The following is a 72,089-nucleotide window of genomic DNA, read 5'->3' as shown; positions in this document are numbered from 1 at the left end:
AGTAAAATTTCAAATTACAGCTACCTATGAATATGATTTCTTATGTTTTTAGTCCTTGTAGCATGTAACACTTAATTAAAAGTATGATTGTGGTGTTGACTACTTTTTTTTTTGTGCATAAATAAATTATGTAGGTATATGTACAATACTTGGAATAACAAGTATGTCTGACATATGGAATTAGCCCCCTAAGAATAAGGTTAAGTTATCTTTTGACCGTTATTTCCAACCTACTGAACATAAAAGCCGTAGGTTTGATCAATTTATAGATATTGTTGCAAGGAAGCTTCACTTATGTCCTATTAATGTTGTTAGTTGGCGTACAATGACAAATGACTACAAAAAAAAATGTTGTAATATCGTTGAGGTATTAAAATTTTAGTAACATATATTATACTTCTTTCCATAATTTCAATGCTTCTACATAGGATTTTTTTTTGAGAAAGAATGCTTCTACATTGTGGTTATGGGTTTTTTTTATATGTATTTTGTTTCAATCAAAGTTTGACATCCCCCAAGATGAGATTGCAAGAGGGATAATCAAGCGTCATACTTTAAAGAGATTGGGTGATCAGTGGAGGAATTGGAAGCATGCTTTGAAAGCAAAGCACTTTGATAAGTCAAAAACTGCAACACAAATAGTGGCTGAGGCTCCAAATATAGTAAATCGCCAAGATTATGCTGAGCTTGTTGGCTCTTGGTTTAGAGGTTATACAATAAAAATAATGCACATGAGAATATATGTATTTGTCATCATTTTTTTTTCCCAATAGTCATTTGGTATATTCTCTAAGATTTGCCTACATAGTTTTCACTAATGCAAATATATGGTTTATTGTATTCCAAGAAACTAAGACAATACATTGGAATATAAGGGAGACCAAGTTTCATTGCTGGAGTGACTTTTGGCGTACTTCAAAGGGAATATTTATAATCTTAGTTTTTATTGTAGGTTGTCAACAATTATTTTATCCCTGCCTTTTCTTAAGTACCAAAAAATATTGTTTATACTTTTATTTGGCTATTTGTGATTTCAAAATTTGAATTGTAAAGTTTTATTTCTTCATTTGGATCAATATTATTAACTATTTGCAATTATTTTATTACTTTGAGTTTTGAAATTGTGGATCTTAATAACATTCCAAACATGTTATATTACTATTTTTTAGGGAATTTTTAATTAGAAAAATATTTTTGAAATTGTGGATCTCAATAATGTTTATACCTTTGGCAACAGTTTTTATAACTGGTCCTATATGGAACTTATAGTAGCGGTTGTTTTTTGTTGCAATAACTAATTTATAACAAAGTATACGAATGAAAGAACTAACGGTTTTTTATTTTATTTTATAGTAGCGTTCTATAAAACTATTGTTTAAGAATATCTAATTGCAATTCACAAAACCGCGGTTAAAAATAATTCATGCCAGAAATAAGGGAAGGGTATACTAACATTTTTAATTATAGAATTGCTGCTAAAAAATCTATAATAGCAATTTTATAACCACTGGTATAAATAATTAATTCCAAAAGAAATGGGCCTATGTACTAGTAGTTTTTTAATTCTCTAGCAGCAATTCGATGAATTGCTACTAATTATTCTATAACAGCAATTACATAACCGTTGTTACAAATAATTAATTCCAAAAGGAAGGGCCGTGTCTACTAGTGGTTTTTAGTTCTCTAGCAACAGTTCTATGAACTACTACTAAAAAATTTATAGTAGCAGTTACATAACCATTAGTATAAATAATTAATTCCAAAAGGTAAGGCTATGTATAATAGTGGTTTTTAATTCTCTAGGCTGCTATAGATTTTTCTATACTAGCAATTCCTAAAATCATTTCTATGACCTATAGTCATAGCAACTTAGCAACAGTTATTCAAGTTGTAGCAGTGGTTTAGAAAATCACTGGTATAGACCTATCTGACTTTTAGCAGCAGGTTTTTAATATTTTTAGTAGTGGTTATACTTTCCACTAAAAATCAAGTTTTTTTTTTGTAGTGGTTTTACCTTTACTATATTAGCAGCAATTCTTCTTTTCATCTGACTTGGTGGACAATCTTAAAATATGTAATCAATTATAACCATAAGGTCAAGAAATTAATAAGTTTTTTAAATATTTTTTAATTGGATCTCATATCCTTTATATGTGTAAAAAAAATTATCAATTAAATTAATTGAAACTCACAAATAAATTTCAATTTCAATTCAAAAGAAATATAGCTCCTAAACTGATTTAGACATTTTACAATATCACTCAAAACAAAAGGCAACTAAATTATCCAAATGAGGGTCGGAGGGTGTTTAGTTCCTTAGATGGCTCCCACTCCTCTAAAACCAATTATTTATAGAGCCCTTTAATTTACCACCCACAGTTGCCAAGAAAAAAAAAAACAGAATAATCATAAAAGCCTTATAATTCTTCTATTATTTGTGTTAGGACTTAGGAAGGAAGGACCGACAAGTAGACAAATGTTTTAAATATTCAAAGATAAGATAAGACCCTAGCTAGCTGCCGGTAAAAGGAATGTGTCAGAACTCATCACTCATGTCCTTTCCAGCTTGGAGCATAGACCCCAGTTGTCTCTTAATTAAATTATTAGAAGTTTCCATCTTCACTTTTAATTAACGTTACATCATTTGATCTTATTTTCAAACGGCCTAATAATCCATTTAATTATCTTCATTTTTACATATAGAAAAGATGAAAGCCCTTAACACGTTTAATAAACGATTTCATGGACTTGAATCACAAAACAATGACTAAAAAAAAAAAATCGGTTTAAAACATTAATATAATATACCTATAAAACAATTTCCCCCTGACAAAATTTTCCAGGGGCAAGTTGCTATGTGCTATGTGCTATGTGCTATATAAGTACATAGCACATTTTCGTCTCTTTCCGATAAAAACAAAGCTTTATGCCCCCACATAAGTCCAAAACTATTGTCCATTTGACAAGTTTCCAAACTACTAGTAGTAAATAATGAATTTGCACAATTTTTTTCACAACAAATTTTATAACTATCAAAGCAATACTGCAATACTATATAGTATATATAGTATTTCTCACAATAAATTTCATAATTATTGAACATTCAATTTTCATTTAGCTCACTACATACACTACTTTATTGTCTACCAATTATATAATTCACAGTGTCAACGTGTGAAAATACCAACTCTCCTCTTGGTGGGCCCTACATAATCATTATTTTTTATTTAAAAAAATGGCCTACTTAGGTTCATATATACCACTAAAACCATAGCCTCCACTCTTTTTCATATTTTTTTAGTTTTTAATTTTTTTTTCAATCTTATTTTTGCTATAAAGTATTGTCTATTTGACAAGTTTCCAAACTACTAATAGTAAATAATGAATTTACATAATTTTTTTCACAACAAATTTCACAATTTTCAGAGTAATACTGCAAATTTGTATAACAAATTTGCTAGTACATTGTTATACTCTTAACACTTTTACAATAATTTATTTTAAGAAATAAAATTGATTGTTTAAACTCTATTTATTTAGATTAATCTCCAAATTACATTAATATATATATATATATATTTGTGTATTTAGTTTGCTATTTATATCAATTTTTTTTTGATTAATTTTGCTTTCAACATTGCCCCCTAAACGGAATTCTTGGCTCAACCACTGGTTGTACTTTAGTTATGTAATGTATTATAAACTCGGTTTTTAACACTAATATTATTATTTTCGTATGTATTTTAATAAGTATTACTGTTTACTTAAAAAATAAAAAATAAAAAAGCAAAAAGCATGCATTGAATAGAGTCCTATGTTATTCCTAACAAATTCTTCTAGTAAACCATAGACATTATTATTACATTAATTAGCGTTGGTAGATAACACATTAATATACCAGAAGACTAGAGTCCAATGCAATACTCAATTCATGAAATTAACCTCATCAGCCTAGCTAATTAGAAAAGGACAACCGAGAGTAAATTAAAGCAATTGAGGTTCTTTCTTGCTTACCTCAATTACCTAGGTCACATAATTTTTTTTTAAAAAAAAAAAGAAGAAGAAGAAGAAGAAGAAGTGAAGATATGACGTTGACGTGTTCAAAATGTGAGACAATAGATTCATTCACAGTGAAAAGAGAGGGGCCAAAATAGCAATTACTGTAATTTAAATTTATGGTCCGTTTGGATTGAAGGGGAGGGACGGGGAGTAGAGTTGAGTAGAGTAGATTTAGTACAAAATTAGCTTATTTTTAGTGAACTCTATTCTACTTCCCTTCACTCCCCCTCCTTCCCCCCTCCATCCAAACAAGCAATGATAATAGTTATTATATAGTAGTTCTGGAGGCTTTGTATATTTGGTGAGGGAATAGGTAGCAGCATGGTGGCAATAATATTCCTATGATAATGACACCGATGAATATGTATATATATATATAAAACAAAATTTAGCTACAAAATTAATTATTTAAGACTACACTCAATAAAATAAATATTACAACATATTTTGAAAATATAACCATTGAATTTCATGTTCTTTACGTTCTTAATACACATGTTAAATTTTATACCAATCGGAAATTATTTACTATATGATTTATAAACTTATATTTTGTGCATAATTTTAAATTACAAAAACTTACAATTTAAAAAATTTATTAATGACATAGTTATTGATCTTTAATTTTCTTGAAATTTTGCAAGCATGGTGGATTTGTCAAAATTCACTTCCAATAAGAAGATATTAAGTAAGTTTATACCTTAAGGTTATAACTAATTTTGTAGCTACACTTTGTCCACACACACGCATATATATATATATATATATATATATATATATATATATATATATATATATATATATATATAATAAACATTAATATTAATTTAATTTAATTAGATTAATACCCATTTAATCCAATTAATAATTAAATGAATTTGGGTCTCATTTAAGTTGGTGGGTTTGGGTTGGAAAATGAGTTTGGTTGATTTTGCAATTATGAGCAGTGTTGATACCGTATTTTGTCCACCATCGATTTGCGTGTCAGGCCCTGAAAAGTCCAAAAATATCATTTTCTCTCCATGGGGCCGCGAGAACATCTAGAACAACGTGACGCAACCCGTTTAGGCATCGGAGCACTCAAAGTGTCTTTTTCATTCAAAATTATCAAAATGCCTCTAGTCAACCCGGGGTTTGACCGAAAGTCAAACAAGGCCAAAATCTTCACAAAACAACACTTTTCATGATCTTACATCAAACCCAAGTTTCTCGAAGAATTTTGACAATTGGACCAAGTTTGACCCAAAATCGATCCTTGGTGGGCCCAAAAACCCTAATTTTGATTCGGCTATTAGAATGGGTTGAAACCAATGCAATTGCGAATATTATCAAATTCTAATTCCAACGACTATTCAAGGGTCGAAATCGGAATTAGAACGGCTGAGATATCATAAAAACCGGGATGACACACCGATCGATGCACCACAAACTTCCGAGAGTCATAACTTTTGATCCGACCGTTGTATTTTTGAGTTCCATACCTTTTTAGAAACTGAAAATGAAGATCTATCCAAGGGTGTCAAGATCAACCCAATCAGAGCAGGTTTGAGGCCGGCGGTCCTTTGAGGACCGCCACCTCAAAACACGTGTCGAGGCTATAAATAGCCCCGGGCACTCTCCAAACCGGAGGAGACCACATTTTTCTGATTTTTTCCTTCTGCTTATGCGTTTTCTCTCTTCCAAACACACAAAAAATACACATAAAAGAACACTTCAAAGCTTCTTGATTCTTGCATCTTCACCAATAAGACAAGGTAGTGTTCTTGTGCTCAATCTCCTTCTCATTGGTTCAACATCTTGGATTAAGGGTTTAGGGGTGTGGATGTAGCTTTTTTTAGCTATCACCTACACCCCTAACCTTCTAAATCTTTTTTCCTAACATATTCTTGCTATTTTTGCTTGAATAGCAAGATTTATTGTTTTCTTTGACATGTTTCTCACTTTATCTTGTTTCCAGCATGTTTCTAACTTAGATACATGTTCTTTTATGTTTTCTCACATGTTATTTATTTTCAATCTATGTGCTTTATGCTTTGTGCCATGTGTTGTGCCTAGATCCATCTTTTCTATGTGTTGTTTGGCTAGATCTACATGTTTCTATGCTTGTTTACATGCTTATATGTTTAGATCTACATGTTTTGCTTTGTGCCATGTTTTCCCATGATTTGTTCATCTTTTTGCTCCATGTTGATGTTAGGGTTTCATGCTCACATGCTTGTATGATGTTTTGGCTTTGCCTTGCTTGGATTTATATGCGTTTATGCCTATCTTGCCATGTTATATGTTTAGATCCGTGTCTTCACATGCTTCTATCCTTGGATTCACACTCTTCCACGTTTATGTACTAGGATCTACATGTTTGCATGCAGGTCTCTATGCTAATATTTCTAGATCTACATGTTTCTATGCTTGTTTACATGCTTATATGTCTAGATCTACATTTTCACATGCTTGTGTGTTTGGATCTATGCTCTTTACATGCTTTATGCTATCTTCCATGTGCTTATTCGCTCTATGCTATGTTTGTGTGCCTAGACCTAGGCTATGTTCGTCATGCCATGTGCTATTGTTGCCCTTTTGTCGCTTTGTCTTTCTTTCTTGTGTTTTGGCCTCTTGGTTTGGACTCGATCTAGACCATATGGTCTTTGTCTTCGTCCGTACACCTTGGCCCATATCAAAGGGTTTGGATTATTCCTTTTTGCATGTCTATGCCTGCTTACTTCTATGCTTTATGCTTGTGTTAGTCTCTCTAGTTCTAGGCTTTGCCATGTTTGATGCCTTCCACGAGTTTGATCTTGTTTGGTTACGTCTGACGCCTATGAGGCCTTGTTTGGATGTAATCACTTGGGATGCATCTTCGGATGCCGGGTCGCTCTGTGCATACCCTGCCCTTTTCCGCTCCGTACGATGATATGCTTGCCATGCTTGTTTGTGCCACCCATTGGCCTTCATTGCATCTTTACACACTTGCTTACATGTCCATGCATAAGTCTTGCTTGCTAGTGTGTCATCCATGCTTTAACACAATGAAGTTATGGACCTTCAATCTAAACCTACATTTGTCCCCCGTGGACACCACCTTTTGTTTGTTCGCTTGCTTGTTTGCTTGCTTTCTTGCCTGTTTGTCTTCTTGCCTTCTTTTTTGCTTATCTTGTGGCTTGTCATATCTCCTTCCACATGCTTTCTGCTTCGCTTGTATGCTTGTTTGCTTCACACCCATTGCACTTTATCCACGCATTTCTTTTTTTCCATTGCTCATCTGCTGGTTTCTTATCTTTGCCTTTGCATGTACGCACATGGAGCGAGGACACTTGGAGCTAGGATACTTGGAGTTAGGGTACAGCCTCCCGGGCACAAGCAAAAAGGACGCAGAGTCAAGCATGTAGATTTGAGCCAAGCGGCTGTATTCAGTAGGTTTAGGAGTTTAGTCTTTCCCTTTGGTTATGAACCCTTTCCTTCCTCCTCCCCATTCTTTCTTAGACGGTTTGTATTAGGTATATCATGACATGTACCATTCGTCCTCATCTCTAGAGTATGACGACCCTTGTTTATTTTCTTGAACTTATATTTTGGGTCATGCTCTAGGGACGTAGGCATTTACTTTTCTACTCTGTGTGCTTGCATTGTGCATGATGTATGTATATATATACCTGCTCGTCCCTTCTAGTGTGATTGTCATAGTCCATGTCACCTAAGGCAAGCGATGCCTAGTTTCCGCCGCGAAAGTAAGGTGACGTGTCGCCGGATTTTTGCCTTGGAAATCTGGTATTTCGCCCGAATGCCTTTGGAAAGCATATATTGGTACCACACCCATTCAAAAGCTAAACCTCAAAACCCCATGCACACAAAGCCCCGAAAGCCAATGTCAAAATCATGTTTTTACTGCCAATTTTTGAAAATTAAGGTTTTATCAAAACAAAGGACTCTCCTCGAACAGGCGTTGTGGGGTGCCTAATACCTTCCCCACACGTAACCAAACTTCCGGACTCAAGAATCAAGATTTTTTGCCATTCACATTAAATTAGGAAAAATGACCTTTTTTTTTACCTAGGATTGGTAATAAAATCAACTAGAAACAGGTGACCAATCTCACCTTAAAAAAACCCAATGATTGGTGGCGACTTCATTCACCTTTGGTAATCCCTTAAAATTTGGCCTAGATTCCTGCCATAACGCCAAAGGTAGACCTACCTTCCTCCACTAAGAGAGAGAGAGCACCTGAAGCTCCGTGTGAACACACGCAACCACCATCGAGAGGGGCCCTCCAACGGGGCCTTGCGTGTGTAGGAGATGTCGCCACGGCGGGTGGTCGAACGAAGGCACGGCGGCGACAGTTTTTCTGCTGCTAATTGAGGCCGGGCGTCGACAAGCAATATGGCTTAATATATGTAGTTGTTCTACTACACCTTGGCTTGCAAAGTTTTACGAGGTGACAAATTGAAATATATATGCTATACCTTTGTAACTAATTTATATATAAACTATAAAGTTCCCCTTAATGGACGGACTAAAATGGATATGTCCTTTGTTGAGAAAATCAACCAATTTTGATCACTACCTGACTGAAGTGAGCTTGAAGCAAACCTGCGAAGTTCATTACAAGGAAACACATACTAGTCAATCTTTATTTGAATGTGTTTTGGTGAAAGCGTGATAATGATTGGTTGATTAATGAACATGGATAATGGATTAGGACTTTCACATGGCTTATACGGATTCAAGTTAAGTAGTAATCAATAAAGAAGGGGCAACCAACAGAATCATTCAACAAATTTAACTTCTGACTATTTTATTATTTTGTTATCATTGCCACCTCAATGCTATTTAATAATAGTGAGCCATTATCTATACATGTAGTTAAGGTCAAAGTTTAGAGAAAGTTCAATTAGATTCTAAATTAGAGTCCAATTTTGAGCCATGTGTTTCATTTAATTTAAAATTTTTGTGTTAAGTAAATTATTAAGTGCAAAAATTGAAGAGTCTAAATCCAATTAGATTCTAATTTGGATTTCAATTTTGCGTCATGTATCCTTTTTAATTATAGTAGCAAGTTTATTATTGGGTGCAAAAACCGAAAAATCCAATTCCAATTAGATTCCAAATTTTATATATATATATATATATAGGGTTAGGTTCAAGTTACACCTGGTGTAACTCTAAGCAATGTTACACCACTCAATAACTTATTATTGAATTCATATTTTGAAAATCTAACCGTTGAATTATATATTTTATATGTTCTTAACATGCATGCTAAATTTCATGTCAATCAAATGTAATTTACCACTTGATCCACAAACTAATCTTTTATGCATCATTTCAACCTACAAAAACTTGAATTTAAATAATTGATTGATAACATGACTATTGGTCTTTGACCACCTTGAAATTTTGCAAACATGAAGAATATACAAAGATAATATAATCTAATGGTAGATTTGTCAAAATTTGCATCCAATTAAAAACTATCGGTTGGTGTAACATTGCTTAAAGTTACACCAAGTGTAACTTGAACTTAACCCATATATATAATGTGAAATTCATTACATATTTTAGAAATTTATGACTTGAAAAATATGTAAGTTGTAACTCTAACACCAAGTATAATTTGAACTTATATGTGTGTGTATGTGGGCGCAACCCCCCCCCCCCCCCCCCCCACCACGAAGCGGCAGTTAGTGGTTTCCTCATGGAAAGTACACCTCAGCCTATAATGGATTGAGCGGATGTCAGAGCACATGTCCGGAGTTTAGGTATAGAGATTGGAGGGTATTAGCCACCCAACTCCACTCGACCCATAGGTCGGCCTTCACTCATTGTATTCCAAATCCTAATCCCATCAAATGGTTCTCTAATATGTTATTCTAAACTCACACGCATATTAACATGCATCTAACTTCCACACATGACATATTGTCCCACATTCATTCGTGGCATTACCCTAACATTCATTTAACAAATTATGCTTTATATATCTAAGGGCAGCAAACACATCATAAGCAAGCAACATATCACAAAAATATCCATAAGAGAATAGCATACAATCATGGCATCTAATCAAGCATGTTCAAACATTCAAGTATGTTCAAACATTCAAGTATAGCATCATGGCATTCATCATGTTCATCAACCATATCATGTTCATTATCCAAATCGAATACTTGTTGATATGATTATGCATGACTTACCTCACTACATCACAACATCTATTCATTAGTGCATGTTCCTATTCTTATGCATGTTCATGCTATTCTCCAAAGCACATAAACATTAATTATCTATCTAAAAATTAAACAAAGTAAAATATGTTATTCTACTGACCCCAAAGCTAAACATGTGAAAACTGAGCTAAATAGAAACCAAACATGTGATTAAAAAAAAAGTAAAACAATTAAAACATGCAAGAACCCTAAATCTAGGTTTATGTGCATGAACATGCATGCATATACATGAGGTATGAGTACACATGCATGAAACATGCACACGCATACATGCCCAAAAACTCAGACCTAGAAATAGCAATCAAAACAGCAAATCTAGCAACCTATTATGCCTCAAAATACGAAATAAACCCTAAACTAACAACAAAGATATTAAGGCAGTAAATGAAGCAATAAAACAATCAAACAAACAAGAAAATGAGAGAGACAACGTTAGACCCTTACCTCAAACCCAGAACACCTTTGAGCTTTTATTTTGACCGTTCTCCTCAGTTAATTTAATCAAGACAAAACCAAAAGATTAGTAAGCTTAATACTCAAAAGTCAAGACCAAAATAGGTCCCAACCAAGCAAAATATTAACTTGAGGATGTTTTAATTAAAATTCCCTCTTTGATTCATTATGCGTGTTTTGGAAAAAGGGCATTTGGGGCCTTTTATAGTGATCATAAAGGGGTGTAAGACAGCTCACAACCGATGTGGAATTCACTCTACACAATTTTACACCAAAAAAAAAAAATTCCATACAGAATCTGGAACCCACATGTATGCACATAGATGGGGTATGTGAACACATGTTGTCAATATATGTGTGCATGCATGAAACATGCGTACGCATATTTAGGGTTTCTGTAGGTTTTTCTCTTCAACAAAACGTCATTTAAGCTAAAGTTTCACAAGATTGGGCCCTAAATCAACCTCAGGCCTCCGAGTGATGTCGTTATTGGAGAACGGGGGCTCGAGTCGTAAGGGGTACAAAATTGGGTGTCTATAATATAATTGTGATTGTTTTTTAATGTACCCGTGCATATGCACGAGGTTATACACTAGTTACAGTAATGTGACAAACATAACATTTTTCACAATTATTAAAGTGGTAAACAAAAAATGATAGATCCATACAAAAAATGTTTTCCATCAGTCAAAATTGACCATTTCAACAAATATCAAAAATGTTATAGAAATTTTTTTGTTTATAGCATTATTCGCCATTATAGTTGATACTGGAATTGTAAGGGAAAACCCAAACTGAGCTAATATGATGAATAGGGGATGGTCGGAATATAATTTGGATAAATGGAATAACTCAAACACTCAAGAATAAAAGGAATAAATAGCTCACCACCAAAGCAAAAGACCAATGGGATACAAATATCACCACCCAACGGAATTCTACTAAGGATACTTGGCTGAAATAGCTCACCACTCAATAGGATACAGATTATCGCCACCCATTGAGAAACTGAAACTCACCACCTTAAGAAATCCACCCAAGGGATAAGAGTTGAATAGAAGAAATCGTTCTTCTTAAGCACAAAGGCTAATAATCTCAAAATAAACTTTGATTTATTCATTCCAACCAAATAATTTATGTAGAAGTTTAGAACAGCCCTCTAAGCATGGAAGAATGAAATAGCAATTAAAAAAAATTACATTTTCAAGAATGTAAGGTTGAATTTATTCAACCATTTTTTGGCTTTATTCTGTGACAAATTTGCTTGTATTTCAGCAATTAGATACCCTATATTTAGGTGGGAATCATGTAAGGGTTATGTGTGAAAGAGTGTGAAGAATTCAAATGTGTGTGCAATCAAGAGGATTCTCGCGACTAGATCTCGTGAGTGGTGACTTGCCAGAAGTGTCACACATGTGAAGCATGCAGGAAGCTGAAGGGTCATGACAGCTGGAGCACTACAGGACAAAAAGTATAGTCTGACCAGTTAGTTATTTCGCGACTTTTCCCAGTCGCAAGTCAAGTCGCTAGAACCCCCTGTTATGCCAAAATATGCCTTTTCACATTCTTTCTCATGCCCTACTATAAATACTCTTATACCCACAAAATGTAGAGAGTTTCCAGAGAGAATTTAAAAAAAAAACCCTAGAGAAAAACAAGATTGACTCATCCACAATCTTATACCTTTGATTCTCAAATTTTTCTACTCTCACCCTCTCCATTGACATACCCTTAAGAGGACCTTTAGCCAAATCCTTATCTCACCATACCCATATTAGTGAGAATGTTATTTAGCGCTTGGGAAGCAGTTTAGAGAGGACCAATTCATTTGGTTGATGCAATGGCTTATTGCGTGATATGGTAAGTTAGAAAAGACAAGATTAGGCTTAACTCTGTTGCAGTAAGAAGTTTGGAGGGCTTAGGTGCATCGGGTAGATTAGGCTTGAAATGTCTATTGCTATTCATGTATCCCAACTGATTTTCTAGTGGATCATTTTACCACTTAGAGAGCGGCGGAGAGGTTTTTCGCTGAGTTCTTCGGTTTTCTCTTCGATAACACGTGCCAGTGTTATCTTGTGTTTGCATCTCTCTAACCCTTACTCTTTGCTTTTAATTATTGTTGTGTTGTGATTAAATTATGGCTTAGAGTAATTTACTTGTTTGGGTATAGCTTATATTTATTATTCCGCACATACATTGTTTAAATATAAGCTTGTGTTGGTTTTCTTTAATTTGAGGGTCTAAATATTCACTAGTGTTTTACACACCAAGTGAACTTTCAAAGAACATAGTCAAATAAGACTCATAGAGACTAGAAACAAAATAAATTATTACTCTATCTAGGAGAACTAAAACATAAAGGCTAGTTACTTCCTAGGAAATATTAAGCAAATGCTATTTGACTTCTTTGGAAAAATAACTCATTAATGATCTTATTTGGAGGGAATATTCGTTCAAAATAATGAGCTTTATTGCTGGACTTCAAAAATATCTTGGTTAGGCTTTGGCATCAAATTAGGTTGGTTGGAACTTAGGACACTCCAGTGTCATACTCCCTCGGTTGATGAAAACTTGCCCCCAATTCCACTTGGTCTTCTTGATCTTCATAGTAAGGAGAAAGATCAGCAATATTGAAGGTTGCTGAAACACCATAATCACCTAGCAACTCAATCTTGTAAGCATTCTTTCCAATTCGCTGCAAAACCCTAAAAGGGCCATCTACTCAAGGCATCAACTTAGAAGATCTTTAGAGGAAAACTTTCCTTCCTAAGATGAATCCAAACCAAGTCACCTTCCTTGAAAGATGTTGGTTTCCGATGCTTATTAGCATGCTTGCAATACTTCTTATTTTGCTTCACAATCTTATTTTGGACTTGCTCATGCAATTTCTTGATTTCCTTAACCCTTTCTTTAGCATCTCCATTGAAATGCTTAGTAACAAGAAGTGTTGTCAATTCAAGTGGTCTAGTAGGATTAAGACTATAAACAACTTCAAAAGGAACATGACTAGTAGTTTGGCTAATGAATCAATTATAAGCAAATTCAACTTGAGCCAAAAGAAGATCTCACTGCATAATGTTTTTTCCCATAAAGCTTCTCAAGAGATTTTCCAAACTTTGATTTACAACTTCAGTTTGGCCACCTATTTGTGGATGGTAAGAAGAGCTGAACCGAAGTGTAATTTCAAGCTTGAGTACGCCGAAAATGACTTACAAATTTTGAATCATGATCTGAAGTGACAGTTTTTGGAACACTATGAAGCTTAACTATCCCTCTGAAGTAAAAGTTAGCAACATAAGATGCCTCTGAAGTCTTGTTATAAGGAACAAAGTGAGCCATTTTTGAAAATTGATCAACTAGTACCATGATAGAATCTTTGTTTCTTTGAGTACAAAAAACAAAGTCTAAACTGATATCTTTCCATGGAAAATTATTTTTGCACTAAAGTACCTTTTACAATCTCATAAGACTTTAAGAAAACTACACTTTATCATCCTAAATAATACCTCATATTACACTTTGCACCCTAAACTTTTTGAATACACGTTTTGCACCATAAACTATAACCCTTGTTACACTTAGCTATCTAATGTCAAATTTGTTGTTAATTTGGATGGAAATCTAAATATTATGGTGCAAAGTGTAATTGGAGAGTATAATTTATGGTGGTAAAGTGTATCTTCTCCTTCGTTTTTAAAGAATTGAAAAGATGAAAAATTAGGAATCAAGTCTTTTCACGCAATGCCCTACTTTTCTATCAAAATTAATAGCAAACTTAACGTCAATGTGTATAGTGTAATAAGGGTTATAGTTTAGGGTGCAAAACGTGCATTCGAAAAGTTTAGAATGTAAAGTATAATCAGAAATATAGTTTAAGTTGGTAAATCGAAATTTCCCCTATGACTTAAAACACATCAACAGATGGTTCAAAGCACTTCCATGAGTAGACTGCACTAAACAAAAATGATTCTTTTCTCCTTCATCCCATTAATCCCAATGATTCATATTCCAAAGCTAACACCATGATTTGACTTTGTTTTGTGAGCAAACCATCAACATTTGCCCTTATTTCACTTAATATCCTACAAAGAGCATTTCGGTATATATTATCTCCATCTTATTTTTCTCACTCGTACATCACGAACGCAATAGGGTGCTAAAATCCATTCACAACTGCCGCATTTCACATTTGCCGGTACGAATCTTTGGGATTGACCTCCTCGCATATGCCTCAAGTTATTTCGGCCAAGAGAAAACATGGGTTGTCAAAAAAAAAAGAAAAAAAAAGATAAGTTTCTATATGTCTTACTCTATTAATATATTGCTACACATCTTCATATAATGCTGCTTAATACATTTATTGGCTAGGGTTTAATGTTGAATACATTAACTTGGGCATTGACGACTATGTACTTTACACACTAAATATATTTGTTTAGCCTTGCTAAACACATTTCTTTACCTCAATTTCATATGCTTTATAGCCTAACATATTTTCTCCATTTTACTTATGCTTCATAGCTTGAATCATTTATACTTGAAAATACCATTTTCCCATTAGTTTGTTGTTTCCATCAATTATCATATTTTCTAGGAGAAAGCATAATGGTAATGGCCTACGGACAACCCAATGATATTAATTTGTTGTTTCCATCAATTAACATATTGTCTAGGAGAAAGCGTAAAAGTAATGGCCAACGGGCAACCCAATGACATAAGTACCGTACTTGACTATCCAAAAAAATCTAGATCGAACCACTAACCTCTTGAAACACAACGCATGTCCTAGCCATAGAAAGACTTCAAACAAAATGCTAGTTAAGGTATAAGGATTTTAAAGTGTTGAACACCTTTAGGTAGGTTCAGTCCGGTTGAAATGGGAAGGACGGAAAATAAAAGAAGAAAAATATGATAAAAAATGACATTTTTTACTGTTTGTTTGAAGGGAGAGGGGGAGAGAAAAGTGGTGGAGCCCACAAGTTTTTTCTCCTGCCCTTTCAAAATATAATCTCTTCAAATTGGAGGAAAAATTGGAGTGATAAGTGGAAAAATTATTTGAACAAAACTACCCCACCTCTTTTGACTTTTCCTATGTAATGCTGGCTTTTTTTCTTTTTCTTTTTTTTCTTTTTTTTTCAAGAAAACACTTGGATAATTTTTTATGCTATTTTTTGAAATATGTCCACTTTTATCTATACACAATTTTTTTAAAAAGTATAATATATTACTTTTTGTTTCATCCCTCCACTTTTCCACCCTCTCAACTAAACACAAATGAAGAAAACTAAAAAATTTTCTATCCTCCCACTTTTCCACCTTCTCGACTAAACACAAATGAAGAAAACTAAAAACTTTTATATTCTTCCACTTTTTCATCCTCCCTCTATTTGTTATCCTCTCACTTTTCATCCTCCCAACCAAACGGACCCTTAATTTTTATAGAGAGCAAAAAATTCAGTTTAACCTAAGAATTTACTGATCCATCTAAAATGAATTTTTAAAAAAACCTAAAAGAATTACTACAAAAAGTTGAAAAAATTAATTCTAAGTATGCAAGTACAATTTAAGATTACAGGTAAATTTTTTTTTGGAAACAAACACACATACACAAAAGAGAGAAAATAGGGATGTTTAGTACATACACTTGAACAATAATTTTTAGTTTTTTTAGAAATATATATAAATAAAAAAGTGTGAAAATACGTATAATGTTGTTTGAAAACTATTGTTTAAGTTGTAGTACCAAACCCCTTAAACATAGTTATATCATAAACTCTACTCAAAAGTCTTGATAACTTAAAAAAAAAAAAAAAGTGAAACAAATTATACTAAACACAACCCAACACATTTTCTTGAACTATGAGTACAGTTGAGGTAGTTTGCCTAACGCATTTTCTTGAAGTATGAGATACACTTATTACTTGAGGTAGTTTGCCTACCCTTAAGGCCCAAATTCATTGTTTGCTCAAGTATAGCCCATTGTCATATATTATTTACCTGTTTCTTTTAAACCGAACAAATCTTAAGTTCTTAACTAAATTAATTTGAACCCTTTTCTTACTTTTGGTCAAATTGAACCCTTTTCTTACCGACATCTCTTCTTTAACGTAAGAATAACAACTTTCACAGTTGTAAAGATCTATTTAAAAAAGGAGTTGTAAAGATCTATTTAAAAAAATGAATTGACAGTCGTGAATTTTGTGTCTACAAACCAGAAATGTCATGCACCATACACAAGGAATATAGTGTCCTTACTTGAGATATATATCTAAAAGAATCATTTTATACATCGCTTTAAAGCAAAAGGCCAAGAAGAACCCGATAATTAACACGGTTATATTCAACAACATACAAGATTATGAAAATGAAAATAAAAACAAAAACCTGTAGAGAAAATTTTCAATAAAAAACACGGAGGGGGGCTGTATACATAGAATAGCTAACACGTAGGCTCAATAACCTGCGGCCCTAAGTATTCAATTCCATCCATTTGCGAGTTCTCTGGCATTTCAATCTCTTCCAACCATCCATAACTGTCACTGTCCTCTGTTGTCAATGCTGCCTCTCCATCTGGATCAGTTAAAATTGAAATATATAAGTTAAAAAGGATTCTTCTAAATTACATTTTAATCTACTTTAGAATGAAGGACTAAGAAATTTTTATGGAAAAAAAACAAAAAGAAAGACAAAACTTCGCATCAAAGATTCATCTTTTATTTGAATGTGGGGATCAAATTTTAGTTTCAAGCTTTTAGAAGGCATCACCATTCACCAGTACCAGTTAGAGATGCACTGCTGCATGGAGTGGAGGAGTTGGTTGGGTGGGATAGAGTTAATTTTACCATGTTTTGGTACAGAAGTATGTATAATTGTACATAGATATCTAGGTACATAGGTGTATGTATGAAACCTCCCAAGGTGTATGAAAGGATTACTCTTCTACCTCTCTCATACCCAAGGGAAAGGTTCTTAATAGGTCCCCCGAGGAACTGAATTGAAGTGTCTTTGACCAAAATTGTATTTAAACGAAATACAGTCAACAATTCAGGCAAAGCTCAGTGCCCAACTCCAAAGGGTAAACCACTTTAACATAACTACAATTATTAATGGAAACATTCATAGTAAGATACTTTTTACCCAGAGCTAAGATAACATAGTCCAAGCAGTCAAAGTAAGAAGAGAGCAAGAGTTTCACTCACTTGAGGCAGTGTAGGGATGATCTTTATAGTAGGAGCAATCCCGACCATCTTTTTTGGAATAGGGAGGTCCAATCACATCAAGCACTGCACATGGTGTTATGGCAGTGAAAGCATGGATGTTCCCCCCTGTTGTTGGATATAATACCGAAGTGTCACAAGGAGCCTCGAAGACTCTGTCAGCTTTCAGCTTTGCCAATCTCACTGCAATAGCAATTTGAGTCAAACACCACGACATCTCACTACAATTCAGTGCTCATTTCAAAAGGCAAGGAGAGAGACTCACGTTGAGAGCATGGCACCGAGCCATCCAAATTGATAGGATCAACCAAATCATACGACTTGATGTGCATTGTTCCTAATAGAAGCTTACTAAAAACAGTCATTCCTGGATGGTTGTGAAGGGGAATAACTCCAGTTGCGGGTATAAAGAATAAGCACAACTGCACAAGTGAAACATACATAACAAAGAGACGCATCAACAAATCTGACTATAAATTCAGAAGAATGAAGAGGACCTGAAGAACTCCCTTTAAATGCTTTTATTACTCCAGAATTTACTAGAGAATTCCAATTTTATTAATTTTGCGGCTCAAAATTAAGCAACTTGATAATTAATTAGCCCAATTTTATTTGTGACAATAAAAGCAACTAGTCTTACCGAAAAATTGTCACACTGGTATATGGTTGTGTATGTGACCCTTGGATTCCCTCTGACCATATTTGTAGGCTTAAAGAACGGCAACTTGCTACTTAGCCCCACATCTTCTGGCTCCATATTGTCTGCGGCATTATAAAAGATTTATTAGGAAAAGGACACTAGTGTTAAATAAGCAATTAATATAATCAGTAGGATAAGTACATAGTGCATATATATGTACATCCTAAATATATAACAACTTCCCATTTGCTAGAAACATGCATGCTACTGTATCTATTGCTTAGGGCAACAAAATGTTCATGGGTTTAAACTTCAAATCCCAATACCTTGTACAAAAACGTGTATTTTAAAACAGAACATCCAAAAAATAACTGCACAATATGTTGTTTCTTGCATAAAACGTGTAATCCATGCACTCTATTTCTATTATTGTTCTACTTTATGCTCTATCAATTACAATATATCATTCGTATATACAAATTTGATTTTTGTTTTTCTCTTCTATACTTTGGTTACTTTATCATTATTTTTATAAATAAATAAAAAATTGTAACCGGGTAGAACATATTATGAAATGGGAAATGTTAATAAGCACTTGGTGGTGCTTGTTAAGATTTCCCTTTTTGGGTCTAGCCTAAAAAAAAAAATTGTCAAAAAAATTGCCAAAAGCTGCCCAAAAATCTGAAAAACTGCTAAAAATTGTGTTGTTAATGGCGCCTTACGGTGCCCATTAAGGCAACCCTTATGAAATATAGAAGTTGGCTACTTTATTAAAAAAATAGTTATTTAAAAAAAAATAAAGGAATTCGGTAATAGGGAATGGAACAGAAGTTTGGCAGAGCTGACCTCAGGTATGCTTCCAAAAGCGTTGTCCCAATTTTCTCAATCAAGAAGGAACAGCTACATTGATTTAAGTAAAACCCAGATTCTCCTAATTTATTTTATTCGTCAAATCCTTAAGCTTAACAGAAATTGAAAGTGACAGGACGGCATTGTCCAAATCATAAAGAACAGCAATCATATAGAAGCAATCGTTGCCCCAAGTCTAGCCAAAATATTATTAAAAGGAATGAATATTATATGTTGCTCCTTAGGTTAGGAGATACTATTTCTGGAAAGAAAAATACTAAAATGTAGAATTTCAATCCCCGTTGTCAACATTTATACTATATACAGATTAGAAACTACGTGCCCAACATCTTATTAAGCACAGCGTGACCAACTTGTAGTAGGTTCTGTACACAATGCATGGTTCATTCACGAAAACTAGAATATGGGTTAGTTTTTTTTTACTATATTATAAGGTTCCGGTTAATATGTGCCCTCAGGCTCACATTAAGCTATGAAAATATTTTCTCGGCAATACTTTTTCAATTCTCAAAAAAATATTTCTAAACATGATTAATTATTGTGTGTTCTAAGGACACACGTTAGCAAAATCCATATTATAATTTGCAAAAGCAGAAAAGAGAACTGAATTAAGGAGAATGAATACTAAGGATTTATACGTAAATGGAAACCAATAACAGAATAGTTCATTAAAAAAATAAAATTACATAACAGAATTAGTTATTTTAGGTTTTAATAGGACTAGGATTTTCTAAATTTCTTAAGGTAATTCCATGGTGAAGTTGCTAAAATTTTTATTTATCAATTTTAATTAAATTAGTGGATTGGATTTTATTACATAATCAATAATTTAATGAAATACCAAAATAGTGATAGTGAAACGTTTTTTAAACGTTGATGACATTGCTAAATTTTTATATCCACTCAATTGAAAAGATAGATCATATTTTAGGAATGAAACCCCACCTTCCCCATTCTACAAGAACTTGTGGTGTGACCGCCCAGAGTAATTTTTTTTGGTTTCATTCAATACTTTTCAGTCAATAGGCACTTTTTGGTATATTCAATTTAAAGGGTTACACCTTTTGGTATATATATTACTACCTTTTTATATATTCCTATATATACCACATTAGAGACTAAACCAAAAACGCAATATAAAAATCTAATAAATAAAACATCTTCTGCCTAGCTAATAAAACTTTATGCTATTTTCTTTCAATATCATTTTCTTTTTTTAATTTCATGTATTTTTGCTTACTACTCAAAAATCATGATTTTTTTTTTGTCCTGAAACTTTGTGTTATATTTATATAAACGTTAAGAAGGGAAGAAGCAATGGAAAAAATATGATATCTCAATATTGACAATGCGATTCAATTTATTAAAAAAGAAAAGAAAAAAGAAAGCAGTATGAATCGCCATACATTTATAAATTAACCAAAGCATATAGGTAGGCAACTAGAATCCAATAGGTAAAAAAGAAAAGAAAAGAAAAGGGTACCAAGAATGGTGCAAAGCTTGTGGACATCGTTGGGAGCAGGAATGGTGGCGGGGCCTTTGAAAACGTCAAGGCACGAATCAAACAGCTGCTGTAGTTGTAGTGACATGGGCATAATAGGGACCGCCGCGGCGGCCTGCTTAATAATTCTCCGCATCAATTTTCTCTTCTTACTAATTACCTTCTTCACATATCCAATCTTATTGTTATGTCCAACACCAACTCTACAATTGTCTCTTCCACCACCACGCTCCATTACAGCTGCTTCTGCCTCCATTAATTAATAAAATCTGTCAGCTCTTGAAAAACCCAACAATTAATATCAACTAATTCAGCTTCAAAAATATCAAAAACCAATATTTAATTAAGAGTGGGGAAATATATACATATATGAGTTTGTTTGAAAGAAAGAAAGAAAGAAAAGATGAAGCCCAAAAGAAGCAAAGAAAGATCTGATCAGAAAGAGATAAGAATGAGGGCGATAAGATGGTGTTATTAATATATATAGAGAGAGAGAGAGAGAGAGAAAGCAAAACCAGGGGCCATTCGAAAGAGGTAGTAAAACTAAAAGTCAGTGCCTTTGGGTGGGAACCGTTTTGGGAAAAAAAAGCAAAAGCAGTATGTGATGTATTATAATAGCAGTTAGATTAGCGCCCCCAAGATTGAGTGGAAAACTGGCGGTTAAACCGACCCTGGTTTTGTGGGTCAAGTTGGTCTCTGACTCTGTCTCTGTCACTCCTATTTCTAATCCTAATATACCAATCTCAAATAAACTGTCGGCGTTCGCTCACTTCAATTAAAATTATCTGATTTTTTTTAAACTAAAAATAATAATAAAAACCCATTCACCGCTTCCCTTTTGGGAAGATGCCATCATGAAGATTACCCCTCAACATCAATGCCCGTAAGCTTGCTTTATATATACGATCAACATCAATTTAAGCCTTATAAATTTCCATCTGTCAATTATACTCTATAATTTTTTAATGATATATTTAATTTAGTCTTATATATAGTTTTCTCTTTTTCTTTTTTTTTTGCCCAAACAAGAAAATATTTAAAGAAATGTTCCTAAATTTTCTACATTAGCCTGGTAATATATACTTTTTTAAGAAATTTCAAATAGGTATATACATTAGGCAGAACTAAAAAAATTTCAATAAGGGGCCAGACTACAATTTCAAAAATAATTGAAAGTATATATAAACACACACATATACATATATGCATATTTGTATAGGTATGTGTTTAATTACTTAAAAATTACTTCTTGAATCAATTTCTCTTTTGGACTTTAAAAGTTATAAACTTTAGTTAGATATCAACTTTTCATATAAGAATACAAAAATCTCAATAAGAAGTTGCCATACAACATTGAGAATTATAATGAGTTTTTTACACTTAAAAAACAAATATTAAGGTGCGGTTTGGATTCAGCGTTTCTTGCGGGTTTTTTTTTTTTTTTTTAAAGCCGTGATTGTTGACTTTTCTGCATGAATAGTGCACCCGTGCACAGTTCACAGGACCCACAAACATCACTTTTCAGCAACTTTTCATTAAAAATAGGTCCCACATACTATCCACATATTTAAAAATTATTTTGCTGCAGTGTTTTCAATTTTCAAATGTATCTAAACGGACCCTAAACATTTTTATATCATTATAATACATTATAACTATAATCTTATTCATAACTTCCTTTAAAAAAAAACTCTTGATTTGATTAATTTAATATATCGAACTTCATTTCCTCTTGTAAAAGGAAAGATCATTGTTTTAAAAAGAAAGGGAGGAGCTCAAAAATATTATATTTTTAACTAATTTTAATTTTTTTTATAGGAAGGTGTGGGGTGCAAGTGCTACAATAAGGTAATGGTGCCACGTGTCATGCCCATTGTTGAGAAGGACTGTTATCTTGTCGAGGAGGCCACGCCCTCGGATTGTAGGATCACGTCAGTAGCACGTCACCAAAAGAGGTTGTATCGTACAAAAAGAGCTTTGGGGAGGGGACTAACGCTGACATGAATGAAAGGTTGGTGGTTGTCACCACATTTAATGCATCCCACCAAACCTCCTAGCTGCATTTATGTGGAAAAGACCCCTGAACAGTGCTACCTTGACTGCCGCAACTCACAATGAGGTTGGAAAGGTGTTTGATGGGATAAACACTCAAGTAGTGGCCTAGATGGTTAACAAATGGAAAGTCAAGATCATCTAAGGGGTACTATATAATGTAAGGAACCCTCCAGAGAGTGGGGGATCGGAAGGAGAGAGAAAAATACTGTAGCATTAAGAGCAAGACTTGTAAACAAAAATCAAAAGAAGCAGATTTATAAGATTCAATCTCATCGGGCTGTGCCGAGGACAATTACCTTGTGCAAAACAACAATTTTATTCTTGTTTTTCTTTTCGTCTGGGCTTACTATAATTATTATCTGATTCACTAGAGCCTAGTTTTTCAGCCCACTCTCTATAAATTCATTGTATTGGACTCTTTGGGCCAAGATCCTATTTTCCTTTAGGCTTGGGAACCAAATCAGGTCCTAAGAATTGGTGCCATTTGTGGGAATTACTTGAGCTTTAGTGAGAACGACATAGAGTTATGGTATGCTCAAGGTCAGATCAAGAGGAATCTGTGGGATCCCAACATCAAGATGAGCAGAGAAGGGACCAGGAGGTCAGTGTACACACCGCACATACTAGTAGAAGCCAGTCCAGGGGCAGGAGTCACGTTTCTCATAAGGCAACCACTAGAAGCATGCAATTAGAGATTGATCGATTGAGAAGAAAGTTGCGCCGAAAGCGACATAGAGGGATTCCTTTGAGTTCTGACCATTCTTCTAATAGTGATAATGATAAAAGCTACCGACAAAGGTCAAGAACTCCTCCTAATGAGTCTTTTTCATACGAAGAGTAGCATTATGATAAGCGGGGGAGGAGAAGCCTGTCATGTAAAGGCTCGGGCAACGATGCCATGAGTAGGGCTCTGAATCAGATCTCCAAGTCACCTTTTACATGAAGAGTTGAGGGAAGAAGGCTCCCCCGGTGGTTTACTCAGCCGGCATTTATTATCTATAATGGTAGAACGGACCTCGTGGAGCACTTGAGCCATTTCAACTATAGAATGGTTGTGCACTCCAAGAACGAAACTTTAATGTGCAAAGTGCTTCCGTCCAGCTTAAGGCCTGTGGCAATAAGGTGGTTTAATGGCCAAAGGAAGGTTCCATTGGCTCTTTTAAGGAGCTTACAAGGGCCTTTGTCTCTCGATTCGTAACTTGTAGTAGGGTTCCTTGGCCTTTGGATTCCTTGCTGTCTACGGCCATGCGAGAGGGGGAAACCTTAAAGACGTACTCTGATCGATACTGGAAAATGTTTAATGAAATCGATGGGGATTTTGATGACGTAGCTGTAAGGACGTTTAAGGTCGGCCCACACACCAAGCACGATTTAAGGTAATCATTGATGGGTAAGTCAGTTAGTAATGTGTATCGCCTCATGGATCGCATTAATAAGTATAAGTGGGTCGAGGAAGACCAACAACTGGGTAAAGGCAAGGCTAAGGTGCCCTTAGGATATCAGGGACTTCAAGTCGGACAATTACAACAATAGTTGTCCTCAAAAGGATTTTTCTAGGCAATCTAGGGCTATTACTGCTCAAATGGTTAGCACGGTATTCCAAGTACCAGTACGTCAAATCTTAGACAAAATTAAGAACGAACCATATTTCCAATGGCTAAACAAGATGGGAGAAGATCCCACGAGGATCAATCAGAGCCTTCATTGCCAGTACCACCAGGAGCGAGGCCATACCACAGAGGACTGTAGAATCTTGTGGAATCACCTGGAGTAGCTGGTTCAAGGTGGCAAGTTAAGACAATTTTTATATCACCCCAACGGACAGGGAGGCTAGGCAGGGACCGAATCACGGGGAGAAGCTTCTTCAAAGCCACCTCTGGGAATAATCAACATTATCCTTGCTGCCTCGAGAAAGGCTGGTTTTCACCCCTCTAGAGTGTTATCTATAGCTTGGCCACCCCAGGAAGGCTCCTCTCCTGAGTCGAAGAGAAGTAAGGGGGAAGTCTGACCGACGCTAAGTTTCTCTGACGAGGACAAGGTTGGCACCTTGCAGCCACACGACGACACATTGGTGGTTACCCTCAGGATAAGGGGTATGACGTGAAGCGAGTATTGGTTGATCGGGGCAGTGGGGTAGAGATTATATACCCTAACTTGTATAAGGGGCTGAAACTAGAAGATTTGACCCGTTATGATTCACCCTTGGTGGGTTTTGATAGAAAGGTAGTCATATCAAAGGGCCAGATCAGACAACCAGTACAAGCAGGGTCAAAGGTAGTAAAAGTGAACTTCATTGTAGTGGATACTTACTCCCCCTATATTGCCATCGTGGCAAAACCTTGATTGCATGCTATGGGTGCCGTCTCTTCCACCTTACACTTGAAGGTGAAATATCCTTCTAACGATCAAGTTGAGGAATTAGTTAAGAGCCAATCTATGGCTAGGCAATGTTTGGTTTCTACTATCAGGCACTAGGCCGAAGAAGAGCCTTCGACCTTTACCGAGCAAGGCTTATAGCAATCAAAGGAACCGACTTTATTTACCTATATGGTAGAAGGGGTAAGATGTGAGGAATTGGAAAGGATCATTATAAGTGACGATGGGGAGAAATTCTTTCAGATCGGGGCTCAGTTGCCTCCTCAGGAGAAGGAAAAGCTGGTATTATTTCTCAAAGAGAATATTGATGTGTTTGCATGTAATGCCTACGAGGCCCCTAGAGTGGACCCAAGCTTTATTAGCCACTATTTAAATGTCAACCCGACGGACATCCCCAAAAAGTAACCATCTCGGCACTTGTCTAAAGAGCACTCTGATGTTGCCATGGATGAAGTGATCAAGCTCAAGCAAGTTGTGGCCATTAAAGAAGTTTTTTACCCTGATTGGCTAGCCAACATAGTGGTAGTGAAGAAGAAGAGTGGGAAATGGCGGGTATGTGTTGATTTTACGGATTTGAACAATGTGTGCCCCAAGGACCCCTTTTCCATGCCTCAGATAGATCAATTGGTGGATGCCACTATAGGACATCCTCAAATGAGCTTTTTAGACGCTTTTTAAGGGTACCATCAAATACCCTTAGCCTTTAATGATCAAGAGAAAGCTTTTGTTACTCCCACTAGGGACTACCATTACAAGGTGATGCCTTTTAGGTTAAAGAACGCAAGATCCACCTATCAGAGGATGATGATCAGGATGTTTGAGCCACAACTAGGGAAAAGTATTGAGATCTATACAGATGATATGTTAGTAAAGAGCAAGTTAGAATCCGAGCACGTTAGTGTCCTCGGAAACATCTTTGGGATATTGAGGAAACACAAGTTGTGCCTTAATGCTTCTAAATGCTCTTTCGGTGTTGTTTCAGGTAAGTTCTTGGGGTACATGGTCACTCATCGTGGAATCGAGGTTAATCCTAATCAAATTAGAGAAACTAATAGCCTGCAGCCTCCTTGGAATCCTAAAGAAGTCTAGAGGTTAACAGGAATGACTGCTGCCTTGAACTGATTTATCTCTTGCTTAGCAGATAAGTGCAGACCTTTCTTCCAATTGTTAAATAAGTGGAAAGGGTTTCAGTGAACCAAGGAGTGCGCCCTAACCTTTCAGCAGTTGAAGGAATACCTCCCTCGACCACCCATCATGTCCAAGCCTGAAAAAGATGAAGTCTTATTTGCTTATATTGTTGTAACTTCCCATGTTGTTAGCTTGGTACTAATACGGGTTGATGATGGCATCCAAAGGCCTGTCTATTATGTGAAGCAGAACTCAAATACCTGCCGCTCGAAAAGGTCATATTAGCAATGGTACATGCCACACATAAACTCTCCCATTATTTCCAAGCCCACACGGTAGTGGTGTTGACTTAACTTCCTTTCAAGTCCCTACTGCAGAAAGCTGACTACACTGAAAGGATTGTTAAATGGGGTACTACTCTGGGGGGCCTTTGATATTAAGTATATGCCACATACCTCTATTAAGGGTCAAGTACTTGCTGACATGGTGGCCAGTTTGCTGAACCTTCTATAGAAGAAGAAGAAGAAGAAAAGTAAGGCATGGATGGAAAATCAGTTGGAGTGATCTCTTTACAAAAGCCTCTATCTTAGAAGGTATATGTTGATGGCACTACTAATCAAAGAGGATCCAGAGTGGGGCTGGTTATGATATCTCTCAAGGGTATCGTTATTGAGAAATCCTTGAGGTTAGGTTTTTCGGCCACGAATAACGAGGCTGAGTACAAGGCCTTGCTAGTGGGAATGACCATGGTTCAGAAAATAGGAGGAAAGGCGCTAGAAATGTTTTCAAATTCTAGGCTGGTTGTTGGACAAGTAAAGGGTGAATTAGAAGCCAGGGATCCAATGATGCAAGAGTATTTGGGTCAGGTAAGACGTTTACGCTCCGGATTCAAATCTTTTGCCTTACAGCAAATCCCTAGAAGCATAAATACTCATGAAGATTCCCTTACCACGCCGGCAACCTCCTCAACTCAAGGTTTGCCTTGAGTCATCTAGGTTGAAGATTTGTGTAAACATGCCGAGGTAAAGAAGGATGCGGTTCAAGTTCATCAGATTAAGGTGGGACCTAGTTGGATGGATGCTATTGTTATGTTCCTCAAAGATGGCGTCTTGCCCAGAGAGAAATGAGAGGCTAAGAAGGTACAAAGAAAAGTTCCTCGCCTTTTGTTATCTGAGGACCAAAAATTGTATAAACGCTCTTTTTCTAGGCCATACTTATTGTGTGTACATCCTGAGGCAATAGAACCCCCCTAGAAAAGCTGCATGAGGGGATTTGTGGGAGTCATACAGGTGGTAGATATCTATCTGACAAGGCTCTCACTCAAAGGTACTAGTGGCCAAGTTTGTAGAAGGAAGCACAAGAATATGTGAAGAAGTGTGACTAATGCCAAGGATTTGCCCCAAACATTCACCAACCTGGGGGTGTTCTCAATCCTCTTTCTAGTCCCTGACCCTTTGCACAATGGGGCTTGGATATTGTGGGACCTTTCCCTAAAGCAACAAGGAACAGGAAATGGCTTTTGGTTGTAACTGATTATTTCACCAAATGAGTTGAAGCTGAGCCTTTATCCAATATCAGGGACGTGGGTGCTAAGAAATTCGTATGAAAAAATATTGTTACTCGGTTTGGGATTCCCCACACCCTCATCTTAGACAATGGGCTTCAGTTTGATAGCAAGGCTTTCAGGAGATACTATTATGACATGAGCATTAAGATTAGATATTCAACTCCTGCTTATTCCCAGAGAAATAGGCAAGCCGAGGCTGTGAATAAAGTCATAATGAATGGACTTAAAAAGAGGTTGGATAATGCCAAGGGCAAATGGGTGAAAGAGCTGTCCCACGTACTTTGGGCATATAGAACCACCCCTCGCATGTCCACAGGTGAGACTCATTTTTTCCTAACTTATGGGTCCGAGGCCGTGATTCCTCTAGAAACTGGATTCCCAACGCTGAGGACATGTTTGTTCACTCTAGACAGCAATGAGTGGTTATTGAAAAAAACTTGGATCTGATTGAAGAGCAGAGAGAAAATGCCATGGTTCAGTTGACATATTATCAGCAAAAGCTTAAGCAAGGGTATGACTCAAATGTGAAATTAAGGCCACTAGCCCCTGGAGATTTGGTGTTACAAAAGGTTTTGGAGACTGCAAAGAACCCAACATGCGGAAAGTTAGGACCCAATTGGGAAGGGCCATACCGCATCACCTCGGTAGCTGGGATAGGAGCGTATTTCTTAGAAGATCTAGACAAAAAAATTGTATCACTCCCTTGAAATGTAAATAACCTGCGAAGGTATTACTATTAATAAAAATTATTTTTGTCGTGTGTTATTTATGACATTATTTGTTGTACTCATTATTTCTCTAAATATTAAACCAAACCTTGGTTATGCCTGGCTCCTCGGACCACATACCTTGGGTAAATTAATACTCTTCATCATTTCTCTAAGTATTAAACGAAACCTTGGTCATGCCTAGCTCCTTGGACCACAAGCCTTGGATAAATTAATACTCTTCATCATTTCTCTAAGTATTAAACAAAACCTTGGTCATGTCTGGCTCCTCGCACCATAGACCTTGGGTAAATTAGTACTCTTCATTATTTCTCTAAGTGTAAAATAGAACCTAGGCCATGTCTAGTCCCTTAGACCACAGGCCTTGGATAAGTTAACACTCTTCACTGCTTATGTGAACCCTCGAATCACCTGCCCTAGAATAAAAAAAGGCTCACCCTAAGCCTTGGTAAAGGTATTCTAAAGGTACACCAAGATACTCTTAAAATAAGGTACTCTTTTCCTACTGAGTACTTTGCTTACTTCTAAGAACCTAGGCTTCCCTTGTTAATTACACAGCTTTCAGTACTAATGCTTAGTTTCTTTTTCTCATCATTTACATGGGTTTACTTTGTCCAAGTAAATAGCAAATCAGCACTACTAACTTTTGTCAAAGTAAGGGTGTTTACTCTTAGAAGCATCATTAAACTAAAGCCTCAGCAAAAGGCAAAGCAGGAAATATAGTTCACCAAATACAAATATCACAAACAAAAAGAGAAGTTCACAAAATAAAAGTTAAAGTCTTTTCATTAAATAAAGGAGTAATTACATTATGAACGGAGGCAAACTACAATGAAGAAGGAAAATTGCAAAAAAGAAAATTAAACAAGATAATGCTATTACAATAAATAAAAAAATTTTAAAAAGGAAGAAAAGAAAGAGATCCTAAGCTATGCCTTGGCTTTGGGAGGAGGGCCTTCCTTGGATTTGGCCTCAGCCTCTTTTGCTTTGGGATCAACCCTTCTTGATTTGACCTCAGCCTCCTTCACCTTGGGAGCTACTTCCTTGAGCTTAAGGGCAGCTTCTGGACCCTTGGCCTTCGACAAGGGCTCAACCTCCTTGTCCTTGCCCTTTTCCTCTGGCCGAGGACCTCTCTAAATAGCCCCCTTACTTTGGTCTACCTCAGCCTCTTGGCCTTGGTCACCAACATATCCAGGCCTTGCGAAGACTTTGGAAGAAGGCAGAGAGGTCTAGGTGAAAGAAGGCTGCTCAGAGGGAATAGGTGCAAGGACCATGGGAAGTGGGAGTGCAGTTGGAACTTCACGAATTTCTGGAGGATAATACACGTTCTCACCCTTCCTCCACTCTAAGGTAGCAAGGACTCCTGCCACATTGAGGGCTTCTGTCCACACCATCTGGCAATAGTCCTTGCAGACCTTAGCAAGCTCCTCCGCCAGGCAGACCTCGGTCTCTTCCACCCTAAGGTTGTAGGAGGCCTGCGCTGAGGCCTCCACCATTTCCTTGATCGTTCGGGTAGCTTCCTTGGACTTGGCCAGCTTCGCCTTCAGCTCCAAGACTTACTGTTGGGCTGTGGCTTGCTCTATTTCAGCATAATGGAGCTTCTTGTGTTGCTCCTCAGCCTAGTCTTAAGCATTCTTGAGCCCGGCTTCAGCATTTCTTCTCTCCCTTTCCTCCACTGTCATCTTTGTAGCGAGCTCCTTGTTTTTTTGCTCAACTGCGCCAAAAGCCTTGTCAGCATCAGCCCGAAGGCTGGCCTCAACTATAGCCTCATTTCAAGCCTTCTTCACCCATTCCTCGGCAATAAACACCTCCTGGATGGCCTGCAGAAAAGCGATGAACAAGCATGTTACTTAAAAGAAAGAAAAAGTGGGAAGAGATAACCAAACCATGTGTTAGCAATATTGGTTGAGGAACTTACCAAGGCTAGATCCTTCTTCAAGGATAGAAAAAGGTTTGGCTGCCTCATTTTCTTTAACGCATCCATGTCCTTAGGCAAAAGCATAGGCTGATCTAAGGCGTCGGCCAAATAATGAGCATGCCCTTTTTGAAACTCCCTAATGGTGGAGTTCTAAAGAATTGCTGCCCCGTCTAGCTCCAGCTAAGGCTCCCAAGATGGGTTTTGGTGGCGTACCTTGGCCACATCCTGGTCCTGCCTACTCTCAACTGAGGAGGCCTACACTTGGCCTTTGGCCGTTTTTTTGTTGTTTTGGCTCTTTTTGACGAACCGCCTCCCCCTACTTAGCTCCATCCTTCTTTTTCCTCTTCTTCTTCAAGTTAGGTATGGGGAGCAACCTACCTATGGGAGGAGGAGGAGGGGGGAGAGCAGGAAGGGGTTGGGATGCCGAAGCGTCTTTGGACGTTTTTCCCTTAGCCCTATTCGCAAGGAGATCTCTTAAACCCTTCCTCCTGTTCAGGGCTATCTCTTCTTCTTCTTTTGTACTACTATCTATACATGCGACGATGAAGCCGAGGAGCGCGAACACCCAAGGTTCTGTCCAACTCATCCTTTGCGTCCATAATATGGATGACAGGATCTCCCTGCTCCTCCCTTTCTTCCTCAAGCTGGAATTGGTCAATTTCTTCCTCGAACGACAAACGCGAGGAAGCAGTCTCTTTACTTGGAGCCGCTGTTTCTAGAGGAGCACGTTGGGAAGGTCGGTCAATTTGCACGATACCTTTTGAGGCTAGAAAACTAGGCACCGAGACCTTTATGCGGGCAAACTGAGGATCGCCTGCTCGGATCGCATTGCCAACCTCCTAAAAATAATCAGATAAGGGCTCGAAGTCGAGGATGAGGTGGACAGCCCTCAGTTGCATGTCTTCACTCACAAACACCTCGACTCTTAGCACCTTGTTAAGATCCTCGACGTTGACGAGTCTGATATTAGTAGCTACGTATCTTTTATCTACAAATACAGCCGAGAAGCAAAATCATGGTTAGAAGGATGAAGACTTAGTTAAAAAAACAAAAAAGAGAGCCATAAAACTAAGTCCCACGTCAAAGGACCTAACCCTAGGGCACCCCACCTAGATCCCTTTCTTGGGTTGGGTAGTGAAGACAATCGTGCCATTCCCCAAAGGTGATTAAGTAATCGTCTTTCATGTCCTTGTTGAACTTAGGAAGACATGAGACAAGCCTAATAGCTGAGGACCTAGACTTGAGGTAATACCCCGAGTCACCAAGCGAATAGCACTCGTACATCCAAACGACGTCGTGTCAGGTGAGGTTCAAGCCCATATGTGCATTAAGGACGTCTACACTACCCAGGACCCTAAATTGGTTGGGCGCACATTGGTAGGGACATAGCCAATGGGCGAACAAGTAATCCCTAGTTACGCTACCCAAAGGAAGTGTCATTCCTCCTTCTATGAAGTCGATCATGGGAATGACGACCTCCCCCTCCTTCTTATTGGTGTGCCACTGCCCCGGAGCACATTTCCGTAGGGAAACTCCTAGTGGAATGTAGTATTTAGCCCTAAATCCCTCCATACCGGTAGGAGAATTTACAAGGTGAGCGAATCTACCCATCTAAACAGACTAGAGAAAGATGAGGGAGATATTTGAGAAAAAGAGGTAGAAAGTAGAAGGCCAAGGAGAAAATAGCCTAGAAATGAAGATTTGTCAAAAACAAGGGTGAAGGACTCCTTAGGAGCTTCTCAAGAACAGGATGATTTAGGAAATCTTGGGAGCTTGAGAGTGTGGGAAGTCTAGAGAGTTTGAAGATTTGTAAAGTGGTGAAAATGAACTCTTTAGGCGCCTTATATAGGAGGCAGGTTTGGGTGGAAGTTATCCCGTCCAAAATTTGAGGAAAAATGTCAGTTGTAAGATCTCCATCTTACCACTAGATGTGGGGAACAGCGCTCTGCCAGGAGCATTTAATGAAGCATTGCGGACTCCGAAGCGTCAGGTACGATTATGGGACACGTGAAGCGTCATTCTCATGTATGGGAGTCAGAGACACGTGTTAATTTAATTACCTAAGGTCAAAACCCCAATTCTCTCCTCGAATAGGAGGAAACAAATTGGAGTTTTGAGGGCTATTGTGGGGTGCAAGAGCTACAATAAGGTAATGGTGCCACGTGTCATGCCCATTGTCGAGAAGGACTGTTATCCTGTCGGGGAGGTCACGCCCTCAGACTGTAGATCACGTCAGTAGCACGTCACCAAAGGAGGTCATACCGTACAAAAAGAGCTTTGGGGAGGGGGCTAACGTTGACGTGACTGAAAGGTTGGTGGCTGCCACTATATTTAATGCATCCCACCAAACCTCCTAGCTACATTTATGTGGAGAAGACTCCTGAATAGTGCTACCTTAGTTACCGCAACTCATAAAGGGGTTGAGAAGGTGTTTGATGGGACAAGCACTCAAGTAGTGGCCTAGATGGTCAACAAATGAAGGGCCAAGATCATCTAAATGGGATTATATAATGTAGGGAACCCTCCAGAGAATGGGGGATTGGAAGGAGAGAGAAAAATACTATAGCATCGGAGCAAGACTTATAACCAAAAATCAAAAGAAGCAGATATATAAGATTTAGTCTCCTCGAACTGTGCCGAGGACGACTTACTTTGTGCAAAACAATAATTTTATTCTTGTTTTTCTTTTCATTTAGGCTCACTATAATTATTATCTGATTCACTAGAGCCTGGTTTTTTAGCCACTCTTTATAAATTCATTGTATTGGGATATTTAGGTCAAGATCCTATTTCCCTTTAGGCTTGGGAACCGAATCAGGTCCTTACAAAAGGTGTGAGAGATCATGCCCCCAACCCATCATATTCTACTATTCTCTTTTTAGGTCAAACTTGTGCGAACGAGTGGAATTACATTGATGCCTCTCATAATGGCGGTTTGACTAATTTTATATATATATATATATATATATATATATATATATATATACATTCCCTAAAACAAGAGTTTTACATAGAGTTGCCACTTATTTTATTAACTAGGAAAAACAAGAAAATCATAATTGAAATAGACACCTTTATTGAACAATTAAGAAAATATATCCTTACTAAAGTAACCAAAAACGTACATGGTTTTAATCCTAAATACAATCTAAAAAGTACATGGCTTTGAGTCTTAGTTACATTCTACAAAGATAAAATTATTTGGATAAGAATTAATCTAGAACCCTTAATCTAATTTTGAACGCTAAGTTACAAGGTAGGAAGGAGTTAGGAAACCCACCTTGCCCAATGAAATCAGTTTTTTAAGCTATGCTGGCCAATGATCATGTCACACCATACAATCAAACATGTTATCAATCATTTAATGCTCAAAATTAAAAGCGATGTGACCTTACTTGAAATTAAATGTATGCATGGTGAGAAACCCTAATTTCATTATTCATGATCACACTTGGATTGAAAGATAAAGTTTAGTGAACGGTAACATTCCTGGATTTAGGAATATTATTGAACTTAGAAAAGGACATGGTGATTGTGAGCTATTAGTGACTTTCCTAGATCTATCATTTGAATATGTTGAAGAACATTAAGAACTAACATCTTATTCCCAGATCATGACATATATTTAAGATCGAAGACTAATGTATGCATGAACATGTAAAAACAAACATGAACGTTTGATATTAAACTAACAACCTAACATGCTTTGATCCTAATATTCATTACAAACACACAAACAAACATGTCTTTTAAAAAAACTAACTAGCATACCAATCAAAACATGAAAAAATAAGAGAATTCTAAGAGAGGTAGAAAAGAACAAACTTAATAAAACCTCAAGAAAACCAAAATATGACCAGTCTTTTCTACTTCTTGAATTCTAGGAAGAAAAAAAAGTGTATTGGAATGGTTTTGGCTTGCCATTTTATAGTGGGGGGAAGAAGATTCTAAAGAGGAGGGTCATTCAAGACAAAATTGATGAAAGTGGAGGGAAATTTGGAGCCAAAAATTTGAAATTAGAAAAGTGGTAGGACTCAACACTTGGTTTCCTCTATGTCTATTGATCGACTCACGGGTTGAGCTCCAACTACCTTCTTTTCTTTTCTGCTTGATTTTTCGTTAAATGTTTGAATTTCAACCCCTTTAATGCATGCTTAGGCCTCAAGATCAACTGATTATCATTAATTTGTTCAAATCAATGGTTAATTACAACCATGATTTATGAATTAATAATTAACTACCACCCATATTAAATTATATGTATACAAATCTAAATTGATTAAGGACTTGACTACAACGATTATGACACGTAATTGATTTCAAATTGAGACCAAAATTGAACCAATCAAAATCGATTCTTCATAATCACATGTGATCAATATTAAATTATGTAGATCATCTTAACAGTTAAAACTTAAACTCATGATACCTTTTAATTAGGTGGCCCAATTAAGGTCAGTGACCTTTTGCTTTGATCGTTATGACTTAAAGATTTATTTTAAATGCAGAAAATGAAAATCAGCAATCAAAATTACTTTCTTATTATCCCCAAGGAGAGAAATTTTCATTTTTCCCTTGAAGTGAGGTTAAATGCAAGTCGTAAAATGAGATGTCTACATAGAGATACAATATTTTTTTAAATGTTGACATAGTTGTGCCCCTAGTTATATAAACAAACCAAATATATATATGTCAACACTAGATTTTGGCACTCAAAGCCCACCTTTTCAGGAGTTCTTGGCAACATATGTGTGTGGTGTGTGTCTGTGCGCAACGTGCGACGCTTAGGGTGATGTGTGTGTATGAATTTATATTTATTTATTAAAGTATACATGCCTTAATCACATATTTATTGAAAAAGGAGATCGCACAATCAAATTTAAACAAGCTTACGTCACTTCTTTAAAAGCAAAACACGTTTAATTTTATCTCTCCTACAATTCTCATGCAAAATAGACAACAAAGACAAATATCAAATTTGGGGGGAGGGGGACTTTGTTTTATATTTGGACTTAATGGATTTAAGCTATGGAAAGCATCGTTTTTTCAAAACCATTTTTGAAAATGATTTTTTTTTTTTTGCAGGATTTTGAAAAACGTTTTTTTTTTTTTTTTTTTAAGTTTAGAAAATATTTTATTTATATATGGTATTTTGGAAAAAAAAAATTTAAGATTTCTTTGGAAATTTTTGAGAAAACAAGTTTTGAGAAAATATTATTGAAAAAAGAGTTTAGGAAAATAATTATTTAACTTTAAAGTCTTTTGGAAACATGTTTTGGAAAATGATTTTTATTAAAATGGGGTTGTTGAAAAGGTATTTTTAAGAAAATCCCAATGGGCATTCAGGTAAAACTTCTCGTGAAAAAAATACCCACAGATTTTTTTGGGAAAAGGTTTCCTAAAATAAAGGAAATTCCTCGGAATTTTTTAATGGAAAATTTTCAAGAAAAATATTTTATGAGACAAAATTTGTTGGAAAATGAGTTTTTCATGGGAAATTTCATGAGTTTTTGTAGAAATTTTTTTTTTTTTTATGAAAATTGTTTTCTAGGAAAAAAGATCTTAAAAATAAGTCCAATGGGTTTTGAGAAAAGTATTCTAGGAAAATAATTTTAGTGAAAAATCTCACGGGTTTCTAGAAAATGTTCTAAGAAAAGGATTTTAAAGAAAAAATTTCCATGAGTTTTGATAGTAATCTTTCTAGGAAACAATTTTAGGAAAAAATTGGTCTCATGGAAATTTCTCGGAGGAAGCCTTTCTTTGAAAACCTTTTTACAAAATTTTATTGATACTTTTGAAGACAACATAGACTTGAAAATCATTTTATTTTTTCAAAACAAATTAATTTAAGAAAGATATCTGGGGAACAAACCTTTTGATGTGAGGATAATGGAGTTTACCATTACTATTGAACTCATATGTAAACTCATTCACAAATAATTGAAAAAACTCTTAAGGACAATGAGTTTACATACTAAGTCTAAAGCTAGACAACAAAGAGATGAAGAAAATGCATGATACATAAGTTTGAAGTTATTTTACACATAAAACAGGATGGAGAATTTGGGAGGAGGTGAGAGAGAGAGAGGGAAGACTCCTTGATATCCCTAGGCCTCAAAATCTTGTAAACCCTTGACAGCTAAATGAACTTTTGTTCTGAAGTTAGGGTTTTAGAGGCAAACTATGACTAGTGTTTTTCAATTGATCAAGGAAAATTAATACAAAGTCTTGGGTGTGTTTAATGATTTGTTTTTGGCAAATGTTGAGACTTTAGACCACCAAGATGTTGAATAAGGGTAATTTCTCAATTGGCCTTTGTGTGGGTATAGACTTATAGTCATAACTTGCTTAAAGCACAACTGGGGAAATATATGATTGGGTGTACTTCTTTCCCAACTGTTTCAGCTCATTGGGAAGCTATTCTTAACGGTATCCAGCAGCCAAGGTCAATCAAGGGTGTCAGTCAAGCTATTGGGACTAAAATGGGCTTGTTAGCAAATTTCAGCCACATACAACCGGAGTTGTATATTTTGTTTGGTAAAAATTTTGGCTACCAGCCAGTCCAGCCCCCAGCCCACTTTTCAACACGCACGGCCTGAACTTAAAGAAAATTTGTTACAAAAATGACCTTCACCTAACCGTACAACCTCATTGCGAAACAAGTTATCCTTTATATGTTGTGATTTAGTACATTAGAGTGTACACCATAATGGTTTGATCACTCTCCTACACTTAGATAAATAGTCAACTAACTCCAAATATTTTATAAATTGTCACCATACTTAAATATTTTAATTTGTTACACCCTAATTTTCTCAACTTAATTTTTTCAAACTATTACTAAAATAATATGAGGATATTTGCCCTATGCTTTGGGGAACAAATTGCCACCAACTATGGTGTTTGCTTGATGATTTTTTGCTCACTTTTCTAACCTTAAAGAATGAAAACTGTTTTTTCTTTTTTTTTTAAGTGTGAAAGGGTTGGTGGTTGCAACAGATAAAAAGAGGCACCAATTATCATAAGTTTACAAAGCTCATATGCTATTGTAAGAGCATTTCTTATAAGAACTTGCTACAAACAGTATTATACTTTGATAATGATACACGTTTATAATAATAATAATAATAATAATAATAATGATGATGATGATGATGATGATGCACAACTTATATATCTTAATGGGCAAGAGCAGAAGCTCTAAGTCTAACACCAATTATTGTAATTTGAGACTAGCGGAAGTGCGTTCACATAAATAAGAAAATAAAACAATCTCACGAGAAAACAATATTTAATATGGTTCGGCCAACTCCATGCCTATGTCCACGGGCAATGCTAACCAAAATATCCACTATCAATGATATCAATTACAACAACATTAATCAACACTCACAACTCACATAAACAACACTCATAAACCTCACCAACATAAAACCACAAACCAATCGCCCCAATAAACTCTCTCACACCCACAAAACAAATAAACTCTCAACACACAACCATGGGTAATTTTTCAATCCCAAATAATCTATTAGCTACTTTTCGAAGAAACCCACACATGTTTTTCTAAGAGTCTTTCTCCTCCCCATGTGGGAGGAACCTTAAACTTAGGAATCAATCGTCTTCCACAATGGAACCTGATGAGTGAGATTTTGGCAAAAGCCACCAAACCTTTTGTAACAATGTCTATTTATAAGACTTCAAATTCTATTCCTTAATAGACAAAGAATGCTTGTTACTTTTGCAATAAGGAATACTTTTTCTTCTATGTAAAGGAGAATTCTTGCCTTCCATACCAAGTCAATTCATTGTCTTCTACGCCATGGAAAAATATTTCCTTCTACATCAAGGAAATCCCAAACCAAAATTGATTAGGAATTTGAGGCAATTTTTGTAGAGAAGCAAATGCCTGCCTACTTGAATCAAACACTTATAGCTCTCATCCCCAAAACGCAAGGTCCAAAGACTCTTGGGAATTATAGGCCAATTAGCCTATGCAACACTGTCTACTAGTTGGTGACCAAGATTATTTTAGCTAGATTGAGACCTTTTTTTAGGAAATCTCATCTCTCCGGTTCAGTTTGCATTTGTTCCTGGAAGGAAGGGTACAGATAATGCCATTATCACCCAGGAGCTTATTCATACGATCAGCAATAAAAGGGGTAGGGTCAGATACATGGTTTTAAAAAATAGACCTTGAAAAGGCTAATGATAAACTAGAGTGGAGCTTTATCAGAATGATGCTTCAAAGGACCAATTTTCTAGAGAATATGATTAACCTTATAACGAGTTGTGTCTCCAATGTTTCTACTTCAATTCTCTTTAATGGTGGCTGTTTGGAAGCTTTCTGCCCAACTAGGTGTATTAGGCAAGGGGACCCCCTGTCTTCCTATTTGTTTATTCTCTGTATGCACTATTTGGGCTTAGCTTATTGAGAGTAAGAGGGAAGATAAGCTCTGGAGTCTAGTCAAAGCTTCTAGAGGAGGTCCTGCCTTTTCTCATCTTTTTTTCGCAGATGACCTTCTTCTATTTATGAAAGCGGATCAAACAAATTGTCTTGCTATAAGGGAGGTCCTTGAGGTTTTTTGCAAAGAGTCGGGACAGTCCATTAGTGAGTCTAAATCAAGAGTGTTTTTCTCTCCAAATTTGGATAAGGATCTTAAGGACTAGCATTTGTGATATTCTTGGGATTTAGTCCACTTCAGCCATAGGCAAATACCTTGGCATTCCCATTAAGAGTCCGAGTTCTTCTCCTCAGGATTTCAACTTCATTATGGATAGGGTGAAACAGAAACTGGCAAGATGGAAGGCGAATCTCCTTTCCTTGGAGGGTAGAGCCGTGCTAGTCCAAACAGCCTCTTCCACAATCCTGACTTATGTCATGCAATGTCACTATCTCCCCAGCAGAGTATTAGAAGGCATTGACCGAGTAGATAGGAATTTCCTATGGGACTCCTCAGATAGTGTCAAAAAGATGCACTAGGTGGGATGGGAAAAAATCACTAAGCCTAAGAAGGAAGGTGGTCTTGGTCTTCAGACTTCCAAAGGGAGGAATACTATGTTGTTAGCTAAATTAAACTGAAGATTCCATACTAAAAGGGATGCTCTATGGCTAGAGTTTGAAACATAAGTACTATTCATAGCAAAGGTTGAGATCAAGGAACCAGGATAAGCTTCCTTACTCTAGAACATGGGCTGGAATGAAAAAAGGGAGAGCCACATTTCAGGAAGGAGCTATTTGGGTGCCAGGCAGAGAAAGTAACTTAAGTTTTTGGTTTGATAAGTAGTCCGACCTGGGGATGTTAAGAAATACTATTCAAGGTCCCCTTACAAGAGAGAGTTTAGACCTTAAAGTGAAGGATGTTGTTTCGGCCTCAAGTTGGGATTGGTCTAGGATTCCTTTTGAGCTGCCACATACTTGCAGAATGAAGATTCAAGCTATACCAGTTAGTTTGGCTTCTAGAGGTGAGGACAAACTCTCGTGGGTAGGTGGGAAGCATGGTGAATATAATCTGAATAGTGCCTATAGAACTGCAGCTGAGTTAGGTCCCCCTCAATCCTTCCAAGGCAATTGGATTTGGTGGCTCAACATTCTCCCTAGAATTCAATTTTTCCTCTGGAAATGTCATCATAACAGCGTGTGGGTAGGTGAATGCCTTCGCAATAGGGGTATGGACATTAACACTTCCGGCCCTTTGTATCATGGCGATCAAGAAACTATTTCTCACGCATTGAAAGGATGCCTCAGGTGAAATTTGATTGGGCTCAACTGGGGATTGCAAAGGATGACTCGTCTTTTCATTCCCAAAACCTACTTCCTTGACTTACAGCTAATTGCACAAAAGACAAAGCAGTTACTCAATGGCAGGTTCCGTGGAGAATTGTGTTTATGTTTGCTATCTGATTAGTTTGGAAGAATAGGAACCGAGTCATCTTCAAAGGCAAAAATACTAACCCCAATCTTGCAAAAAAAATTATTCAAAGAGCTATGGAATTCTTTTTCTGCGCATACAATCCCAAGGCTACCACTCGAAGTGTGGTTAAATGGATACGATTGGAAAGACCAATGCAGGGGTGGGTCAAACTGAATATTGATGGGGATTCGCTAGGGAACCCCAGTGCGGCTGGAGGTGGAGGAGTCATAAGGGATGAAAATGGTGACTAGGTGGTGGGATTTGCTAGGAACATAGGTGTAGCAGAATTGTGGGCCCTCCGTGATGGTCTTTTACTTTGTATTAATAGGAATCTAAATTGTGTAGAAGTCGAGTTAGATGCTAAGTCTGTTATAGATATCTTGAACTCACCTAGAGGAACTACCTCTCTCATATCTTCTTTGTTGGATGATTGCAGGCTGCTGCAACCCTGATTCCCAGGATTCGGTTAAAAATTGTTATAGGGAGGCCAATAGAAGTGCTGATAAGCTGGCTAATTTAGGAGCAGCTCAAGAGGAGCCATTTATTTTGTTTAATAGTCCGCCTGTGGACGTTACTGATGTGTTAGGTTCTGAATTAGCTGGCATGTACTTAAGCAGGACTTGTCCTGAGCCTGTTTTTGTGCCTTAGTCTTTTAATCCATTTTCCTTTTGACCTAAAAAAAAAAAAATTATAGATGAAATCTTTTTTTCTTTTCACAATTCCATAGTTACAAAGTGGAAAGAGGGTTTGACCCCAAGATGTCCTAGAAACACCAAAAGGGTGTTAACCAATTGAACTTCAAAATTCTTGGTGTTATAGATGAAATCTTAAAATACTATTAATCTCATCACACGCCCTTCACATATGCATTGAGACTCTTTATTTTAGTTTGCGTCATAGTTTTTCATTTATTCCAATTTTAGGTTTACACATTTATTCACTAATATTAATATAGTCAGGAATTCCATAAGGCTAGCTTAAAAAATGAACACTAAAATAGCATTTAAATCATGTATGGATTTGCTCTATTTTTTTAAGCTAGCCTCACGTAAGTCCTAATTCTATCAATAGTTCACAAATAAATGATATTAGTAGACAAACATAAAAGCCTCAAATTGAGTTAAATTAAAAATTATAATACTAAACCAAAAAAAAACCTCATTGCGCACACAAATCACATGCAAGTCTGATTCTAGCATGCAGTGAGGCTAGTAAGACATCATAGTTTTAGGAATGTGTAAATTACAACACAATGGGCTAAACATTATCTCGGGACAAACTTATGAGGGACCAAAAGATACTTTTGCCTTAAAAAATTAATCTGTTTTCAAACTAAAACCACTAAGTGTGCATTTGGTTTCAAATTAAAAACTAGCTTAATTTACTATTTAGCTTATTTTTGCTACTATCCATAAGCTCATTGCACTTTTTGATACTATTCATAGGTCTCATTGTACTATTTCAGCTAACTTTTACGTTTATCTACGGTACTTTTAGCAAAAAATTTTCAATTTTAGCAAAATAAGCAAATTTGACCTTAAATAATAACTAGAATTAACTTCCACGTAACCCATCTTGCTTTGCTTACTACCCTCAATTCGAACATAAAACTTTCATTAAAGGGAACACATTATTAATGAAATGGGTGGACTGTCGGTTGCCCATGCTGGATTCTGTCCTGTCCATATGCACAGTATAGGTCCTCAACACCCCAAGCATTAAGCCTGAAGTGGGACCCTCATTACCACTCTTCATACTAGTAATACAGGACCTCAGGGTCCTGTCTCGTGCTCTTTTTTTCCCACCAGAAAAAGATAGAGAGTAAAGAGTTGGTCATAATGCCTGGCCTTGCTTCATGATGAAGACTAGCAATGAAACAAGATTCACGTAGTTTAATTTTCTCATTTGATTTAATTGATATTCTTTTTGACAACCTTTACTTCGGAAACACAACATTCTTTTCATTTCTCTCACACATTAATCTGTTAAGAGATTCAGCGAAAAGTTGCACTTCTGTTCCCAGTTGCCGGAAAAGCTTGACGTCGTCTTCCTTGAGGAAATTCTCCTGTTCCATCATCTCTTTGGACTCGACCTTTAATTGGGCCTTTTTTCTTACCCCCAGAATCACGCCGGCTCTTTAAACCTTTGTCACCCTCTGACCCCAACTCATCCTCTGGATCTTCTCCAAATCTGACATGTTTCCTTGCTGCTTCATAATCAAATGGCTTCAGCTGCAAGACACAGCCAGCTTCCTGAGATTTCTCATTTTTTCTGCCATTCCCATTTTGATTAATTGACTCAAAGCATTGCTGGAAGCTTGATGACAATTCAGAGAGAGACATAGGCTCACCATCCATTTCCGAAGCAGATGCCCCAAAATCACTCTTATGCTCATCTGTGGCTTCTAAATTTCCATGTATTGGTTCCTCTATATTTAGATTATCTTCCAACATTATAATATCATCTGATCTAGAGTTGGCAGCTGGCACAGCAGCATGCCCTTGAGGTTGACAAGTTTCCACGGCTGTATCTGGCACTTCTATAACTAATTTTGACTGCTCACTTGTGCCAGAAAAAGAGTGGAAGGGAAGGTTCACTGAAGATCTGATTTGCTCCAACTTAATCTCTTCCTGGTAAAAGATTGTTAATATAGTTTAGTACAAAAAAATAAAGCCAATTAGATCATTAACTGCAACAACATATGAAATCAAATTACAGAGGTTCAAATAATTAAAAATAAAACGTGCCTCAATAATAGTTACCCACGCCCTCAACATGTTCAAATATCATAAAATTACCCACATCCTGCACTCACAAGACATTTGCAGGTAGGCCATAGGCTAAGTTCCCATGACAAGCAGAAAAGAAGCATCAGCGAACATGGGTTATAAAACAAAGGTCCCGACCAAAATAAATAAATAAATAAAAAGCCAAACTCCATCTATTTCCTTCTTTTTAATGGAGAGAGAGAGAGAGAGAGAGAGAGAGAGAGATTAAATGTAGGATGCCACGTTCAAGGATTAACTACACCAGATATTGGAGTCGCAGAATAACAGTTGGCAAGGAATTACAATGTGCTTCATTATCTAAATGAGCGTATAAAATTCACCTTTTTGTTGGTACCAAACTTTCTCTTTGGGGCTGAATTCCCCAGTAGTGCCCCAAAAGCACGGCTAGGCTTCTTAAGCATCTGAACAGTTGCTCCAGTAACCTACAAAGGATAAGGCAATTAGTTTTAGACTAAACCACTGTCAGTAAGAATCCAAATCATCTAAAAAATAATCATGATTTACAACCTTCGCTGAACCCAACACCGAGGTATCATCAATTGCATCTCTGCTCTGCCCAGTAGTGAGGCTTCCTCCGACAAGCTGTGAACTATAACCATCAGAATTTATACTGATGTTCCCACTTTTATCTGAACGCTCAAAGGGGAATCCTCTTCCATCTTTGTCAACTTCAGAGGCACTGCATCCAAGCTCTGAAGACTCATCTTTCAGCTGAGGAGAATGCAAAAGTGCAGACATATTACCATTCATTGTATCACCCCCATCAATGCTTACTCTTCTAGCATTTCCAGCTTCACGTTTTATAGGAGCATCAGGTGAGAAGGCATCAGATCCATCTGTAACTGTAGTTTCTTCTGATGCCTGAACAATGAAAAATTAATGCTATTTAGAATAATAAGGATCAACATTTTGCAGTGCAAGGTGAAAAATCTGTAGCACAAAAAAACACCATTTCGAACACAACTATAGATAAAAAATTCATATATTGGGAAAATAATTAAACAAGTGAAACTCTATATAAATTTTACATCCTTTCAATTTGCTCCACTCAATGCAAAGCCTCATGAACTCACAAGTTTGCTAATTAATTGCTTGGGCAGGACAAAGATATAATACTGTATGCATAAACTTTCTCAATCTAAGGTCAGACATTCAAAAAAGTACACTACACCTAGCAGCGTCAAAGCCACCTTCATTAGTCTACCTACATAACCAGACAGGTTTTAAAACAATTAAATTATAGTGACTATATAAATTATATAAAAGTGATAACAAGAATCATTCATAATAATAACCACTAACTTCTTCCATTACCTATTTTAACTATAACATTTGTAGAAATCGTTGCCACACCCCATAAATATCAGATTCTACAAGCTCCCAACAAATTTCTATTCATCATTATTAACTTGACTTTCTTTATTTTGTTTCATAACAGCAGGCTACATGAAGACACAATCAACTGTATCTCTGTGGTCATGCTTTAAATGTTGCAAAGCCTGTTCTATCACATCAAAATTTGTAGTCTTCAGTTTCTATTGTTGAAAGCTTAACCTATCAAATTGGTGTTTCCTATTTCTAGATTATATCCATATTCCTTAATTTTGTGGAGCAATTGTTCAAAATTTATGCAGCAATTTCATTTCTCACACTATCATCAAGCTCCATCTGGGCCTTACAATTTCCTTAAGTCCCACCTTCAGATGTTCAGCAATAGCTTCATATGCAGCAGCATTTTGTACAGAATGCCTAATGATGCTAAGAACAGGAGAGAGATTGTGCTCAACGTAAGGGTGCTTTGATTTCACCAATCGACGTAACTTGCTAGTAGTGTCAGGCTTCTGCTTGGCTAATACAAAAGAATAATAAAAATAGTAAGAACATATTGTATGGACACCATTTTCAAAATAAATAATCAAGCTGATAAAAATTTTCTTAGGTTTCCCTACCAATTTCAAGAAGAGTTTTGTTTGGCAATATATATCCAGTACTCTCATCCTCAGCACGAGCAACCACATCTCGCCACTCACAAAGGCCCTGGAAGCAAGTTAAGTATGAAATCTAAAATTTATATTAAAATAAAAAATAAAAAAAGAAACCCACATAACTAGAGATCACTACAATAGAGAAACCAACTGCAGATTATCAGTTGACTTAAACTATCCTATTAATCATCTGTTCATTTTGAAAGATGAGATGGTTTTTATTTTGTGAAATCCCTTATATTTTGATTGATACATTCCATGGCTCCTACAAGTCAAACAATTATATCAACTACAATGATATAAAAAACTTCTTAATAAATAACCCTGAAAAATATTTATCTCAATAATAAAAGAGAAGGTACAGGAAAATGGCCAGCAACGTACTGCAACAATGGCAAGCTGCTGAGCATCGAAACTGGCACTAGGCAACCTGCATCGAGAGAGAATAAATATTGACTGAAGTTGTTAAAAAAGAAAATTTGACACAGCCAAATAAAATAAAGATTTCAACAGGGGGTCAATGGGGTAAAAGGCAAAGAAGACAAAATTTCTTACTTTATATACATAAGTACATAAATGTATTTTTCAAAAGAGGGCATAACCCAAGTATGCAAGCACACAACTGGGATCATCCCATAAAAAATAAATAAGATTTACATTTCAAAATAAAAGGTTCGAAAATCAATAAAATAAAGAAGACGTTGAAGAGCCAAAAAATGGTAGACCAACACCCATTTGAAAAGAACTTTCGAGAAACTGAGAGTAAGAAATAGACCCATATATATGGAGATATGAATTTTCTGTCAAAAGCTCTTTCTCATATAGCTGCATGCACACATCACAACTGCGCTTGTAGACCTATCAGCAAAAAGATATTTCAGTAAACAATGAGAAGTTATAGTAATTGACAAACATCATAACATACGGAAAATAGTGAAAAAACCAATAGAATTGATCAAATTATACATGTTTATAGTTACTTGGAAAGGAAGATAAATTTGGTCACAGCCAATACAATTTCTGTTGTGCAATATTTGAAGAATTTACAAACTTATATTCATGCCTTAGACCAAACCATGACCACCAATCACACCAGTTCCAGAAAGTTCCTAAGAATCCCCATACATGAGGGAAGGCAGTCAGGTAGAGAGTTTCTTGCACATATACTCAATTACCAATTGCCTCCAAACGAAACCCAAATATCCCCTGAAAATCCCACCAAGGATGTCAAGCACCCAGATTTCCATACCTTGCTAGTCAAAAAAAGGGGGCAAATTGCACTCGCCCACCCCCCCCCCCCCCCACCTAACACCTACTCTAACTATGGTGCAATTGCAATGTCCTCCCACAAACTTCTAAATTGATCAATGTTTTCCCCTTAACCAATGGTAATAAGCATTTTGCTCCCTACTGTTAGCAATTTGAGAATGGAAGTTTACTGAAAGTCATAGTTTGGAAATTCTCGATATTGATTTCATTTGTTTGGCTTAAAATGTAACTCAAAATTTTCGGGGATTTTTAAACTTGGAAATCAAGCATCCAAATCCCAAGTAAAAATTCCAATGGGGAAAGGTGTCATTTACAAAATCTTGTAACACTACCACTCATTACTTTCCCACCACCACCATTGGCCAATACCACCACCACTGTCAACATCAATTTCACTGCCATCGCCACCACACCACCATCGCTACCATTACCATATCACTAACACTGCCAATGCTGGCACCATCATTACCACCAACATGGTTGCCGCCGCCACCACCATTACCACATCATAGTCATCATCAATCCCAAAATTGTCATAACTATTATAATACTCTAAATTCCTTCTTTTTTTATGTTCGTCAAAATAATGGATATTCAAATTGATAGGATTGAAATTCCTATCAATTAAATCCAATCATTTTGAAAATTCAACCAAACTAGATAATCGAAATTTCATATTGATAGGATTGAAATTCCTATCAATTAAATCCAATCATTTTGAAAATTCAACCAAACTAGATAATCGAAATTTCATATTTCTGTTAGACACGTTTTTACAAACAATTTTGACTTTTAACTTTAATGGATATCCTACTCCAAGGATCATCATCCACAAATGATCCCCTATTAAAACTCCAGGCTTTTGTATACCACAAGCAAAGGATCTTATCATTTGAAATCAGTGAGAGTGAAACATATTCAATCTAACGAAACAAGATCCCCAAAGCATGCAGATAGAAGAGCAACAAAATAAGAGATAAAAAATTATGAGTTCACAGCAAATATTTAAGTTCTATAATCAATAATTTAAATAATTTCAAAAATCTTGACCCATACAATATGATTAGATCTTATAGGCCAAATCAAACTCTAGTGAGCTAGCTCACTTGTGATTTTACGATTCACATTCAAGTCAGAAAAATTTTAAAGACCATCAGGGATCTACTTAGGAACAAATTGGTTGACCACTGGTTTCACTGATACTAAGTGAAAACACCATAAAGATATAAATAAATGAGGAAAGGAGAGATCAATAAAAAGAGAGAATATCTACTCTACCCCTATGGCTGGAGCCGAGGCTCAACTTTATTCTCCAAATAGTCACTTCCATTTACATCAACCTGACTATGGTAGCTTAGGGCCAGTTTGGTTTGTGTTGAGGTTGTATTCATTTCCTCTACTCATTTTCTATACTCAAATCTTGTACTTATTTTTTGTTCCCATCTATTTTTTTGTTTGGTATCATTTTCTGCTTTGTCTTCCCCTTCGCTTTTTTTTATGACAACCACCAATAAAGAGAGAGAGAGAGAGTGTGTGTTCTTTGATATGACAAGTCAGTGATAGTGGAACCCACAGATTTGATTTTTTTTTACAAAAATGCCACTGTATTCATTTTCAAGAAAATGAAAACACCAAAAAGTTGTATTTAGTTTTTGTATTCAAATCCTTTTTTTATACTAAAAATGAAAATTGAATACAAATACAAAGCTAAAAAAGTTTTTTAATGGTGGGTCCCACAAAAACTGAAAATGAATACAAAATACACCACTTTTTTGCTCAAACCAAACAGGCCCTTAAAGACTCATATCCCTTACTAAAAATGATGGTTAAAAAATTTCTAATTCATCACAAGAAATGACGGCTGCTACTTCTAAGCATCTAGATGAAATGATAATAGAATAATCCAACAAAAGCAGAAAACCTATAGACCATTTTAGTGGAGACTCCATAATGCATACTGGCCTCACTATAAGCTGTTAAAATAAACTGATGTCATCAATCCAAGTATGTACCGATCGAAACCAATCCAAATACACAGTTCCTAATTTGCAAATGTCCCTCCCACCCCTCCCTCTGGTGCCAAAACTAATTTTCAAAAAAAAAAAAAATCAACTAAACGAACAATGGAATGTCCACATTGTAATCATTGAAACATTAGCTCACAGAGAAGCCACAGATAATTGCTTTAATGTGAAGTGTTATAATAATTTTCAATTTCATTAGATTATGAATTACAGGCACTTTTAGGCACGGGCAGATCTAAATTTTTGTATAATTCCAACAAATTTTTTATTTCGTATAATTTTCTAAGTAGTAACAAGTTATTCTTCGATGGCTGGATCAGTGCATGAAGATTATACATCCACTGAAGGAGCTTCAAAATTTTCATACCCTTTATGCAACATCACATGAATGTGCAGCCACAAACAATGCAAATATCATAAAAGGATGAAACCAATGACAAACCTCAATGAGATACATAAACCCAAGGAACTTCCATAAAATCCAACCAACAAGTATATTATCAACATAGGGCCCAATTTATTTTCTAGATGAGTTGGGAGCTCGTGCTAATGGTCCATGAAGACTACATCTCTCCTAAAATAGCATCAAAATTTCCATTATACATAGGCATTTAAAAAAACTTGATTCTCATTAAATCATATATAAATTATAATACACAATATCACATGAACGCAGAGTGTAAAAATCACTAAAGGGTAAAAAATTCACAATCCCATAAAATCTATAGAAGATGCTAATGGTGCAGGAGGAATTACCTCTACTAACGGAGCATCAATATTGTCTGCCTCTTTAGGCATTGCATACAGCTTGATTCTCATTAAATCATATATATACAATAGATAGTGTGTATCTTCTCTGGCATATCTGTGATCATAAGAAGACAATTAGATGATGATATAAGTTAAAAAACCTTTATCATTAGTGGAAAATAGCAAACAAGTAATCATGAGCATGCAACACCTTAAACTTTGAATTTAGACCACTCACAAAACATTACCAAACTAAGAAAACAAAACATGATTTGTAATGAATGTAGAAATTCATATTTTGACAATTACATACATTTTTAAGTAGTATCTTCTCTTATAAAAGTACAAAAATATGTGCACCATCCTAGTACAAAGAAGTAGACAAGGGTAAATACAAAAATGACTAAATTTAGCAACTTAAAAAAAAATCCCACATTTGAGAAAGAAAAATAGCTCGTCGTTGCAATCCAAATGTATAGCATTCTTTTGAGGAAAAAAAAAAAGAATTTCAAATCCAGAACTGAAATTCCATGTCCCTCAAAAGTAAGTATTATGTTCTCGCCATATACGCCACATGATTGCCAATAGTACAGCATTCCAAATTACGGCCTTTCCATATCTCCAACATGACTTCTCCAACAAGCCAGCCACTCTGTCACCAAACAAGGCATATCCACTTGCTGTACGAAATGGAAAGAAGAAGATGATTCACAGACCCATAGACTTACAACACTCGCTTGCTTGTATCTTCCAATGACTATTTGGCTACAATAGTCAAATATTGAGATAGTCATTGTAAAATTACAAACCTGTTCATATTCTTAATTCAACTACATTACCAACAGATGTATCTTAAATGCAAAGTGATGATAAAGTGAGCAAGTAAACGACTCTAATTACATATAGACAGGAGGTGGATTCCTTCAGAACTACTAATTCACTTGGGTTAATGACTTATTAAATTTACTTTTAACTAATAACAATAATAACTAAAATTTTGGAGGCAACCAAGAGAAGAATTTCAAGCAGGAAATGCATGACAAGCTCTACATGTACCTGAGCATCTCCTCAGGAAGAGGGCGTAATCTCCAATCTGCATTCTGGTATCTGCAAGGAGTTGTCAAGTCAACCTTATAGTAACGCAGAAGAAGGAAAAGTAGTCAACCCATAAGTAGCAGCTTTTTTTGGGGGCGTGATAAACAGTAACAGCTGAATCTAGTAAAACTGAAAATTAATTTAAAAAGCATACTCTTTGTTAGCAGAAACTCCACAAAAGTGATGCAAAAGAAACTCCAAGCTATTTCTCTCCAATTTCAATACCTTCGAGGCCTGAGGATCAAAAAGAAAAGTTCATATTCATAGTAAGTACGAGAATATCACAAAATAATTATGATTACATGTTAAAAGTGGGGAAAAAGAGGAGCATATTGGGGTGAAGAAGGGTGGGGAAGGATAGCAACCAAGAGAATCTTGCCAAGCATCTTAATAGAAAGACCAACTTTCCTATCTACCATTAGCCCTAGTAACCAGTGATTACTCTTCCCTTTTAATAAGTAGGTCTTGAGTTCAACCCATTTGACAAGATGGGAGAATGCTACCCCCTTTGTAGCCTGCTACTACTAAAAACTACTAAAAAAACAATAACAACTTCCTTTTCTTTAGAAGGACAAAGTAAAGCCTTAAAACTCATGCTAAAATATGAAGCTTTTTAAAACATAACATAGAAATAAATCCATGGGTATCCAAATAATAAAACAAGAGAAGAGAACTGAAGTGAATAGAGTAAGAAGCCTCTCCCTGAAGTAAAAAGTGAATGAGATCAACAAGGAATTTTTTTTAATTTAAAATAAAATAGAATAGAAAGGCAAAGGGAAAATGAAATTAAAGGGAATAATCAGACACAGATAACCTGAGATATCTAGTAGCACAAAAAGTTGGTGAGTTGCAAAAAAAAAAATCAGTATGATCCTATGCCCAGTATTGTGCATGCAGAGCAATATCAACTACTTGGATAAATTAGTTTCTGGTGGAACCACAGTACTGAGAAATACACCAACCATAATATAAGGTTTTTACCTACAGAGACAAAAAGCAATAGATACAAGGCTTATATATAAATCCCAACAATTAGTGATTTTGAAGTGCAAACCTGGCCAGTGTCAAACAAATTGCAAATGTAAATGCCAAAGTCCCGCTGAAGCCACACAATGTCTCGATCTGCTCCATGCATAACCTAATTGAGTATAAATATTTCCCAGTATCACATAATTTGGTAAATCTAATACCCTTTCCCCCCCCCCCCCCCAAAAAAAAAAAACACTAGTTGGTGAGCAAAAGACCAACCTTTCTCTTGGTAGGGTCCTTGAAAACCTCCCTTAAATATGGGCCAATATGAATTCGAAGCTTTAGAGTATCTACAACAAAATCTTCGGTTCTGGTAGATATTTGCATCAAGCAAGTCAACCCTTGAAAAGATCGATATTGATTATGTTCCAAATCAACCTAAACAATCACAGAAGTTAAAATGAACATAAAGGAACACTTACTGGAAAAAATATATATACATATACAGGAACAGATATTTTAATAAAATTTAACCCAAAAGAAACAAAGTAGTCCTAGTATTAATATGTCATCTTTAAGAAAACCTAGATTAAGTCCAGGGCCAGCCATCCCACATAGATTAATTGGAAGAAATAAAGAAGAAAAAAGAAAAGGTAAATAAACTTTCAATATTTTATGAGTAGCTGATACACACTCACAAAAATAAAAAAATAAAAAAATAACATTCCATAATCAGAACTAATGGAGAATTTTGAACAGAAATCTCTCACCAACATTAAAAATGTCAACATCAGAAACTTCTATGTACATTATCAGCCCCATGTTATCTTCATAGTGACAATAGTTGCAAGATGGTACATATAGAGAAGCAATTGAGTCAAGCAATTCACACTAAAGAAGTAATCAGAGTAAGATTTAATGGGTTAATTATTTTGAAATTACAAAGAAAACAACTGCTTTGCCAAATTATTCAGAACACACACAGTAACCAACTATTTAAGGTATTAAAAAGCTCTTGATATCGAAATCTAGTTCACCAGAATTTTATAGAGCTGTTAAACCCTTCGACCTAACTGAATCCACGTGTCAACCTCACAAAAAAAAATTGCCACATTCAGTCCTCACTATTACCCTCATGATTTTATTAAAGAATGACTTGTCCAAAAGGCTGTGTTAGAAGTTCCCGCAAGTAACTATGAGTACTCATTTGCTAATATAGGTGGACATAAGGATTGTTGAAATTGCCAGTTGAACATACACACAAAATTCCTTGAGCCCTTGACACCACATGGACTCATTTTGCACTTTACACATTGCCAATAGAAGTAGCTCAAGTTCTACTTGTTAATGATTGTTGTGGGCACCAAAAATTAAATAAAAATATCAGTTAACAGTCTGGCCAATAAGAATATATTCAAAAAAGTAAGAGCAGGCTACAACATGTTGAAATGAAATAAATCTCAGTAATCAAATTTTACCGCAAATTCATTTACACCACGCAATTTAGCAGCCAACTCTTTCAAATCTTTCACTTCCTCCACAAGCTTGAAAGGTGTTGACTCTATAGAAGGGGGGTTTACAGGATCCACATTCCCAATGTCTTTATCAACAAAATCCAAAAAAGAAAGCTCCTCCTATAGGAATGAGCAAACAATAAATAGTAAGAAAACTGACTCTAATTTTGGCAACATATACAACTGACTACAAGAAAATGAAGAGAGAGGATACAATAATTGAATATGAAGAAACATGAGAACGAGAGAGAAAAAATTCCAAACCACTCTACAATTAGACAAGCAACAGAAGTTCCAATCAAAATGCATAAATACCAGAAAAGCGAAAACACTCTCCCGGAATGGTCTCAATTAGAACATATAGCTAATCATGTTAACCAACCCATGAGCCATCCATAATGTAATTAGTAATATCTTAGGTTTAAAATCTCAGTTTGTAGGTTGCTCTTTTTGTTGGGTGAAGAGAGAGATTGCAACAAGGCTGCTCATGTTGCTGCAAAGCTATCGCTTAGGTCTAAAGAGTCTTTCTGTTTCAATAAGGATGATCTTTCAAGAGCTCTTATCTCTATTTGTAAGGAAGATTATCCATCAGTTTCCTCTTAAATGAACATCACAGATTATCAACAAAAAAAAAAACCCATGAGCCAACAAAAATAAATCAAGGCAGTAATGTATGCCCAGAGAAGAAAGTGATCAAAATTAAAGTATGATACTAAGTGTCTCTTATCATTTCTACTGTCAGCATGTATATAATAGTTACTAAAAGCATGGAAGCTCTGAAAAGTACCTATTCAATGCATTTTCCATCATTAATTCATCTCAAATGGACAACATCCATTTGAGAAAAGAAGGCCTATAAAGAGTTGCATTTCATTTCATCCACACACTAGTGTTTGTGTTTGTTTTTCCAATCACAATAAAAAAGAACATGTTAATAAAGAAAAGAAAACATACTAGGGGATGAATAAAGGTGGTGATTTGATCATCGTCGCTCCTCTGCTGCTGCAACCAAACGTGTTGAAAGGGCTGGTTGGAATTATTGACCAAAATATTAAACTCCTCTTGTGGCTTCCTTATGGATGGTATGTGAAATGGCACCTTCGGTTTAGTCTTCGTAGCCACCTTTACAGCACTAGCACTAGCACTCGGCCCCTTCTTCTTATTACCATAATGCACCAACTGAAACCCAGAGGAGTCAGCCTCGTCCTTCTTCCTGAACTCGTCGGCCGACACATCAAACCGCTCAAGAAGCTCGTCGTTGACATTCACAAGCCAATCGTAGGCGTCGTCCATGTCTTCTTCAGGGAAAGCAGCGGCAGCTTTGGGCGGTCCTTCTTGTCTCGCGTTGTTATTTATAGCGTGGAGCATCGACGTTGATTTGTTGGAGATTTCGCGGATGGGGTTCTTGAAGTCGTCGAAGTTGTTGAAGAAGTGAAAGTCTTTGCCGGAGGGTACGCCGCGAGAGGAGGCGGAGAGCTTGGACAATGAGGAGGCTAGGGTTTGGGCCGTGTCGGCTTTGGCTTCGGCTTCGGCTTCGTCATGGTGGTGCTGCTGCTGCTCATTCATCGTCTTGGAATTTTGATTTTGATTTTGATTCTTGGATGATGAATTTTAGGGTTTGAGAGTAATAAGGGGGGCTTAGGGTTTTAGGAGCGTTAGCGTTCCCTTCATGAGTATGATTATTTTTATTACCAGACAAAAATAAATAAAATGTAAATGAATGTGCGTTTCACTTTTCAGTTTGGCGAAGGTGGGGGTGGTGGCATTTTCTTTCTTTCACACACACAGCCAAAAGGAGAGAGAGAAAGTGGGAAGTGAAAGTGAAATAAAGTGTTTTGTTTTGTTCTGTTTTACTGTGTGCGAGAGAGAGTGTGTGTGTGAAAACGGTTTTAAAGTCCAGTGTCATGTAACAAGCGGTGGAATGCACGTGCCCACCGCTACATGTACAAAATGTGATGTGCACACAAAAATTGTTATGTTATTTGTGTTTTTTTCATTTCGTTGAATGCCTCTTTTTTTTGTTTTTCTCTTTTTCCTTTTTTTAGAAATTCGCAACATTTTCATAACAAATTATTATGAATAGGCAAAAAAATGGCAATTTATGTTGTGAATTCAAAGAACTAATAACAACTTACCACTTATGATTTGTTGTGAAAATGTTATAAAATATAAACATTTCTTTCCTTTTGTTATTATTTTTATTATTATTATTAGTATATTTGATTGAGATGATCACTGAAATATGAAAAATGGGAGAATTTGTTTGGTTGGAAGTGTTAAATTGACAATAAAATTGATGGTCCGTTGTTTTTCACATGAGCCCACTAAAACAAAACCTCTCCAAATCAAAGATAAAACAAAAATATAAAATTAAGAATGAATTACAAACTGAAAATGACAATTTTTTTCCCTTGCTTACCATGGGAATAAAATTCTCAAAATGACTTCACCCAAATGCATCAAACTCACCATTTGGTACCAAAAGTATAAAAATAAAAACTCATCTAAAAAATTAGTTCGATTAAAAAAGGGGGTTCATAATCAAATGAAATAAAGGTTAAAGAGAGAATTTTAAAAAATTTATTATTATTAACATTCCCAATGTAAAGAGAGAAATAAAAGAAAGTTGATATTGGTGCTGACTTTATTGGGGTATCTTTGAGAGAGCCATAGACTTTCTCCATTTTTCCTTCTCTCTTTCTGTCTCTCTCTCATGTTATCCCAATCTCTGAATCCTCTAATTTTCTCCAATTTTTATTTAGATGTAAAAGACATGTCATCTTAAAATTAAATAAATGTCATGTGTTCCATATCCAACTAAAAATGTGAGGTAATTGGAGGATTCAATAGAAGAGGACCTTTTCCAAAATTGCTAGACAAGATCTTTTCATTTTGTTCATTTCACGGTTAAGATTTTTTTTTTTTTTTTGAGAAATAGGTTTTTTTTTTTAGATCTAACTGTGTACAAACTGTCATGTCATTTAAAATTTTAAATAATGTGATAGTCTAAATAAATAATCTATTTCAAATAGAGATGATCATTTTATGAAAATTACATGTTAAATCATTGATATTTTTTTAATGAAAACTATACAAAAATCCATGTGTTTTCTTCATAAAATACAAACCTTGGAATTTTGTGTAACACTTAAAAAGTCCTTTATACATTGATATCGTATTTCTATGAATTTTATTTTATTTTATTTTTCCAAAATTGTTTCTTCAAACAGTGTCTGTAAATCATTATGTACTTTTCATAGAGGAGAAATTCTTATTAATTCTATTGATACCACAAATCACAATGAGTCACTAGTCCAAATAGAGTTTTAGAGAACCTATGAAAATCACACTATCAAAGTGACATCGGTTTGGTGCCAGCCTAGGCTTCTTGATGCTTAAGTCATAACTCACTATACCCAATTAAACAAAAAAAATAAAGTGTTTTGGGTTTTTCTCTCATTCCTTACAAATGTAGTGGTGTGTTCCTTGTGTAGGAGTGATAGCATGGCCAATAATTCTTTGATTTTCTCCCATTACTTGAACCATGGTATAATAAATGTGATAATGCACAAAAATCAATAGGCTGAATGTTCCAGGCTTCAATGACAGTTGAATGATCTAAAGAGGAAGAAATAGACTATCGAAGGTGACCAGAGTGAACTAGCCAAGGAACTTTCGACAATTAAGTCAATTTTCTCTTTAGAACGCAAATGTAGTGACTGGATGAATAGTAAAACGTACCTTAGTTGGATGAAACTTGGTCCCTTTTATAAAGAGTTTGGAGTAGGTTTACTTGTTATGTGCCACTAACATCGTGGGAGATGTGTGGACTTAGTGGGAAGAGTGGAGTGAATTTCAGGAAATCCACCCCCATGTTTTGAGATGAGGGTTAATGGCCTATCCATTTGAGATTATGGAAAACACTCAGAAAATTACTAAGTGTTTATTGGTTGTCCATACTTTCATGGTATGGACGACCTAGCTCTCCTTTAGACGCAAGATTTCCTTTTGATGATACCCTTGGACGTCCGTATATTATGTTTGTGGTGCATATTCCTCCTTTCCGAAGACCATTTTGGACGTTATTGGTCTTAGACAACCATTATGGATGAAGAATACTTAATGTTGATCACCATCCGAAGGAATGACGTTGTTGGAATGCAAGAATCTTGAGATTTTTACCGTATTTAAAGATTGGGGGTTGGTGAAGTTTATAAGCTTTGCATTTTTATTATGGACATAGCTCATTTCAATGTTGGTCCTTAATTAGATTTATCATAATTAATTATACATCAAAATTTAATTAGTTTAATTTTTGACGCATTAATGTCATTAAAAATAATCATAAATCCTATATTTTTTAAAATTTTTAATTTTGCATCATTTTTTAAAAAAGGGAAATTTTGAAATTGAAAGTTATGTTTTAAAAACCGAACCAAACCGAACCAGCCGGTCCGACCAGTTGAATCGGAGGCCAATTTGGTACAAGAAAAGGCCAAAAACTGGAGTTAAACCAGTGAAAACCGACCAAAAATCGGGAACCGGAGGCAAATCCGGTTTTGCCTCCATTTTGGTTTTTAAAACCATGTTGAAAGTTCAAATATATTTTGGATAATGTTTTGATCATTAAGTGGCTAAATTATATTTTAAACTTGTTATTCTCATAAAACAAATTGAAAATTCAAGCTAAGATCACACAAAAATATTAATTGAGCTAAATTTGATATAAGTGCTAGTTTGATTGACAGTTGTGTCAAGCTTTTTGACAAAATTTGAATTTTGCCACCTCTTATCAGCCCAAAGCTCAATTTAAATGCACACAATGATAGAAACAAGGTGAACACTTCATAAATGAAATTAAAACCGCCATAATTCATTTATCTCTATAAATACCACCTCGTTTTATACCAAATTAATGGATTGTTTTTTTGAGCGAATTCCACCCCATTTTTAGAACAACGAAGTGTTGGAGAAATTTTTGTAACGAGCTTAGGAATTAGGGGCCCGTTTGATAGAGGAGTTTGAGTAATGTTGTTTGTAATTTTTTGAAATACGTGTGGGTGAAAAAGTATGTAGAAATGTGTGTAAGATTGTTTAAAACTGAAAATGTGTGTTAGATCCAATCTGCCAAACAGCCCCTAGGTTACTTCATGCAACATTACTTTCTCTAAGCTACAAAAAATTTCAGAAACTCTAGAATCTATCAACATCACTATAATCTCCTATAAAACATCAACACACAACTCCCTCAAACAATCAAGTGGAAGACCCGTGAATTAAGGAGCCAAACACATCAAAGTATCTCATTCCTCTAAAAAAAAATTACCAATGCATTGTAACTCGTAAATGACTTTCTTGAAGATACATATTTGTTTATTCTTATTTTCCAACTTAATTTAACTCTAACCTAACTATTATTTGATTTATCTTTACCATTATTATTATTATTATTATTTGATGATGTAGTTTGATCAAGGGTCTGGCTCGATCTATAAACACTTTGCAAGAAAAAAGACTTGCTAGAATGCCAGTAAAGGAACTCTCCAATGGTTAAATGAGTAACAGTATCATAGAGTGCAGGAAAGATATATGAAGATTAGGACATGTTTCAAAATTCTATTGGTTGATGATCATTACCTTTTGTACCACTATTGGGGATTAAATTACTCCATGATTTGTTTCTCAGTAAATTTTTTTAAAAAAATTACTCCATGATTTTGGGGATTCGATCACACCAAATTTCTTCCCTTTAATTTAAAAATCACCCTTTATGCAGATTGAATTACTCCATGATTATGGACATTTAATCTCACCAAATTTCTTCTCTTTAATTTGTGAATCACGCTTTAGCCATTAAGGGGTTAATGATGAGAAATACAAATGTGATAAGAGTGCACGAATCATTTATTACCTAACATTCGGTATTTCCGATAATCAATGCTTACATCAAGCACGATCCCCCATGTGTTGAGAACTGTACCATGATCCCATCCCCACATTTTGGAAATGGGCCGTGAGAGGTTATTGTATGGACCAAATAAGTCAGCTTGGTCTCGAATTGTAAGCCCACTCAATGATATGGTCAACCCGTCCTAGCCTTCGAGTTGAGCCTAGATGGACTTACCAAACCGTCCTCCCAAATACCCCAAGAGTTTGCCGTGGACTAAGGATAATACCTTAGGGGAATTCGCTTGCGGAGCATTAATTTGTGTCAGACATAAGTTACCGGGAAGTCACATCAGCAATAAGTAGTAGATCCCATCTGATCAAGAGTATGGGACATAAGGGCCAATAGACATGGGGAAAATCCCCTTAATCATGCTAATGTTGACTTTAGTGATCGTAGTGGGCTTTTAGGGTGCTTTGGTCGAGTTAACAACTCATCCGCCCAAGCTACCTTGTCAACAACTTTGTCTAAAGTTGAGTTCCCCTCACAAAAAAGTCTTTAAATGTTTTTTTAATAACAATTGAGTTGGTAAGCTTTTATTAGTGCATATTTTGACTCACAATTAACATTATGTTTTTCACCTATTACTAACGATTCATCACATCAGTTGAGTGTGAAGTTTTTTGAGACTATAAACTTTATTGCATAATCAGTGACAAACATCATGTTGTGGTTCTTAAAAGAAAAGTGCCTTAACAAAAGTTATCTTGTCCTTTGTCTTAATAACATAAGTTTAAAAATAATAAATATTCAAATATGACTTATAATACACAATTTTAGAAAATAAAATTAAACTTATCATTATTAATATTTATTATTTTATTATTTTTCTAATAAAATATTTTTAAAAATAGCTCTAAACTAATTCCTCAATAGTACTAGTTAACATTTTTCCTTTAAAAAATATATAAAATATTATTTAAACCACACTTTTTTTATTTTGAGAAGAAAATCACACCAAAAAAAAAAAAAAAAAAACGTTTAAGCGGAGCGGAGTTGACTGAATTTGACGCTTTGACAGTTTGACCGTGATTGAGTTGAAGGTTGAAACTTGAAAGACAAGTTGGAGAAGTGAGTTGTTGAGAAAAGATACCTTGCCTTGGTTGTGAGTGTACGGACTAGAGTGAGTGTTTTGTTTTGATTTGATTTGATATATCGTTCCGTTCCACACTCACTCCCTGTAACACTTTACAAACGCACGCGGCCTTTCACAGAAACACCGTTCATTCTCCGTCCACAAAATCAAAATCCAAATGAGGTACGCTTCCACCCATTCTCATCATCTTCATCATCGTCGACATCATCATCATCATCATATCTCAACTCTCCTCAACCTCTACTTTCTTTCTTTCATCTCAGCAAGTATTAACACATACACACACACACACATCTATTCAAGTATACTGGTCGTTTTAATCTTAGGGTTTTAATAAATACGCCAAACCAAATCAACATGTATTCAATGGAGAATCAAATTAAATTAAATTTGGAAAATATATAAGTAGATGAAATTAAAAGCAAGAGGAGGAGACAAAACAACAGTGAAAAGAAGATAAAAGTGTACAGAGATGTGTTGTGTTGATTACTGCTTTGCAAATTGCATTAACAAATAAGCATAAAGCATGGTGAATATTTTGATTGCAAGGCCTCTGTTTTTTGACGCTATCTATGGCTACTTCTGTTGTAGCGCTTTAATGGTTTTTTTTTTTTAAATTACTTTACATTTGCTTCTGACAATGACCCTCTTGAGCCACATAGATGTTTTCGGTTTATGTCTGAGTACCTAAATTTTTGTTTTTGTTTTTTTTGGGGGGGGTGTGGTCTCAGTCGCAATCCAGAGGTTCTTTGGGCTCAGCGCTCTGACAAGGTTTATCTGACCGTAGCTCTACCTGATGCAAAGGATATTTCTGTCAAGTGTGAGCCCCAGGGAAAATTTAGTTTCTCTGCTCGAGGGGTGCAAGGTGAATCCTTTGACTTAAGTTTGGAACTTTATGGAGCAATAGTACCTGAGGTAATGCTAATCTTTACTTGCAATTTTGTTTTGTTTCTATCATGCGACTATTTTTACTAACTATTAAGCTAGTTAATTATGTGTCAATCAAGTTTCGGAAGTCACTCAAACTGTTTAGGGTATTGGAGTTATGAAAAATGAACAGTGTACTTACACACCATATTTGCTTTGTCCAAGTCCATGAAGATATCTAGAATATAGTGGGGAGAAGGTCTTTTAGTGTTTTTTTTTTTTTTTTTGATGGGAGGTCATTTAGTGTTGATTTGTCTTTATTGGGATAGTTTTTAATTTTAATTTTTATAATAAAAACTTTGATTTTTCATCATATCGATACATTCACAAGGTCATCATTTCCATCACAAATAAGGTTTCCACACAAACCATATGCTACCTCCCAACCTCTGCAGTCCTGACCTCTTTCTTCATGGTGGCTGTGTGCAGTACACCATGGCTTCCTAACCACCATTGCTGCTACATGGTACCGGCAATTGACCCTAAGGCACCCATGTGGCCATGTCAATACAAAATGATGCAGGTATGGATATGAAATCTGCATGTGACATGCTACCTGAACTTTGGGCACAGTTTCATCCCCCAAACCAAGGAGTAGGAGGAGAAAAAAAAAAGGAGAGAAATTATATGAAAATCTCATATTTGATACAATGAGTGTTGAGCTCACTCAAATGCAGGTGGATATAAAAATCTGAGTGCATCAAGGCGAATGCTCAAGGTGTGGCTTCAGGAAATTGAGGGTAATTGTGAGAGGCTGCTTGAAGTTGTAATAAGTTTGGCAGTGAAAGGCAAGATTGAGAGCATGCACAAGGAAATTCAAAGAGGAAGTCAATAGAGAAGTTTGTTTTTAATGCAATTATCATCACCCCTTCTGTGCTAAAAAGATTCCTCTAATTCTCCATACACTGACGTGATAAGAATATTGACGCAGACAATAAAATGGAAAATAATTTTGATGTGGGAGGAGACCACCTCCTTGGGTAGAATCTGTCTCAAGGTCTAATCCTATAGTTGAAGGGAATACAACTTTTTTTGAGGAAAACAATATGAGAAATTGGAATTTCCTTTCTTATCTCTAAAAGCATACAATGACATATTTATAGAGACTTAGAACATTGGAAAATTATCCTAGAAGAAAAAATAATAAAGACCCAACTTGAGCATTTGGAAAACTAAGGGCTTGTCCAATTTAATGGTGACTCTTTGATTGACTGTTTAGGAGTTGACAGCTACATACTTGTAAACTTTGGCTCATAATTTCAAATTTAACATTATTCAGAAATATCTTTAGATTTATTATTTGTTCCCACCAGCCAAGAAAAAAAAAAAAAACAGATTTTTTTTTTCCTTGCTTAACAAAAGTGGTCACCCTTCTCAGTCGGTCAATGTTATGCCATGCCTCTTGACAATTTTTTTTTGGTCTTGAATCTCTTGAGTGTGGTGGCAGCGAATGTGATTGCACCAGGGATACTTGGTTGCAATTCCAAGGATATTTGACATTTCTAACTAAGTTAGAGTTGGGCCAAAATGTTGAGCTCAATACTACCTACAAACTAAATAACCTTGCCAAATTCTTCGCAAAAGAATCATAGATTTGTAATATACAATATTCTTTCTGGTGCAAATTTTGTATATGAGATGTCCCCATGTTCCAGTTTTTGGATCCTTGTTCCCATGTTCCAAGTATCAACATTAGCTTAGCTTTGGATTATTTTGTAATTTTTAGTAAGAGACTTCCCAGGTGATGCTTTATGTCTTGTTCAAAAATAGAAGGGTGTCCAACAAATGCTTCTGGTTTGGCTAAAATAAAGAAAGTTATTGAATGTTAAGTTGTTGGTTTATATTGCATTGACAAAGTTTCAGATGCTGTACTTGGAAGATTATTTGGAGATTGAAGCTTCCACCCCAAGTCACTCTCTTTACATGGAGTGCTGTTTTGGGAAATTTTTTTACTATTGATAACTTGTGGAAGAGATGTATTGTTGTGTTAAATTGGTGTTATGTGCAAACCTGTGGGGAGGCTGTGGATCACTTACTCCTTCCTTGCCTATCGTTACTAAGTTGTGGAATATGGTAATTGGTCTGTTTGGTGGGTTATGCCACTGAGAGTTTTGGATATCTTTTCATCTTGGGAAGGTTGGTTTGGTCATCAACAGAATATAGGAATTTGAAAAGTGGTACCTCACTTCATTATGTGGTGCTTATGGTGGGAACTGAATGCTAGAAGTTTAGAGGGATGCAAAAGGACAATCCCCAATCTGAAGCTGGGTTATTTATTTATTAAATTTTGATTTTTTGGATGTCATCTTTGGGCTTCTTTTCTTTTGCCTCTCTTGTAGATCTCTCATGTTTAAAAATGGTTTCAAAAAATGGAGTATGATTTTGTACCGTCCAAAATCCTTGGTATAGGCCAAAACAACCTGGCATTTAAACGGGTATGTTTCAAGTGGTTAAGTGTACTGGATTATTGGCTGGTATGAAATATTTTGGCTAGTATGTCTAGTGTGGCATGGTACTTTTAAATTTGTTGACAAAGCTATGTATACTTTCACATTTGAATACTAATTTTTTAACCACTTCAGAATTACACATGAAGCCAACAAGGTCTCGCTCAACTAACAACTCCTCCCGTTATAAGTGTTAGGGGGAGAGTAAGGTCGTGGGTTTTGAACCCACTGGGCGCATGTGTAACCTACCAATAATAATTAAATAAAATTACTTATGAAAATCAAATCTGTTTATTGCCATTTGGCCACGAATATTTCAGATGTGCACTTTACTGATGTAACATGCTTATCTAATATGTGGAACTCTTATATGTTTTTAAGTTTCCTGATATCTAACTGAAATACTCGTTAAAAATTTCAAGTCGTGAACATATTTTAGTTGAGAACACAAGCATTGATTATAAATACCTCTGTTTGATTGTGGTTGTTCTTAAGTTCATTTCAACTTGACCTTCTAAAAGGGTTGGAAGTTTCTATGAACATTGAGTTTTGTATTCTTATGGTGCAGGGTTGTAAAACTAAAGTTGGGTTGAGGAACATTCTGTGTTCAATCCAGAAAGAGCAAAAAGGTTGGTGGAAAAGATTGTTAAAGTCAGAAGAAAAACCTGCACCGTACATTAAGGTTGATTGGAACAAATGGTGTGATGAGGATGAGGAAGAGTCTTCTTGTAAGTTCATTTAGCAATTTATAGTTAGGTTTTTTATATGAGGCCTTACAATTTCTATGCTCAGGGCTTGAGATGTGAATATATCTATATCTATATATATATATGGAATTCATGACTTGTGTTGTGGTTATTCTCCCATGTTGCTCTGAAGGATCCTTTCTGGCCTTTTTCGGGATTTTGCTCAGGTTTAGTGTTGATAGTTGTGTGCTTTTCTTGGGGGTATATCTATATTTTTGTACTTAAATTCTGTCCCAGTTTTTATGAAATGTTGACCAAAATACATGTCCATTTTGAAGTGATCTTTCAAAACAGAGTACAAGCAATGAGTTCTCCTCTTCCTTTTTTGGATAAGTAATAAAGATTAATTAAAAAGCTCAAAAAGGGGTGCAACCCTAATAAATGGGAAGTATACAAAGGAAATGCCCAAACAAAGAAACAAACATAGAGAAAAATACAAGTAATCTATCGAAATCTTATTGTGTCCAAGAACTCTAGAAAATCCACTGTAGAGAAAATACTGGAGGTCAAAGTCCACTTACATAGGGTTTTTAAAAATAAGAACTTCAACTTATCCAAATCATGCTTTTTCCCTTCAAAGCAATGGACGTTTCTTTCCAAAGACACCACATTTAGCATGATTGAACCACTTTCCAAATCCTCCCATTAACTTTCTTTACAAATTCCAAAATGTCCCTTACAACATGACAAGAGCTCATTCACAGAATAAGGCATAGCCCTAGTAACACCAAATAAACAAAATATCATGGACCAGAACTTGTTAGCCACCACACAATGGTGAAAGCGATGAGGAAAACGCTTTCCATTTCTTATATACATATAACACCAGTCGATAATAACCAATCATCCCTTTTCTCCTTAGGTTATCTGTAGTCAAAGTCTTCTTCAACGTCACACACTACGAGAAGAATGCCACCCTTGGCGTTATGCAAACTTTCCAAGTGCTCTGCCAAGGAAAATAGTTTCTTCTACCTTATAAAATCTTGTAATAGCTTTTCACTTGAAAACCTCGGTTCCTCCCAATGTCGAAACTTTGTAGCGTATAAATCTTCTTGTAAATGAGCCATGGACTTTAGTTCCCAATCATTGACCGCTTTAATAGAAAGAAGGTTCCAAGAACAACAACCAATTTTAAATAGTAGGTAATCCGCCACTTGAGCTTTTTTGTCCCTAGAAATTAGCAAAAGATTAGGATATCTTTCCTGGAGAGGAGATTTACCATTCCACAAACCAAGTCAGAAGCCTGTTCACCTACATCACATCTGATAAAGTGTGAGAATTTATCCCATCCTCATCTAATGCTCTTCCACAAACCCATCCATAAGGCCCTCTAGTCTCAACTTAGCATCAACTTCCCCACTTGGGCCATACTTTAAGTCTATCACCCTCTTCTATGACACATTCTCTCTTCCACCACATATTGCCATAATTGTTATCTAAACGAAGCTTGAATAGAAAATAAAAAGTAATAGATCCTTAATTCCCAATCCTTCACTACAAATCGGGTTGCAAAAAACCTTCCAACTAACTAGGTGAAATTTGAATTCCTCACCCATGCCTCCTCAAAGAAAATCCTTTTGAAGCTTTTCCAACCTTTTTGCCACACCTACAGGTAAAGCTGTAAAGGGAATAAAGATAAAAAATGGGTTGGAAGGCTATTTCTTCCAACCTAAATATTGCCAAATAGATTAGGGAGCTCAACACCACTAAAAGCTATTGTTTCTATCTTGCCAAATTGTCCACATTACACATAATGGAGTTGCTTTCCAGAGCTTGAGTTGCTTGTGGTGAAATCTTTCTTGCCAACAATCTAGCATCTACTGCATAATCTTCGCCATAACCCAAAATACCTTTCAATTAAGCAAACGCCAATGATCAAATGTGTTGTGCCACTGAACAATGATGTAAGAGATGCTCAACTAACTCTCCATTATTCTTGCACACACAATACCAATTAATTATTACAATACTTTGTTTGTGGAGGTTATCCATAATTTGGATTTTACCAATTAGCTTGGTGCTGATTCCAAGTGACCCTAAGTGTTGATTCTTAGGTTTATCCTTTAATTTTCTTGTTACTTTTAATTGTCTTGAATCATAACACTTCCGCATCAAGTGCCTGCACTTGTAGAGAATAGTTCACTTGTTCTGACTGAATTTTGTGGTCTTTGCAGCTGATCTGGCCTCTGATAATGATGATGCTGCGGTAATTTGACTACCTCTGTTAACTGTAGTGAATAAGAAATGAAGTCAACAAACTTTGACCCTAATCACCTAATCATGTACCTTGATTTTTTCTCTTTTGCAGTATGTTGGTCAAGATGATGAAAGCAGTGATGACGAAGGAATGCTTTGTGAGTTTCAAAACCTAAATTTCTTCCCTCTTAATGTTGTATTGAATTGCATTCTGAAAAATACATGTGTTGGTTGCATTTCATGTATGGACAGAAATCTATTTCTTGTTACATGCATAGCAAGAATTCTTGTGTTCTTAAATTTATTAATCAATCAATGAACCTTGCATTTTACATTGATTTTTTTTTTTTTTTTCATTTCCTACATCATAAGGAGGGAAATGGATCTTTCCAGAAAGCCATACACCTTGTCTCAAACCTTCATTTGATCCATTTTATACTGAAGGGAGAAACATGTCTAGTGCTTTTTAAGATATTGGTAACTTAGTGCATTGAAGAATCTCCGAGTAACATATTAGATGTATTGGCTATTACTAGTTTTGCTTCGTGTATTTATGCATGTATGTTTTCCCTTTTTCTTTTTTATATTTACAAAATAAATTTAGTATTTACTTTTCAACATCATCGTCTTCATCTTCTTCAATCTGACATGAAGGGTAATGCATTGGCAGATCTTCCTGACTTGGAAAAGGCAAGAGGAAACTAGCGACTCTCAGTAGTGACAAGTAGCATTCTGCATCTCATAAATTCAACTTTTCCCTAGAGTACCTATTTCTAAGAAGAGTAGAGTGGTTCCATTTAAACTCCAGTTCCATGAGATGCAGAATTATGACCATGTTGGCACAGTATACAGCTAATCCAACTCATGCTTAAAGAAAGTCTGACATTTGATTTTCAGAGTTACATTTGATTTCTTGGCTTGTTTGCTTGGTTGTCTGGCTGGTTTTATCTGATAGCTAAATTGTAGGGTTCTTTGAGTAATTATGTTCTTTCTTCTGTTGGGTGGCTTGAATGCCACAACGACCAACTTGGTCACCCCTAGTACAAGGAATTCCACACTTGGTAGAACTCTTATTTATGTGTGTGACAATCACTTCGGCTGTAAGTGAGAGAGAGAATATTTCAACTAGCCACATGTAGAGGAGAAGAGGTTTTTTGTCTTGTTCTTTTTGTGAGAGATAGAACCCAGGGTTTGGATTTTGGATTTTGGGTTTTGGGTTTCTTGAGAGAATCCTTGTGGGAAAATATGGATGAGAAGGCATCTAGTGCAATTTCCCTTAACCTAGACGATGAGGTCATTCACAGCATTCTAGAAGCTTGGGCAACAAAATAGATTTGGAATAAATTAGAATGTTTCTATATAAGAAAGAATTTGACAAACAAGTTTTTAGTTTACAGATGAAGATGGTTTAGATCTATTGGAGCATCTCAATGTGTTTAATATTCATTTGTCAAATTGGTAAGACTTTTGGGGAGGAAGAAAAAGCGATACTTCAATTAGCATAGCTACCCACATCTTTTGGTCATTTGGTGACTAGGAATATAGAGATCAAAGAAGATAAACGGGGCAAATCCTAAACTTTACCCCCTAGAATCTGCCTTAAAATCCCTAGGCATCATCACTACTAAATAAGAGACATTTTCAAATCATAAAATTCTTATTAAATTGTAATGCCTTTTACAATTACAAGAGCAATAGTCTAAATAGAGTTTCAAGGATTACGTCAATATGGGATTATCTAATCAAGTCACAATTAAATCCCATGAACTCTTCAACATTAAAGACTACATTCTAAATTCAAATTCGAAAAGAAAACCAATTCCAAACTCAAAAAGTAAATTTGAAATAATTTTGCTGCTCCTTGCGTCATAGGAGCATCATATATATGTGTATGTGTGTGTCTGTGTAAGTGATTGAGATAATTTCAAGGTATTGCATATATTGAGGAAAAAAGAGGTTTTCTTGTCTTGTGCCTTTTATGAGTGTGAGAGAGTCTAGTGTTTTAATCTTTTTATTTTAGACAAAGTTTGGTTACAAACTTGGTTGTAAGTTGTAACCAATGATTACAACTCCCACTAAAAAGGTTAATATTGTTATATATTTAGAACATTTGACCGTTGGATTGCATATTTTTTACATTCTTAATACATGTTAAATTTTGTGTCAATTGGATGTTATTTACCTTTCCGTCAATAAATTTTTTTTTTGTGCATAATTTTTGACTTAAAAAACTTGAAATTTAAACATTTGATTGATAAAAAGCTATTAATATTTGATTTTTTGGAAATTTTGCAAGTATAGAAGATATAAAAAAAAAATGTAACCTAATTATGGATTTGTCAAAAGTTACATCCAATAAAAAGATATTGTGTGGAGTCAAGTTTGTGGTAAAATTTTATCTTTCTATTTTTATAATGATACCTTCTCATTGTCGTCAGTGTAGGCACAAATGTAGGCATATTGTCAAATCATGTAAATTCCTGTGTTATTTGATATTTATTTGAATCATGGGAGTGCAACACAACATTCTTTTTATCTGCACAGGAGGATAATGTTGTTCACCTGAAAGAACTTTAGGGGGTGTTTGGTACATGCACTTAAAAACTGAAAACATGTATTTGAAAACATGTGTGGAAATATATGTGGGTGAAAAAATGTGTAGAAATACGTGTAATGTTATTTAAAAAATGAAAAGTGTGTTTGAGTGGGTGTATCAAATGGGGCCTTAATTGCCTAACATGACATCCTAGCGTTTCATTGTCTACACAATACAGTTTTACTAAAAAAAGTGTTTAAATTGTTTTAAAAAATGTTGGGACTAGACAGAACTAGATTGTCAGTTCAATCTTATGGTGATTGCCACTCTTCATGTTTTATGGATTTGCCAGAATTGTTGAGGGTTTCCCCTGTTTTTGCATGGTAGGGCTTTGTAAAAGTAAAACTTCAAATTATTTCAACTTATAAAAAAAAAATGATAATAAAACATCAAATTATTGACAGGGATAGGAAGTTATGCTATATTGCTCTTTTCGATGAAAAGACAATGTGATTTTGTCCAGTTGGAAATAATTTATTTAATTTTTTGCTAAATTTTTTTTACTGAAATTATGCTAATGTATACTTGTACTTTGAAAAAATAATGAAAAAAAAAAATTCTAAAAAGTTGTGTATATAAAAGTTAAAAAGCAAGCTTATAAGCTTGTTAAGCGCCAAAGACTTTGTAACTGAATCGGCACATCTCCATGCACAAAGTGCTTGGGGGTCTAAGGGAGAAAGGGTTCAAATTGCGGAGTTAGCAACATGTTGTAATTATCTCTAAAGAAAAAAAGACTTATTAAGCCGTATTTAAACATTGTTTTTTTTGTTGTGGTAGTCCTAATTTTTTATTGTTTAGTTTGATTTAATTTTGTTTTATGCTGGATTGACACCTCAATTTGTGAAAATAATTGTAATATTTTCTTGTGTTCTAGAAAATCTCTTTTATCTATGCAGTATTATTTCTGAAAAATAATAAGATATTTACTATTTCTTGAGAAAAATGGCCAATGAAAGAAAATAAAAGGAAAATAAAAACCCAGCTACGAGGACATCTACCACAGAGAGGTTAAAATATTGATACTCAGTGGGCGATGTTTTGCCATAAACGGTCTTGCAACTTGCCAATTTCCATCCATGGAGATCCATCTTGCCATAAGCAATTTTGCAACTTGCCAATTTCCATCCATGGAGATCCGTCTGAGCTAAGGCTAGATAAAGCTTCAACTGGAATTTTGTGCCATACTCTTTTACTTAGCATTAGCATTGGAGTTGCTAAAACTCCAAAAAAGCTATTTTACAATCCAAAACTACAAAAATCAAGCATTATTTGGGTTTGTATATGTAAAAGAATACAACTTTTAGAGTACTAGCATTTGAGGATGTAAAAAAAAAAAAAAAAAAACTTATTTTACATCCTCAAACAACTTTATCTATTTTACCAATCTATTTCATAACTCACCAAATATCGTAGTTTCTATTTTTACATACAACCTAAAAAAATAATATAAATTACCTAATAAAATAAGAACAAAGTTTAGTTACAAAATTTGTTGTACTCTAAGGTTACAGCCTTACTCAATATCATTTTATTAGAGATAAATTTTGACAAATCCACTATTGAATTACATATTTTTCTTATATCTTCTATGCTGGCAAAATTTCAACAAAATTTAAGATTACTATCTATGTCATCAAAAAATCTTTTTAAATTGCAAGTTTTTATAATTTAAAATTATGCATAAAATATAAGTTTATAAATTATATAGTAAATAATATCCGATTGACATAAAATTTAATATGTATTAAGAGCGTAAAAAACATGCAATTCAACGGTTAAATATTCAAAATATGTAGCAATATTTATTTTTATTGAGTGAAGTTGTAGCCTTAAGCTGTAACTAATTTTGTCCGTAAGATAAATATAAAACTACATGCCTTCTCTCCTTTTTGTCTCTCTTTCTCAACCACTTCCATCATTCAAACCTAAACCTAAACCTAAACCTAAACCCAGAATAGAACAATCTAGATCAAGCCAACCGAAACTCAGCCACCACCACCAACCAAAACTGAAACCACCAACAACAACCAAAGCAACCACCAAAATCACCCACACCACTAACCAAAACAACCACAATCACCACTAAAGATGCACAAAAATCGACAGTGAGTTGATCGTCCACACATGTCAATGAGTGCACCTGAAGAACAAAAAAAATAGAAGAACCAATCAAAGGGCACCAGTGGGGTACTAGCCAAAGACCCTCCGAAGGTTAAGTAAGAAGAGAGCTCCAACAATACTAGAGAGTATGAGCTTCAGAGAAATTGTGCGTACTTTGATTTGTGAGGGCTTTGAGGTTTTTATAGTAGCGTAGAGTTGACATTTGTTTCTTAGTGGGGAAGGTCTTTCCTTGTAGGGAAGATCTTCACTAATACACGTATTTTACGGGATCTTTTCCTTGTAGAGATTCCTTTGATTAAGGTCAATCGTGGAGTACAAGATGTTTCTTTGTATAGAAATTCGTGGGGATCAAGTTTAGCCTATTTTGAATTTATCGACCTCTTCAAACCCGTCAGCCTCTTTGTACCCGTCGGTCTCTTGCTTCTTTTGAGGGTACCCGTTGTCTTAAGCGGATGCCCGTTAGGTCCCGTGGGGCCATCAGCCTTCATGGCGTTGTCGCTTTGATCCCCGTCCACTAATGGGAAGCAGATGGGTCAAGAGGAATTGTCTCATTCCTTGTGTGTTGTGCCTTGAATCTTATTAGCGAGAACACCCTTATCAGCCAGGTTGTACCAGAAGAGGCACAAAACTTGACGGGTCAGTGGCAGAGTATTCCATCCTGATGGGTCAAAGTGCTCGAAGGACTTTGTTGGACGAAAATACCCTTATTAGTGTGCAAGTTGGTTTATTGATTAGACAAGTATAGTGGATCGTCTACCAAAAGTGTCTCATCGATTTAGACGAGTTAGTGTTGATGAGTAGGGTACCTGACGACCCTTTGATACGTAACGACCGTAAAGGCAGAGCGTGTTAGGCGGTGTCAAGAAAGGTACTTGACGACCCATTGATATGTGACGACCGTCAAGGCGGAGCACGTCACACAGTGTGACGCTTCCTTTGTGACCGACGATACTTTTGGTAAGCTCATGATG

At 35.6% G+C, this 72,089-nt stretch overlaps 3 protein-coding genes across 7 annotated transcripts; 1 reads left to right on the top strand and 2 right to left on the bottom strand.

Annotated features, from left to right (window-relative positions):
* Positions 1 to 16,963: 16,963 nt before the first annotated feature.
* LOC142610631 (plant cysteine oxidase 2-like) lies at positions 16,964 to 21,435 on the bottom strand. Of its 3 annotated transcripts, none has more exons than XM_075782497.1 (6): positions 21,327 to 21,435; positions 20,944 to 21,211; positions 18,591 to 18,712; positions 18,216 to 18,372; positions 17,933 to 18,133; positions 16,964 to 17,303 (listed from the first exon to the last, which is right to left on the bottom strand). In XM_075782497.1, the coding sequence occupies exons 2-6, from the start codon at positions 21,194 to 21,196 to the stop codon at positions 17,173 to 17,175; spliced, it is 864 nt and encodes a 287-aa protein (XP_075638612.1). In that variant the 5' UTR covers positions 21,197 to 21,211; positions 21,327 to 21,435; the 3' UTR covers positions 16,964 to 17,172. The 3 variants fall into 3 exon arrangements, with proteins under 3 accessions (XP_075638612.1, XP_075638611.1, XP_075638610.1); XM_075782496.1 differs by having other exon boundaries at positions 20,944 to 21,207; positions 21,327 to 21,409; XM_075782495.1 differs by having other exon boundaries at positions 20,944 to 21,352.
* A 21,084-nt stretch (positions 21,436 to 42,519) lies between these two features.
* Positions 42,520 to 54,743, bottom strand: LOC142610373 (protein RRP6-like 2). Of its 3 annotated transcripts, XM_075782180.1 has the most exons (15): positions 53,997 to 54,743; positions 53,007 to 53,162; positions 51,808 to 51,966; positions 51,614 to 51,697; positions 50,714 to 50,793; positions 50,521 to 50,571; positions 49,471 to 49,579; positions 46,197 to 46,279; positions 45,806 to 45,851; positions 45,386 to 45,473; positions 45,116 to 45,285; positions 43,944 to 44,297; positions 43,757 to 43,858; positions 42,998 to 43,277; positions 42,520 to 42,878 (listed from the first exon to the last, which is right to left on the bottom strand). In XM_075782180.1, the coding sequence occupies exons 1-15, from the start codon at positions 54,606 to 54,608 to the stop codon at positions 42,865 to 42,867; spliced, it is 2,388 nt and encodes a 795-aa protein (XP_075638295.1). In that variant the 5' UTR covers positions 54,609 to 54,743; the 3' UTR covers positions 42,520 to 42,864. The 3 variants fall into 3 exon arrangements, with proteins under 3 accessions (XP_075638295.1, XP_075638293.1, XP_075638294.1); XM_075782178.1 differs by having other exon boundaries at positions 42,520 to 43,277; XM_075782179.1 differs by having other exon boundaries at positions 42,520 to 43,277; positions 45,134 to 45,285.
* Positions 54,744 to 60,000: 5,257 nt separating this feature from the next.
* On the top strand, positions 60,001 to 67,336 carry LOC142609492 (co-chaperone protein p23-2). The gene is made up of 6 exons (XM_075781085.1): positions 60,001 to 60,247; positions 60,817 to 61,000; positions 64,028 to 64,187; positions 66,380 to 66,411; positions 66,514 to 66,559; positions 67,072 to 67,336. Exons 1-6 carry the CDS (start codon positions 60,243 to 60,245, stop codon positions 67,104 to 67,106), a joined length of 462 nt encoding a protein of 153 aa, XP_075637200.1. The 5' UTR covers positions 60,001 to 60,242; the 3' UTR covers positions 67,107 to 67,336.
* The last annotated feature ends 4,753 nt before the right edge of the window (positions 67,337 to 72,089 follow it).

The sequence above is a fragment of the Castanea sativa genome, chromosome 9 (assembly GCF_040712315.1).
Source record: "Castanea sativa cultivar Marrone di Chiusa Pesio chromosome 9, ASM4071231v1".
Taxonomy (NCBI): Eukaryota; Viridiplantae; Streptophyta; class Magnoliopsida; order Fagales; family Fagaceae; genus Castanea; species Castanea sativa.
This window is presented reverse-complemented; position numbering and strand designations above follow the sequence as displayed.

Bases quoted from the DNA above. Each gene is read 5' to 3' on its own strand.
- LOC142610373 (XM_075782178.1), bottom strand. From the start codon at position 54,608: ATGAATGAGCAGCAGCAGCACCACCATGACGAAGCCGAAGCCGAAGCC. The intron at 50,794-51,613 runs GTTTGCACTTCA...TTTGATCCTCAG, and splicing joins ATTTGTTTGACACTGGCCAG to GCCTCGAAGGTATTGAAATT. The intron at 46,280-49,470 runs GTAATTCCTCCT...TTTTGCTGATAG, and splicing joins TTGATGCTCCGTTAGTAGAG to GTCTACAAGCGCAGTTGTGA.
- LOC142610631 (XM_075782495.1), bottom strand. From the start codon at position 21,217: ATGGAGGCAGAAGCAGCTGTAATGGAGCGTGGTGGTGGAAGAGACAAT. The intron at 18,373-18,590 runs GTAAGACTAGTT...TCACTTGTGCAG, and splicing joins ACCAGTGTGACAATTTTTCG to TTGTGCTTATTCTTTATACC. The intron at 18,134-18,215 runs GTGAGTCTCTCT...TTGCTATTGCAG, and splicing joins CTCGGTGCCATGCTCTCAAC to TGAGATTGGCAAAGCTGAAA.
- LOC142609492 (XM_075781085.1), top strand. The intron at 64,188-66,379 runs GTAAGTTCATTT...TGGTCTTTGCAG, and splicing joins GGATGAGGAAGAGTCTTCTT to CTGATCTGGCCTCTGATAAT. The intron at 66,560-67,071 runs GTGAGTTTCAAA...ATGCATTGGCAG, and splicing joins TGATGACGAAGGAATGCTTT to ATCTTCCTGACTTGGAAAAG.